Genomic DNA, 72,089 nt, shown 5'->3' on the forward strand with positions numbered 1-72,089 from the left:
CAGGATCTAAAATGAGGATTCTGGGAGGGAAGGAGACATTATGTACCAGGAACACTATTGAGATTATTTAGAGAACCAACATTTGTAGGTGACAGAACATCGGTTCTACTGCCGCCACAGTATTTTGCCCACAAGGACCGTGAAGATAATATACGTGAAATTAGCACACATACGAAGGCACATACACAATCATTTTCCTCTCGAACTGTTTTTGAGTGGATCAGGAAAGGAGACGACTGACAAGGGTACGGAGTACACTCCACCACTCGTCGTGTGGTGGATTGCGGAAACAGAAAAGAATCTTTGATAAGGATGGAGACATGTGAAAGTAGCAAGATAATACGCACTCCTTAAAAACAAGTTTCTTTATTCCTGATTATATGTGAGGTGTTTGACCATCTGCTATACAAGGTAAATGGGTGTAAGTGCAGACATGTCTACTGGTGACTGAGGACGGTGTACTGAAGAATATTGAATCAGTATTTAAGTCGATTGTAGACTAATAATTACGGCTATTATAATTCTTACTTTTTCTGTCACGATAGTAGTACCTCCACGGCAGTGTTGTACAAGTACGCCACTAACATTCATTTTCACCCTGTGTAACAAGTCAATTATCGATTTGTGTACGTGTGGAAGCAAAACGGATAGTATATACCGAAAGGCATAGTCCACTTTGTTGTGCAGTTGCGACCATGGAGAAAACATGAATTATTGTACGTGGGTAGACTGATGCAGAAGAAAAAACCAACACATTGATGTGTGTACGTATAAAGGTACCACATATAAAAATATCTGCATTGATAACTTCCACACCCTGTACATTCCTGAGCCACTCCTCGAACCAACATTTTACTGTCGTCATTTCTTTACTGTGATTTCATATAATTACAAATGGCATTCCCATTGTGAAGAGACGAGCCATCTGTCTCTTGTTCTAATCTATATAAAATGCACTACCTAGGGTGCTTAGCTTGGACCTGTTCTGTCATCTAATGAATCAATGGCCACTTGGCCTAACTGCTAAATCAGCTTCTACATGACCAGTTATTACATCACTGGCCTCTTCGCACAACTCTCACAGGGACAGTTACTGTCCAAAACATTGCTAACTGAGATGATGTGTTGTCGTGAACATTACACTAAATGATATATATATATATATATATATATATATATATATATATATATATATATATATAAATATATATATATATATATATTACCCGGCAAACAAATTCACAAACAAGAACGGCATGAGACTCATCGAGTTATGTCAGCAAAACAACCTAAAAATCGTGACAACATCACTTCGAAAAGACCCCAAGAAACAAAAAACATGGAGATCACCAAACCTTCAGCTTGGTGAATTTCAAATAGACCATGTTGCGATCACCTATGACTTCCAGAAAGAAATACACGACGTTCAAGTCCGCAGAGGGGCAAATATAGATTCTGACCACTACCTTACCAGAGTTAAAATTAAATTCACTCCAAAAAGGAAACGCCAAAGGAAATCACCACTAATTCCCAAATTTGACTTGAAAAATATCAAGGAATCAGATATTACAGAAGCATGGGATAAACAACCAACAAACAACTGGAAAGATTTCCGAACGAAAATTATACAGAAAGCAAGAGATTTGATTCCGTTAAAGAAAATATCCAAGCATCCATGGTGGAATTCGAATTGTGATAACGCATTAGAAGAGAGACCACAAGCCTTTCTAAATTACAATTGTGACAAATCAGAAACCACACAACAAACATTTTTCAAAGTGAGAAAACAAACAGCTAAAATACTTAGACAAACTAAAAGAAAATACCTTAATGAACAGCTAAACACAATTGAAGAAAACTTTAAGAACCACAACACTCAAGATTTTTATAAAATATTCGCAAATCAAATCAAAGGATACACTCCACAAAATCTCTGCTTCCGGAAACAGAATGGAAAATTGGCACTAACTAACAAAGAAAATTGCCAAGAACTAGCTAAATATTTCTCACAACTCCTAAATTGCCCACAACCAAGTACAAGATTCCCCAGATTACAACCAGAACACACGAATGAGACTTCACTACCACCATCTCAAGAAGAAATTTATAGTCACATTAGAAAACTCAAAAATAATAAATCATCGGGAGAAGATGGAATTGTAGCTGAACTACTGAAAAACCTTGGTCCAAATTCGTTAAAAGAGATCACTAGCATCATCAAAGAAATTTGGCAGAGGAGTGGAAGTGTGCACTAATTCACCCATTGCACAAAAAGGGAGAAAGATCAGACGTAAACAACTACAGAGGCATTTCACTTTTACCAGTTACCTACAAAATTCTATCTGCATGTCTCCTAAAGAGGGCACAAGAACAACTAGAACATACAATTTCAGACTACCAAGCAGGCTTTCGTCCTAATAGATCATGCCCGGAACAGATATTCAACCTTAAAACTATTTTAAAGATTAAAGCAATCAGGTCAAAACCAATAATCTGCACATTCGTTGATTTCAAAAAGGCATACGATTCCATAGACAGACAGTCTCTATGTCACATTCTCGAAGAACGAGGCCTAGACACTAAAACCCGAAAACTAATTGAACAAACACTAACAGAAACCAAATCAAAAATTAAATTCAGAGGGGAAATTTCGGAACCATTCTCAATTAAAACAGGAGTAAGACAAGGAGATGGGATCTCACCACTATTATTCAATATAGTTTTGGACAAAGTTATGAAAGAGTGGGAAGTAACACTAAGGAAACAAAGCTTTTGGAAGCCAATTGAACTAGGAAGAGGTAAAGGAAAATTGAACATCCCTTATTTAGCGTTTGCAGATGACTTGGCAATTATAACTGACAGTGAAGAAACAGCAGTAAAACAAATTGAGACACTTAAAGAATGTGCTGAGAAGGTTGGCCTGCAAATCTCCTTTGAGAAGACAGAATTCATCTGCTCAAAATTAGATATTTCGAAACTAAAAACAAAGTATGGTGAAATAACTAGAGTCAAGCACTTTAAGTATCTCGGTGAAGTTATTGAACCAACAGGACTTGAGAAAATAGCACAAAAAAACCGATTACAGAAAATCAAGAAAATATTCGGACTTATTCAAAATATATATAACAAGAAATGTCTATCAAAAGGCACTAAAATCAGACACTACAACACAGTCATCAAACCAACAGTCACATATGCAAGTGAAACACTCGCCCTGAATAGAAAATTAGATTTACACGAAATTAAGAAAGTAGAGAGAAAAATTATTAGAAAAATCCTAGGACCACGATACACACAAGATGGATACAGGCTGCAGACTACCGAGACAACCGAAAAAATATCAAACATCGAGGCAGATATCAGGAAGAGGCGGATGAAGTTTTATGGACATATAGACAGATTACCTGGAAACAGGTTAACTAAACGTCTATTGGACTATATGACATCACTTAAGGCAACAATACCCTGGGTAACTGAAGTTAAGAAGGATTTGAAAAAGGCAAAAATTGACATAACAAACACATCAGACCGGGATACATTCAGAAGAAAAATCGACAAGTGGAAGTTTACTCCAGAGACGGAATCTAAACCTTTCCGACCAAAGTGGACCGAAGAAAGGAAGAAGGCCTTTGGGGAGGCAATGAAGAAATACTGGGGAAATAAGAAGAACATTAAGAAATGTTAATCACCTGCTTATCGTTCTCCCATGGGGACATTCGCTAATAATAATAATAATAATATATAAGTGTGTGTGTGTGTGTGTGTGTGTGTGTGTGTGCGTGTGTGGGTGGGTACGTGTGTGTGTGTGTGTGTGGGTATGTGACATTTGTTAGACTGCTACTCATGCTACTCATCTATCAGATGTAGCACTGGCCACTCATAGGCTAAGTAATACTGTTCCTTCATCAACTGCTGTGTCCTAGACGCTGGCGCTTACTGCGTCCATAATTACTACTCACTGACTCTATAAATGTTTACTACGTCCCTTTTCTGTCCATTTATACGATCCTTAAGTGACTTTTGCGACTTGGAACTGTGTACACACGACACGCTTCACTGTTTCTGGAATATTCAATCTACGTGTGGTAATATCCATGTGTTAGCAAAATCCAGAGAGGATTTTTCATTATCATGAGTTTGGTGTCGACCCTCGACTCATTTGACATGGTGACAAGTGTCACCCATGTGTTGTGGCTATAGCAAGTTTTCAAATGATAAAGAGTATTCACCTGCTTCCGAAGGTGTTACCGTTTACAAGTGCTCTGGTTCTCCCCGTCGTTGTCGCGTCTGCCGGTACAGACCCATGGGTGTCTGCCAAGAAGTTCCGTTCAGCAACACAGTACCTACATCATCAACTACAGAAAGGACTGATCCCAGTGAAACAACTGAGTGAGCTGTGGAGACAACATCAGAGGGGACAACTTCTTCGGCCGGCACTGTGGCCGAGCGGTTCTAGGCGCTTCAGTCTGGAACTGCGCGACCGCAACGGTCGCAGGTTCGAATCCTGCCTCGGGCATGGATGTGTGTGATGCCCTTAGGTTAGTTAGGTTTAAGTAGTTCTAAGTTCTAGGGGAATGATGGCCTCAGAAGTTAAGTCCCATAGTGGTCAGAGCCATTTTAACAACTTCTTCAACCACGACAAATGCATCGACCTCAGCAGAAGAAGAAACAACAGTTGCTGACACAGCAACATATGGTTCAGTCACAACTGCTGAAACTGATTCTTCCACATCAGAGGAGACAAACGTGTCAACCCCAACTGCGTCGTAATGCTATCGCATTGGGTAAGATAAGTTAGCACCACGACTTACGCCATCGCTTTATGCGTCACTCTAAACACGCAAAACGTGGGGCACACGGAGAACATGTGAAAAATGAAGAACATGGCTCTTTTGACAGATAACGTACTTCACAAGCGGTGTAACAAGAATGGTTCAACCAAATTTTAACTAACCATACTAATAATCTTTCACTTTTACGTGGATGAACTGAAACCTTGCAATTAGAAAGACGTAAAACACTAATAATAGGTTGGTTGATGCAGATATTGCACTGCAGAAGTGAATGCATAGCATGATGCTACGATAACAATTTAAAGAACCCAGTCAAACCCATTCATGTCACTACATTACTAATCATGCACTAAACAATAATGATAGCAGTACATACACAACCATGGAAATAATAAATCTATCAGCCCACTGCAATTGCTGAAATCGATGTTTGTGAAGCAACATTACGTTATGATGCCAGACTTTAAATAACAACCAAGGTAAATTTAGGAAAATGAGGTGTAACCAAGCCTATTCAAAATTGTAGCTCTCTGCAACATATTCAGGTTTCAAAGTCCTTAACTTGAACGAAAACCTGTCATCCAGGTGAAGTACTTTACAAAAGATCGTCGAACTTACGTAGACTGTTGCAATGTTGATGTGGACTTTGCGTGTTTGATTGGCATTTCCATGACCTAATTATATCTCGTAATCCAGGACAGTAAATTCCTTCTTCCCGCATTAATATATCTCCTCCGCAATCACGACAAGCCCGGTTTTTCATCCAGATAAAAAATTTCCATACCACTGAACTTCAAGCAACACGTATCATCACAGTGCCAGCCGCCCACAGAATACTACTCCACACCGGAACGGTAAAGAAGTTTATGTCTAGGTAGTGCAGTTCTCTTACAGCTATAATGAAATGTTTTACATGTTGTAGTATTTTATTATGCATTCTGTTGTTCTGAAAAGTTTAACTTTTGAGGGAGCTGATGACAAAAATATTGCATTTTTCGATAAATGCGAACCTAGGAACACTTATCTCCAGAAGATGTGCGTCAGATGGATATGTAGTGAACATGATGACTCTACTAACTGTAATCATCAAACATAACATCTAACGCCTGTTACACTATAAAAAGTCTGTTAAGTCGTTCTTACTATTAAAATGCCTTATAACTTACCAGCTGATAAATGCTCCTGTCAGATAAGAAACAAGCCCCTATACTCTTCTTTAATAGAAGAGTGTTGTCAATCAGCAAAGATTAACAGCAATATTTTCTTGTCTGCTGTGAAATGATTAGAAACTGAATGAAATACGTTCACTTTCAGAAATGTAGAGAAACGCAAACAATACGCACACTTTCAGCGCCAGCAAGATGTTTAACACGAAGGTTTTTATTTATATAGGTTCTGTAGGTATCATGACGTTGCTCTAAGTGGCATATTATGTCCAACAGTGACTTGTTAACGACCTGCATTGCAAAGCTAATTAAGAATGAACTAAAATCTTTACTAGGTGAAAAATACGTTATATACAAAAATCCTTTACCAACATTGCTATTTCTAGCATACCTGATGTCTAAATAACAATGCATCACAAGTCTGAGTAAACAATATAATTGTGTGGTCGTTGAAAATTTGTGCAACTGGGTATGCTTCAGGGAAAAGCTGCAACCAGTTTTGAATTTGTGTATAATTATTCTAACCGGCCGCGGTGGTCAAGCGGTTCTAGGCGCTCAGTCAGGAAACGCGCGGCTGCTACGATCGCAGGTTCGAATCCTGCCTCGGGCATGGATGTGTGTGATGTTCTTAGGTTAGTTAGGTTTAAGTAGTTGTAAGTTCTAGGGGACTTACGACCACAGATGTTGAGTCCCATAGTGCTCAGAGCCATTTGAACCATTTTTGTATAATTATTCTAATTTCGGAAATTATATTAGAAACTTTACATAATTCACAGTATCGAGACGACATGGTTTATGTACAAAGGTGATAATGGCAGTTTCACCAAATGGAGAGTCACGAACAACGCACTGAACGATCTCGACAAAAATATGTAGTTCACTAAAATTGATGAATTGTATTAAGTTTAAGTAACCTGATTAAGTGACTTGTCATGAATACTACGGAATATTGAAAAATACTGATCTTCATTACGTGAAATATCTAATGACGGGGATGATAAAAGAAAATGTATAAGCAGAGATTCAGAATCGCAACTTTATTCAAAGGATAACGTCAGCAAAGAAGAAGGTTCGACTTTAATAGTGGAATAAATTACAATAGAACACCCACTTGCTCGATCGTTCGACCGGCAGATAAATCACGAAACATTTCAGAAAAAAAGCTTGAAAAAAACCAAAGTTCCTAAGGTTATTGGTGTCAGAAACACAAATCTTAAATAAGAAATGGCGTAATATTTAAATAGTTCTAGTATCATGGTTGCGTATTTATTACATACAACAAGAAGTCAATGGCGCGAGTACGTACTGGTCTCACTTTAGTCACTGAGTAAGGTGGCGCAGTGGTTGGCACAATGGACTTGAACTCGCGACGACCTCGGTTCAAAACCGCTCTCGGCCATCTTCCTTCCGATGTTCCGTGATTTCCCTAAATCGCCTCAGGCCAATGCAAAGTAGGTTCCTACGAAAGGGTGCGGCCGACATCTTTCCCCATCCTTCCCTACTCTGATGGGTCCGATGACCTAGCTGTTTGGTTCCCTCCCCCAAATCACTTCAGTCTGCTAGGCTCAAGACGTAGGAACAAGATGAGTGTTCTAAAGAGCGTCCGATACATTTATGAGCTGTTATAAAAAACAGTGGACAATTACGTCGATAAACATGCAGCCTACGAAACCTCGCCTGAATGCAGCCAGTTATTACAGAGTTATAAGAAAGCGAATAAGTATGTCAATTTTTTTTGTATGGAAATATTACACTGTTAACAGTACTTTTGACATTCTGTAGCCTTCTATTTATATCTGTTTATATGTTCAGCCAAAAACTTCTCTTACATACAATAGATATAGTATTGTGTTGTCTTTGATTACATAACAAGTAGGATGGTATACGGGCCACAGAAGTTCAAGTTGTTTGTTCGTCGGATTACAATCTAGTGAATATACATGAGTGCAGTCCATATTTGAGTCTGAGAAAAAAGTGTATATATAAATTTTTTGTTACATCTAGCTGTGGTTGAGGCACATCTTTCAATGTAGCGTTCTTACAAATAAGTGTACTTTTACGCAAGATGTGCTGCCAGAGGTAGGGCTATTTTTAACCTTGGATTAATATTTTCTCTCTTACACCGTCTTTGGATCATGTTTAGCTTAAAACCAAAGAAAATCTGCGAACAGGGCCTTCAGACTGTCATGTCAATGGTTATTAAAGAAGAGTTTCGTTCTTTGGTGTACTTGCTTAAGTTTCACATTTGATCATCCACACATACGTTTTATTGCTACTACAGTAGAAAGTTTATTTTCTAGCGCAATACATATACAGACATCAATGTCATTACATTGTAAGCAGAATAATATACATATTAGCTTTATGATTTGTTTGTAAATGCGAATTCGTTATAGTCATAAAACTTATACAGACACTGAAGAGCCAAAATATGTCTTCCTGCTTAACAGCCTGTTTGTCAATCTTTGGAACGAAAAACATCACTGATTCTGGGTATCAGGGGTCCGAGAGATTGTTGCTAGGTTTGTGTAGGTACATCTACATCTACATGTACATCTACGTGATTACTCTGCAATTTACATTTAAGTGCTTGGCAGAGGGTTCATCGAACCACAATGATACTATCTCCCTGCCATTCCTCTCCCGAACAGCTTATTTTTTTTGATGATCATTTCCACCTATGTGGGTTGGGCTCAACAAAATATTTTCGCATTCAGAAGAGAAAGTTGGTGACTGAAATTTCGTAAATAGATCTCGCCGCGACGAAAAACGTCATTGCTTTAATGACTTCCATCCCAAGTCGCGTATCATATCTGCCACACTCTCTCCCCTATTACGTGATAATACAAAACGAGCTGCCCTTTTTTGCGCCCTTTCGATGTCCTCCGTCAATCCCACCTGGTAAGGATCCCACACCGCGCAGCAGTATTCTATCAGAGGACGAACGAGTGTAGTGTAAGCTGTCTCTTTAGTGGACTTGTTGCATTTTCTAAGTGTCCTGCCAATGAAACGCAACCTTTGGCTCTCCTTCCCCACAATATTACCTATGTGGTCTTTCCAACTGAAGTTGCTCGTAATTTTTACACCCAGGAATTTAGTTGAATTGACAGTCTTGAGAATTGTACTATTTATCGAGTAATCGAATTCCAGCGGATTTCTTTTGGAACTCATGTGGATCACCTCCCACTTTTCGTTATTTAGCATCAACTGCCACCTGCAACACCATACAGCAATCTTTTCTAAATCGCTTTGCAACTGATACTGGTCTTCGGATGACCTTACTAGACGGTATATAACAGCATCATCTGCGAACAACCTAAGAGAACTGCTCAGATTGTCACCCAGGTCGTTTATATAGATCAGGAACAGCAGAGGTCTCAGGACGCTTTCCTGGCGAACACCTGATATCACTTCAGTTTTACTCGATTATTTGCCGTCTATTACTACGAACTGCGACCTCTCTGACAGGAAATCACGAATCCAGTCGCACAACTGGGACGATACCCCATAGGCCCGCAGCTTGATTAGAAGTCGCTTGTGAGGAACGGTGTCAAAAGCTTTCCGGAAATCTATAAATACGGAATCAACTAGAGATCCCCTGTCGATAGCGGCCATTACTTCGTGCGAATAAAGAGCTAGCTGCGTTGCACAAGAACGATGATTTCTGAAACCATGCTGATTACGTATCAATAGATCGTTCCCTTGGAGGTGATTCATAATGTTTGAATGCAGTATATGCTCCAAAACCCCACTGCAAACCGACGTCAATGATATAGTTCTGTAGTTCGATGGATTACTCCTACTACCCTTCTTAAACACTGGTGCGACCTGCGCAATTTTCAAATTTGCAGGTACAGATCTATCGGTGAGCGAGCGGTTGTATATGATTGCTAAGTAGGGAACTATTGTATCAGCGTAATCAGAAATGAACCTAATCGGTATACAATCACGACCTGAAGACTTGCCCAACCCAAGCGATTTGAGTTGCTTCGCAAAGCCTAAGGTATCTACTTCTAAAAAACTCATGCTAGCAGCTGTTCGTGTTTCAAATTCTGGAATATTCCATTCGTCTTCCCTGGTGAAGGAATTTCGGAAAACTTCGTTCAATAACTCCGCTTTAGCGGCACAGACGTCGGTAACAGTACCATCGGCACTGCGCAGCGAAGGTATTGACTGCGTCTTGCCGCTCGTGTACTTTACATGCGACCAGGAATTTCTTCGGATTTCCTACCAAATTTCGAGACAATGTTTCGTTGTGGAACCTATTAAAGGCATCTCGCACTGAAGTCCGTGCCAAATTTCGCGCGTCTGTAAATTTTAGCAGACCTTCGGGATTTCGCGTTCTTCTAAACTTCGCATGCTTTTTCCGTTGCCTCTGCAACAGCGTTCGTACCTGTTTTGTGCACCATGGGGGATCAGTTCCATCTCTTACCAATTTATGAGGTATGAATCTCTCAATTGCTGTTGCTACTATATCTTTGAATTTGAGCCATATCTCGTCTACATTTGCATAGTCAGTTCGGAAGGAATGGAGATTGTCTCTTAGGAAGGCTTCTAGTGACACTTTATCCGCTTTTTTAAATAAAATTATTTTGCGTTTCTTTCTGGTGGATTTGGAAGAAACGGGTGATTACTAATCCCTGTATCAGTCATGATGCTCTCTATTAGCTCTGGATTGTTTGTGGCTAAGAGGTCAAGTGTGTTTTCGCAACCATTTACAATTCGCGTGGGTTCGTGGACTAACTGGTCGAAATAAATATCGGAGAAAGCATTTAGGACAATCTCGGAAGATGTTTTCTGCCTACCACCGGTTTTGAACAAGTATTTTTGCCAACATATCGAAGGAAGTTTGAAGTCCCCACCAACTATAACCGTATGAGTGGGGTATCTGTTTGTTAAGAGACTCAAATTTTCTCTGGACTGTTCAGCAACTATATCATCGGAGTCTGGGGGACGGTAGAAGGAGCCTATTATTAACTTAGTTCGACTGTTAAGTATAACCTCCACCCATATCATTTCGCACAGAGTTCCTACTTCGACTTCACTACAAGACAAACCACTACTGACAGACACAAACACTCCACCACCAATTGTGCCTAATCTATCTATCCTAAACACCGCCTGAGACTTCGTAAAAATTTCCGCAGAACTTATTTCAGGCTATAGCCAGCTTTCTGTACCTATAACGATTTCAGCTTCTGTGCTTTCTATTAGCGCTTGAAGCTCAGGGTCTTTCCCACCACAACTACAACAATTTACAACTACAATTCCGACCGTTCTTTGATCCAAGCACGTCCTGTATTTGCCATGCAGCCTTTGAGATTGCAGCCCACCCCGTACTTTCCCGAGGCCTTCTAACCTAAAAAACCGTCCAGTCCACGCCACACACCGTGAGGTGGCTTGTGGAGTATGGATGTAGATGTAGATATAGATGACATGTAGACTAGTTTCTTACGTGTAAATTGATGTGTTTTCCCCATATAAAATCAAAACCTTTGCCATTTTCACACAGGACAAATGAGTAGTTACGACTGTCTTGGTTATTTTACATATTACAAGAGGCTAGTTCCCACTGCTAGGATTTCCTACATCCGAAATATGGTTACATGTCGTATTTCAAGGGATGGGATAATGGCGAGGAAGCTTGCCAAAGCACATAGCAACACACATGCGAACATGAATTTATAATTGTCACGTCCTTAATATGAACAAGTGGAGTAAATTCCATAGCAGTATTTTTTCATGTCGAGCAATTCATAACTCCATATAATTTAAAGCTTCCTCTTTCATGACAGAAGCAGTTTCTGGTATAGCGTAAGTCCAAAGGATAGGAAATATTTGTAATATCTTCTCCACTCTTTTGAAAATTATCTCACATTGTTATAACTTTGAAGCCAGTGGACGGAGATACGTCGGTTATAGAGACCAAAGAGTTAAAAATGCAATTAAAAGAAAACAGCCCTCGGTCACTAATTTTTAACGAATTAATCGGGTTTCGACACTGCCAGGAGTGTCTTTCACAGTAGTTAAACCAAAGAATGGTCTGTAACATGGTCTTAGAATTGTGACAAAAAACGTATGATACAAATTAAGAGTATGGAATTACCGTGAAAGACTGGCCGTACTTATATTTCATTTATAAAATAATAAATATGTCAAAAGCGCATTAGTCACAAGATGCCCTTTTGACCAATTTTTGACACTATGCATCACGGAATATTGAGTTCCAGAACGATTTCCGAAACGGAATATCCCATGTGTCTAGCTCCTACCACCACTGCGCGTTGAAAGTCTGTTAACTCTTGTTGTGCGACCATCATAACGTCAGAAAGCTATTCAAATGAATCGCCAAAGTACAAATGACAACTCTGCCAACGTAGTGCCCTTTTATTCCATGTGTACGCGATACTACTGCCATTTGTATACGTGCATATAGCTAATTCATGATCTTCGCCACCTCAGTGTATTAAAAGAAACTATTGACAATCGGACGAGAGATTATAGCTCTGAAGTATAATCTTGGTACATATGGGTGGGGAGGATGAAACACAGTTACGTTAATAATTTGCCGATAAGACCAGTGACCACGTAAGTTGAATAGTTAAATGTAGGAAGCACACAGAAACTTAGGAGTGAACACCATACGTTTGCCAATGCGCGCAGCGAGGGCAACAAGCTTGATTCGTGACCTTAAAATCAGCACTAGTCTGCTGAAGGAACTGAATGAACTTCGCGTCTGAAAGGCGACCAAGCGGGCAACGGAGATTCGTCTTACCAGGCGGGGAAAGAGCGAAAAAATCGGAAGACAGCACCAACAGCTCGAGTGTCAGATTCAGCAGCCCATTTGTACTTAAAGATCAAGTGCTGAAATCCTTCCAACGGCAGCAAGGTTCAGATCATCAGTTACCTCTCCTGTCCTAGCCTGAAGCTGCAACTCTGCAGAAACCTGAAGTGAAGCGACAACTCTGCAGAAACCTAGAGCGAATTCATTACTCTGCTGAAATGTACAGGTGATCTCCTTTTGCTTCTCTTTGGATCTTCGCTGCATTTCGCCAGAGAAGAAATTCGTTGGACAATGGTGACGAAGATTACAAATGCCGACCAGAAAAAGCCTAATGAAGGTGTTAAACGATCTCCCATTCTTGTAGATTTCTCTCTTTTTTGACCCAATAGAGCTCTTAGGTGTTGAGGAAGGCAGAAGAACTCCCCTACTACATGGTACAATTCTCAAAAGGGCCTGTCCAATGTTCCGCAAGTGGAAAGAACGAAAACGTGTGGGCATGCCAGAAATTAATAGCATGACCGAGCCAGAAATCTACATTCTCTATGTTTAAACCGGACGTTATTATGAGACGTTGTATTGAAAATTTAGGCGGCATGAGGGAAACCACACCCGGCTAGTGGTCTCTTATATGACTAAATGGCTTCTGCGGAGAATTCTATGATTCTTACGACAAAAAAAGTGCTTCCTGGTTAGCCGGCGGAGGGAGAAAGAGGGGTTGGGTTGTTAGAGTGGTCGTGAATGCCTATCTGCCCACCTTAGGCCGCGCCTCTCACTGGGATTAACATTTTTATGGTGGCCAATCCTCTTGACAGGACTGATATCTCGTGCAGCCAGCTAGAAAGCTTTCAGTTCTTGGAAACCTCTCCTGTATTATCTAGCAAATGTAAAGAAACAAATAGTGAAATGAAAACATCCACTGTCTTGGCTAACCCAAATCTGCTATTTCAGAGCCATAGAAATGAACGAGTATGTTTGGTTTCACAACTTACCAGCCACGCCCAAGTACCATCTAGCGGCATTTTGCAAACTGGTCAGGTTAGTCTGTCCAGTATAGTCTGCTACCTGTAGCGATGAATTGAAACTTTGTTTGTCCAGAATTAGACATGCTCGTCCCCTGTTCACTCAGATACTGGCGAACATCCGTTGAGGAGACACTGCAGCTAGCAGATGCGTGTCTCGACCAGTCAACGACCGCAGCTCTTGCGGAATTTCTAATGTATTACTGAATACCATCTTGGTCACTTGTAAGACGATATGGAATAAAGTATTTTCATATCGCCCTCTGAAAAATGTTAGTGGCAACTTTCAGAGACTAATGCCCATGTTAGAAATGGAACAGTTCTTTAAAATGTCATTCCAAAAAAACTATAACCACTGTTGACCAAATTCAGAATTAGCATGGGAAATATGTCACACAAAAAACTATAGAATTTGCTGGCTAAGAGCAGGGGACAAAGCAGGGCACAAACCTTATGTACATTCTCGAGTGTGTACTCAGAGCACCAGCACAATACATTATACATACATACACACACACACACACACACACACACACATATATATATATATATATATATATATATATATATATATATATATATATATATATATATATATATATATATATAAGGGTGGTCCTTAAAACCACAAAGAACGAAGCTCGCCTAGCTTGAAGTGGGAAACGAGATGGAGCTATGGTTGGCCCGCTAGGTGGCGCTGCCATAGGTCAAACGATATCAACTGTGTTTTTTTGAATAGGGACCCCCATTTTTATTATACATATATAAAAGCAGTACTAACGTTCAAAGAACCAAGGTGAATTTATTAGTTCACATGCAACACCATGATATACACAATTTACTCACCTTTGGGCCATGCTGTGTGGCTCCCACAGGTGACAGCAACACCACAGGTCTGAGTCTGGCAAGCGAGATGTTAAAATTTGTAAATCGAGTCCTAGCATGAATGTGTTAATCCCAGAATGAATGCACTGAATAAAATCTTCTGCTAAGTCGCCAGGTACCTTCAATAGTGAATGCTGTATTCGCCTGATAAACATAGGCATGGAGTGTGTGCAGGTTGTGTGTGTCTGCTTCAGACCTTCCTCAAAAGGTATCGGAGTCCAAGTGGTTTTGCCATGAGATTGGGCGCCGAGTGTCATTATGGTGCAGCTTCTAGCGACTCTCTTACATAAGCTGGCCTTGCAGTGTAGTTTGGATTTAAAACGGTTTTATTTACAAGACCTGCAATATCTTCTTCTCCCAAATCGCCAAATATCCTATCTCATATACTTTGTTGACAATGTTGTTTACCGTAATGTCGGATGATTTTTACAGTACAATACAGTAAATACCTTCCTACTTCACGATTTGTATTTCAGATTTGTTATGAGGAAGTTTCTGACTTTATGAAAATATGAGAAAGGAGTAGGTTTTCAGAGGACAGAAGAGAGATAGAGTGTGAATTAGGGCGTCGTCAGAGACTGGATTATCCGTTGCTAATAGCTACTATTAATTGTATACCGTCATTCTGATTATTTCCGGTAATAGCAGCAGTCAGGGTTACATGGTTCCCCAAACTGACCTAGTACCAAACTGGGGCTTAGGTTTGATAGAAAACCCTATGTATTTAGTTTGAGGAGACGGTCCGATGAGTGAAATTGCGATCTGTCAACTGAAATAGAACTTTAAGCGAATTAACAAGGCAAGGTGTGCTGCTGTTTACGAAATAGTGATTTCAGATGGCGTTCTAGTTGCATTTTTCTATCTGAACTCTATGATTGGCATTATTTTGGTTCTCCTGCCTTTTACGACCCTATAACTAATGCCCTTGGTGTGTATATTCATCGTAAACAAAATTTTCTCTTTTCTAACGAATTCTTTTTCATGTAAGTTTGTATTTTGTTGCTGGATAATATCTTTCATCAAACGGTCGTATTCTTTCTGTGGCACTTCGCTGCTTCTTTAGTTGTACTGTTTCTGTGGCACTTCGCTGCTTCTTTAGTTGTACTGGGTGAAATGCAGGTATCTATGTGTGTCATTACAATTTTTAATACCTTAGTAATGATTGACCAGTGTTATTGTTAATCACAGTCATAACTTCTACTTTGTTAACTTCGTATTGCACAAAGCAAGGATCAGTCGTTTATGACTGAACTAGTGTGGAAACGAGGATATTTTGTTGTAGGCAGTTAGGAAAAATGTGAAAGGAAGAGCTTATTTATTGAGACTGAAGTTTGGGGAGGAATTGACAAAATAAATCAAATCATCATGAGGAAAAGAAGTAGTTTATTTCCAATAGAATTGTGGAAATTAATATTCGTGCGAGTTATTTCTGCATATGGTGCTGTTATTACTCGTATAATTGAAAGAGCGACAGATATCGTAGCAAATAGTCGGCATTTATTAGTGAAGATGTTATCATTACTACGGTGGTGAACAGCAACAGGCCTGGAATTGTCAGTAGCCGTTGTACATCAGTGAGGTTGTTGGTTTGTAAGAGCTCATCCACCTTCTTGCGTCGTGGTTTAGCCCCTAGATGGACGAAGCCGTGGACGCTAGAGAGGAGGACAAGAAAAAGAACTTGGTTATTACTTTGTTTCTATCATATCTCGAGCCATCACCACGTTCCACAATTAACTTCTTATATCAACGAATGTAGCATAAGAATTGCAGAGAATACACAAGGACCTGTATGTTACGTTTGCAGGAAGTGTCTCCTTAGCTATTTTGTTGCTGTGCACGTCTATAGCAGAGAGATAGGAACAGCAACAGACCGTCTGTACACTCATTGTGCACAAATGTCAATCAGTATTTTATAAATGGGGTTGTTTGCTACGTTCTCACCCATCGTTGTTGGCAAAGTGTATGAATACTACATAGCTTTCAATTGCGAAAGGCGGCAAATATCAGTAAACGTTTTTGACCAAGGCATAGTCTTTTAATATCTCTTCTTAGTTTGACACAACAGAAAGTCTATGTGTCGAGGAGGCATCACAGAAAAACTATTACGGTTCGAGTAAGTGTTGTATTATCGTCGTGGGTGAAGAGTTAACAATTAAGTATTTCAAACTGACAATAGGCAAAGATTCATGATTTACATTGTGGAAACGTCAAGAATTATGCCGCGATGGACATGGTACCGTTCCAGTGGTGTCGGATTTTAATTTATTATGATGTTCAAAAGCTTATTGTGTGATTTCTTTTCCTGTTTACCGTCTCTGAAGCTTATCTTATTGAGGAGTTGAATGACTGCGAGGTTGTTTTTATACCAAGCAGTGGATTTTAATAAAATATAGCGAAACCAAACACACACAGACACACACCCACCCACCCACACACACACACACACACACACACACACACACACACACACACATATATATATATATATATATATATATATATATATATATATAAAACCAACTCAGTACTACCACTACTACCACTCTCCTTGGTTGAGTTCTGTAGTGGCAGCGGAGTGTGGTTGAGAACACTATGCGCCTTATATTTTATAATAGCTTTACATTCTATTAATTCTATGTTTAAGATGCGTGGCCGGCGTTCTATTTGAAGTGGTCTGTTTCACCGTGTCTGCCTCAGAGCTGTTACGTTTAATGCTTCGAGAAAAGTAAAACTGAGTTCAGAATTAAAAATAAGTAGGAATGTTACTATGTCGGAAGTTTAAATGAAGTGTTGTATCAACCGGCATGCTGCCGACGTCGGGCGGGGAATGTATGACTACAGCCGTGTCTGTTACTGAAATGACGTTTGTAGACAAGTTCACATTACTTTCATTCTTCGAAGAACTGGAACCGTCCTCCCTACAACTAAATTCCTCCGGAACCAACGGGGAAGGTGTACTTTACACCCATCTCTCGTAAGTACTATAATCTAGTCATGTACTTCATATTTAAAAATTTTGAAAAAAATGTATACTGGTTCCCAAGAATGCTTGTGCCATATTCTACAGTACTTTTAAACTTTTATCATTTAAAGTTAATTCAGAAATTTAAGTTGTAGTGATAAATGTAGTAGTAGTAGTATACTAGTAGTCCATACGACTTGCTACAACGACAGTCATATTAAATATTTTCAACTTCTGAACGCTAGTTACACGTCATCTATTTAAAATGTGGGCTGTTAGTAAAAGTCCACAACAGCTAAGATTATCTGTACTTTTTTTTAACTTTTTGCTTTCGTGGTGCTGTTGATGAACAAGATAGAATCGAGTTTAATAAGCTGTAGGTAGAGACAACATTGGGTAAGGGCGGTAATGAGAATAGAATTAGTGCCGAAATGTTTCGGGTGAGTGAGTACCAACCATGTTAAGTGAGTTTGCCAGCTGGTACGTAAGGGAAAATGTGCAATGTCTTAGTGACTAGCTGCACGGAACGGAAACTGTTTTAATTATTATGTCTGACATGTGCAGTGGGACAGCAGGATTTACTGCTACTGTTCCCTTCATTTGCGTTATATGCGAAAAAAAACTGTGTATGCTTGGACTCACGCAGTTAAATTTCCTTAGTCAGCGAGAATTGTTACCGGAATAGCGATTCAACTTGAAAAATTCCATCATTGGTTTCAGATGTGGGTACATGTAAGATGGAAAATTCGGACGAGATGTTATTACTAAGCGACTCCGATTAAATACCACTATTTAACTTCAAATTCCGCGTGAGAGGGGGAAGTCATTTAGCAGTATTGCAAACTTTGGGCTGTTATTTGATAAAACATTCGAGCCAGAGGGTAGCTTTACAAAGCACAAACATGTAAATTTTGTGAGCTTACCATACCATTGGTAATTCCGTTGGGGGCAAGGAAGACGTCGAGATCGATCACTTGGCAATCGAGAAGGCCATATACTTACTGGATTTCTTTCCTGACGTTCCCACTGATGACTTGGGAGCGACGAAACTGATGTCAGTTATAACGTGAAGAAAAGGTAACAGTCATACCGACTCTTACCCTCACGGATGACACAACCTTAGCCAATATCGGTTAGTTGATACGTGAAGGAATAATTAGACTTTGTGTCATCATTATATTGACTAATATTTTTAGTTCTGAAAAGATGAGGCGGGGTTTGGGCAGCAGCTGATTAAAGAGACCTGAATTACAAAGTAATCCTCCAGTCTATTTCACTACGAGACTTCCATTCATGTTTTCGTGCTACGATAAGTCAGAGATATTAATTACACTGGACCTAAACCAGGCTTATATCAGATACCGTTTGCAGAAGCGTCTAAGACAATCACAGCCTTCACAATGCACTAAAACTTATATGAATCTAACTGAGTTTTGTTCAGGCCTTCAACAGGAGCTGCGGTGTTGTTACGTCTCCTGGGCAACATTTTTTGACACAGCTAGGTGTTGTGCCTGCATTTACCTTAATGAAATGAAGTCAGAGTTACACAGATACGGTTCCAGGATTCCTTTATAAATAGCCTTTCAAACGCGATTACATTCACTTTATTGTGAATACGAGGAAGTCATTGTAACTAGAGACTGATAAACGATCTTAGCGATACACTTTATACGTAACATATTATAACATAATTTTTTTTTCGAGTCATTCCTGTCGCGATTTGCATATTTCTCAGCATCGATCAAGATCAATTCAAGAGAGTTTCACGTGCGCATTTCAAACATCGCTGTAATCATTTTCGTGACTACTAGATTTTTAAAAAAGAAGACACTATAGCCAATTTATGAAGCACATGCAGCGATAGACCACTTCTGCGAGAAATGTTTCTCATGTTTCACTTCAGCATATGCACTTACTGAGTCGTTTAAACAAAATAAGTCTTGAGAATTATTTCACAGTAAAGGTTCAGCCTCTTATTCGTTTACACAGCATCACTTCTAGTCATTTCTTTCCCTGTTGCACTCGCAAATAGGGCGAGGACAAAACTACTGTCTACAAGCCTCCACACGAGACCCAGCTTCTGTTGTCTCATCTTCGTGGTCCTTGCACGAAACGTACGATGGCGGAAATAGAATAGTTCTGCTGTCAGCCTTAAAACCGAGTTCTCTAAATTTCTGGGATGGTGCCTCGAGGGAAGTGCGCCGTCTGCCCTCCGAGGTTCTCATTTGAGTCCACAAAGTATATTTCCCTGCTGATCGAACCATCCGGTAACAAATTTAACAGCACGAATCTGAATTATTGCGATGTTTTCCTTTAACCCGACCTGGTGAGTATCCTAAGCACATGAGCAGTACACAAGAAAGGGTCGCACCAGCGTTCTATAAAATAAAATGAGCTACATTTACCCAAAATCCTTCCAATAAACCGAAGTCGATCATTCGCCTTTCCTGCTAAAAACCTGACCTCATCGTTCCATTTCATATTGCTTTGTAAATTTTCGCCTAGATGTTGAATCGATGAGTGTGTTATGCAGCACACGACTAACTCTGTATTCTAAAGTTACAGGAATTGTTTTTTTCCTACTCGATCACATTATCTTATATCTTTCTAAATGTAAAGCACGTTGCAACTCATCACACCAACTAGAAATTCTGTTAACGTCATCTTGCGTCGTCCTACAGCCAGTCAACGTCGACACCTTGCCGTACATCACTGAATCATCAGCAGAAAGACGTAAATCTCTGTAGCCTGTCCGATCACTTACGTATATAGAGGATAAAAGCTGTGAAATCATGCTCCCCAGACACATTCCTGACAATGCACTTGTCTCTGGTAAACGCTTGCCGACAAGGAAAACGTACTGGGTTGTATTACTCAAATAGCATTGGCTCAAATGGCTCTGAGCCTATGGGACTAAACATCTGATGTCATCAGTCCCCTAGAACTTAGAATCAGTTAAACCTAACTAACCTAAGGACATTACACACATCCATGCCCGAGGGAGGATTCGAACCTGCGACCGTGGCGGTCACGCGGTTCCAGACTGTAGCGCCTAGAACCGCTCGGCCACCTATGGCCGGCCACGCAGCTTATGGGAACATTAATCATATCGACCGTGGATCTCTGGAGCGTAGTGCTCATAAACGCTGTAACATCAAATAATCAGTGAACCAACAACTGAGCAAAGATCCAGAAACTTATTAATAAGTTCATGGCTCATATACGAATAATACAAAACTTTCAGTTATGTCAAATATTCATCCACAGGTATGATGCTAGCTGGTGCTACGAAGGATACAGAAAATTGCTCAACCGGGGAAAGCAATAAGTCTGCAATGCAAAATTATGGCATACCTTAGGTGGCACTGTACGAGAGCTTAGATTACGAGGAAGAATCTCCGTAGCTTGGGTGAAGGACAGAAAAAGCCAGCTGACAAGGTGAACAAGTTCTTTCAGCTTTAATCAGACCAAATGCTAATAAGAACTACTTTCTGAAAGAAAATTAAGGCTAAATGACCCTGATCCTTACTACTTAAACCACGTTACAGCACGTGAAATTAGAAAAGCTGTAATGAGAATCCCTTCTGAAGCAATAGGTATCGACACTATTAGGCGTACCATTTTCCAAAATATACCACACGGCATCGTGCGAGCCTCGGCTAGCCTTCACTGGCGGAAAAAGTCGCAACACCAAGAAATAGTTGTGAGACATCAGAGCTACTCTAAATACTCGCTGTAGCAGCCGTGAGCACTAGTTACTTTTGATAGTGGACACGGTGTGCTGCTGTTAGTCAAGAACACGTTTATGGTGACTAGGTTTGAACGAGGTCGTGTAATATAGTACTAGAAGCTGGATGCTCCGTCTCCGATACTGTAGAAAGACTTGGCAGGAACGTAGCCACTCTGCGCTACTGCTGAAATCGGTCGTCACGAGATTAAACAGTCGCAAGAAGATCGGTCTCCGGATGGCTACGTGGCACTACGAAGACCATACGTTCGGCGTGTAGTTCTGGGGCATATTTCAGCAGCGGTTGACATCATAGCGCCATAGAAAGCTGTTATAAATCTGTTACTTCAAGGACAGCTCTGAGCCAGACGCCTTGTAGCGTGCATTCCGCTGTGGCCAAACCATTGGACAGCGCGGTGGCAGTCTGTCGTGTTTTCTGGTGAAAGCAGGCTCTGTCTCTTTGCCAGTGACGGCTGTGTGTTGGTTACTGGGACATCATTTGAGGGCCTGCGGCCAACCTGTCTATTTTCTAGACGCAATGGACCTATACGTAGGGTTATGGTCTGCGATGCGATTTCATATATCAGATGGAGTACTCTTATGGCTATCCAACGCACTCTGACAGCAAATCTGTACGTCAACCTGTAGATTGAACCTATTGTGATGCCATTCATGAACAGCGTTCCAGGGTGTATTTCCCACATACAGTTGTTTTCACTCAACATGCTCTACAAAGTGTCGACATGTTGCCCCAGCCTGCTCTATCATCACATCTGTCTCCAATCGAACCCATATGGAGCATCATCACACAACAGCTCCACCGTCCTCCACATTAATTATTCTTGGTGTTGTGACATTTTTTCCGTCAGGGAATTTAAATTTGCCTTCGAGTTTGGGACACAACGCCTTCAATGAGTAAGAAGTAAAGTTCAGACTACTCCTAAAAAAAACCACATGCACTTAGTGTTAAACTAATTACCTGAAAAAACGAGAACCATCGATTATACTCTTCGCTAACGTTGCTATCCAGGGGTATCGGCTTACTATTTGCTGTGGTCGCTGAGGCGGGAAGTGGTGCTCGTAGACTTTGACTGGGCAGGTCCCTCCCATCGCGTCCTGTGCAGGAAAGTTGAGTTAGTTACTGCTGAGTATTTTCCTGGAAGTAAAAGTGTTTACAATCGCTTCTTTCAGCTACCCGATGACGTGGTAATCCACTTACGGATGCTGAAAGCAGGAGCTACAATCAGCTACATTCTACCAGCTCTACTTTAGTGTTCGTTTCTGGTGCAGGCAACAACACGCCGAAATCTACATCTTTTGCTGTGAGTTTTGTGCGCGTCGGTGCGTTTCCGTCAATTAAGGAAAGTGCGTTCTGATTAGCTTACGATGTTAGTGCAATGAGGTGTAATTTGTGGTTCGGGACGTTTACCTTTCTTTTCTGCATGCAAATTGCCCGGAGTATAAGTTATCATTAGTTTGTCTGTCTGGTGTTTTTTACTATCAATTGTGCATTGAGATCTCTGGATTTGCGGAATTAGCCTGATAGCTTGTACTGATAGCCTATATCAGGGATTGCACGATTAGTTGAGAGAGTGTACTGACGGGGAATCAATTACGCACATCTCTCTGTGGTTCTGTTTAAACGGTTAAGGAACCGGGACTGAGCAAGGATGTACTATTTTTTGGAAATTTGTGGTAAGTTCCTATATGACCAAATTGCTGACGTTATCGGTTCCTAGGCTTACACACTACTGAATATAATTTAAAATAAGTTACGGTAAGGACTACACATACACTCATTCCCAAGGGAGGACGCGAACCTCCGACGGAGAGAGTCGCGCGAACCTTACTCGATCAAGTTTGTATCTGTTTGGATTCACCGAGAACTCGAGTTAATGAAATCCATGTCCGAGCGAGCACTGAGTTTCACTGTATGTGTTTTATGAAGTTTTCTAAACGCCGTTAAGTGTGTGCGTATTTAAGTGTTACCTTTTGTTGGGAAGTCTACGATAAGAACTGCATTGTGTTTTCGCATTGCACGTTATTTACTGTCAAATACTGAAATGTGGCAATAAGGAAAAACGTATGTTGGTCACTGCGGTTCAGCTGGATAAGGTAAGGTTAGTGCCGTCTTTGGGTAAATGGGTTTTTGTACGAAAATTGTAAGTGATATCTTACGACAAACGGCCTTACTTGTAAGAGGCGGATACGTTAAGAGCTAGTTTGGTTGTAGTTCGGTGAGTTTCCACTAGTGTATCTACTAATTCATAGCAACGATTACGACAAACCGGGCTCAGGTAATACCTGTTAAGTGTGCAACTTATTCGGCTATTGATGGTGTTAATCGTTACCTGTGATAACCATTTAACCCATGTTATAATCAATACCACGAGGCAGCTGTGTTTGTTCGAAACAGCTTAGACCGATTTGCGGACACTAATAATTACCAACTATAAGATAAGTAACTGAAGTGTGTTGTCTGCCTTACTATTTGGTACTCTTTGATGTCAGAATTTTACTTTCTTGCAAATATAGTTTCACAAGTTAGTGTCAAAATTTTTTTCTAGGGCACTTCTTTACGTTTAAAAGGTGCTGCAAATTTTATTTACTTAATAGTCGTGCTCAAACTGTAAGGATTGACATAAATTCATCGCTTGAAAATAAAATCGCTGATTAAAAGCAAAGTAACATGTAATTTTTCATCATAAAAATATGACCTTGAAAATATATTTAAAACTTAGCAGTAAATATTTTAAACTACCACAAGCACCAACAAATATCAGTACTTATTAATTTTATAAAAATAGCAACGAAGAATTGAAAAGAATATGAGCATCAAAATTGCATAATTTTTGGAATACTCAATTAATTTAAAAAAATATTTCTTTTAGTACATTTTTCAGACATATGTAGTGCTAATATACAAACCAGACTGCAGTTGGTCTTCTGCAACCGGAGGCCCTCCTGCCAGCCCTAGGCACTCCTTGGGACATACCACCTGTGCAGAGATGGCTCCTGCGCAAAGGAATTGTTTTGTAGTTTTAATATGTTTCATACAACGCAATTGCACCAGTACATTCATCATTCACAACAGAAAATTGAACTTATTTAGATGAGAGACCTAAACAGTTACTAAATGTTCACTTTACACATCAAAAGTCTCACAGTACTATATCTCGATGCTTTTCCTGTATTTACTATGGTCAACTGACCTCTGAGTTGTGAGAAAACAGTTCCAGAATCTGTAATAATTTACCAAACTGTCATCCATTCAATGGGAATTACATTCACTTCTGTGCCTATAAGAGTAATTTAACTTAACTCGAGGCGTGAACAGAAACTTACTAGGAGAAACTCTCTCCATAATATAGCTAAGAAGATTGTGTAGTCGCAACATTTTGAGATTGTTGCTGCTACACCCCACGCATCTCACTGCATGCAATAAACACTTACAGATGTAGAATGAGAATTTCACTCTGCAGCGGAGTGCGTGCTGATATGAAACTTCCTGACAGATTAAAACTGTGTGCCAGACCGAGACACGAAATCGGGACCTTTGCCTTTCGCGGGCAAGTGCTCGACCAGCTGAGCTATCCAAGCACTGCTCATGCCCCGTCCTCACAGCTTTACTTCTGCCAGTACCTCGTCTCCTACTTTCCAAACTTTACAGAAGCTCTCCTGCGAACCTTGCAGAGTGAAAATCTCATTCTGGAAACATCCCCCAGGCTGTGGCTAATCCATGTCTCCGCAATGTCCTTTCTTTCAGGAGTGCTAGTTCTGCAAGGTTCGCAAAAGAGCTTTTGTAAAGTTTAGAAAGTAGGAGACGAGGTACTGGCAGAAGTAAATCCGTGAGGACAAGGCGTGAGTCGTGGTTGGGTAACTCAGATGGTAGAGCACTTGCCCGAGAAAGGCAGAGGTCCCGATCGAGTCTCGGGCAGGCACACAGTTTTAATCTGCCAGGAAGTTTGTTACAGAGGTAGCTGCAGCGAAAGTTTGACAGTGTAAAAGATATGGTAATATTTAAGCAACAGAACTCTGAGGGCATAATTTAATATCCATTGTCTACTCCACACAGCACAAATTTTGTCACACAACTTGGAGGAACGTTAGATATATCGATCGTGACAGTCCAAAGCGGACTGCCTACAGCATGGTTCACAAAGATATGGAAATATTTTAATATGTTACTCTGCAAGTACAAGTAAAGACAAAAGTTCAAATGTAGATAGGTCCGCAAATGTTTATTTACGGCTAATAATAGCTATTCCGTATAATTTAGCAAGTTCGTTAATGTGAAACCATAGCAAAACCTCTTTTAGATTAAAGTAAGGCCCGATTTCAGATTTTTGTTGTTGTTATTGGTCTCCTGAATCTAATAAAACGTGTCCCAGACGTGCAGTAGTTTTCCAGAACATCCAACATGAATTCACAGGTGCTATTGTATTGATGAAATTAGATTATCAGACATATTCACACAGTTTCATTTAACGTTATTACCCCGTTTTTTTTAAATTAAGTTCTCCACTACTTCTGTTGAAAACGTTGTGCATAGTCTGGAATTTAAACAACGAATTAGGCCAAGTAGTTAATAAATTAAAATTTCACGAAATTACGTTTTCACTTCTCTGGATGTTATGCAAAACTACTGCAGATACACGTCTGGTACATGTTTTATTAGATCCACTTGATCAATAAAAACAAAATGAATGGAAATCACGCTTTGCTTTAACCTCGTACAGTCATGGCTTCAAATTAGCGACGTTGCTAAATTCCCGACAAAATATTTTACTAGCCACAACGCCGTAACTAAACATTTTCGGATGTGTGTTTATCTGCACTGTTTTCTTTAGTTTTACTTATAGAATAACATAGGAAAATATTAGCATATCTTCGTGAATCACCCTGTAGAAATACAAAGGCTCCAAATAAACAGTGCTTCCAAGAAAGTTGCTAAATTTTTGAGCTTCTGTTTCATGGCTCCATACAAAAAACATTCAATTCAGTATAACAATACGAGCCCTGCGTCCTGTTAAAGGATTTCTGTAGCTTTGGTAAAAATCAGAAAAAATCAATAGCTGTATATCACATCATAGCTGATAAACTTGTACAACTTATACCGCAAATATCAGTCGGAATTAAGTAAGCACCCGGTACCAACTGATGACCTGAGATATGCCACTGACAAACGTGCGGCTACCATAACGACACTGCTTGAGTTCGGCAAAGTATTTGATGCACGAGAAATTGGTCCAGCGCGTGAGAAAAATAGACAATTACATACACATACTTCTGTAGCTACTCTGATTTCTCTTACTTTATTAAGATGGTCATTTCTCCCTATGTAGGTAGGCGACTCTAAAATATTTTCACATTAAGGGAAAATATTGGTGACTGAAATTTCGTGAGAAGATCCTGTCGCAGTGATATCGCCATTCGTTTAATGACTTGCAAAGGACGTATAAGGGTACTGTAAGCAGTCTCTTTAGTAGAAATGTTATACCTTCTAAGTTCAGTCCATGTGGTGTCTTCCCCATAACATTACCTATCTGGTCTTTCCAATTTAAATTGTCCTTAACAGTAATTCACAGATACTTAGTTCAACTGGAAGCTTTTAAACTTGTGTAATTTCTGGTGTAACCAAAATTTAATGGCTTTCTTTTCTTACTCATTTGGGTGACCTTATAGTTTATCTATTCTGAGACCATTGTCACTTTTCGCACAATGCAGATACAGTTAGTAGTAGTTTATCCTGTAGTGAAGTAGAAGTGGATAACTCCTGTGAATTAATATGGTTGGAGGTTACACTAAACAACCGAACTAGGTTAATAATTGGCTCCTTTTACCGACCTCCCGACTCAGCAGCATTAGTGGCAGAACAACTGAGAGAAAATTTGGAATACATTTCACATAAATTTTCTCAGCATGTTATAGTCTTAGGTGGAGATTTCAATTTACCAGATATAGACTGGGACACTGAGATGTTTAGGACGGGTGGTAGGGACGGAGCATCGAGTGACATTATACTGAGTGCACTATCCGAAAATTACCTCGAGCAATTAAACAGAGAACCGACTCGTGGAGATAACATCTAGGACCTACTGATAACAAACAGACCCGAACTTTCCGACTCTGTATGTACAGAACAGGGAATCAGTGATCATAAGGCCGTTGCAGCATCCCTGAATATGGAAGTTAATAGGAATATGAAAAAAGGGAGGAAGGTTTATCTGTTTAGCAAGAGTAATAGAAGGCAGATTTCAGACTACCTAACAGATCAAAACGAAAAATTCTGTTCCGTCACTGACAATGTTGAGTGTTTATGGAAAAAGTTAAAGGCAATCGTAAAATGCGTTTTAGACAGGTACGTGCCGAGTATAACTGTGAGGGACGGGAAAAACCCACCGTGGTACAACAACAAAGTTAGGAAACTACTGCGAAAGCAAAGAGAGCTCCACTCCAAGTTTAAACGCAGCCAAAACCTCTCAGACAAACGGAAGCTAAACGATGTCAAAGTTGGCGTAAGGAGGGCTATGCGTGAAGCGTTCATTGAATTCGAAAGTAAAGTTCTATGTACCGACTTGACAGAATATCCTAGGAAGTTCTGGTCTTACGTTAAATCAGTAAGTGGCTCGAAACAGCGTATGCAGACACTACGGGATGATGATGGCATTGAAACAGAGGATGACACGCGTAAAGCTGAAATACTAAACACCTTTTTCCAAAGCTGTTTCACAGAGGAAGACCGCACTGCAGTTCCTTCTCTAAATCCTCGCACAAACGAAAAAATGGCTGACATCGAAATAAGTGTCCAAGGAATAGAAAAGCAACTGGAATCACTCAATAGAGGAAAGTCCACTGGACCTGACGGGATACCAATTCGATTCTACACAGAGTACGCGAAAGAACTTGGCCCCCTTCTAACAGCCGTGTACCGCAAGTCTCTAGAGGAACGGAGGGTTCCAAATGATTGGAAAAGAGCACAGATAGTCCCAGTCTTCAAGAAGGGTCGTCGAGCAGATGCGCAAAACTATAGACCTATATCTCTTACGTCGATCTCTTGTAGAATTTTAGAACATGTTTTTTGCTCGCGTATCATGTCATTTCTGGAAACCCAGAATCTACTATGTAGGAATCAACATGGATTCCGGAAACAGCGATCTTGTGAGACCCAATTCGCCTTATTTGTTCATGAGACCCAGAAAATATTAGATACAGGCTCCCAGGTAGATGCTATTTTTCTTGACTTCCGGAAGGCGTTCGATACAGTTCCGCACTGTCGCCTGATAAACAAAGTAAGAGCCTACCGAATATCAGACCAGCTGTGTGGCTGGATTGAAGAGTTTTTAGCAAACAGAACACAGCATGTTGTTATCAATGGAGAGATGTCTACAGACGTTAAAGTAACCTCTGGCGTGCCACAGGGGAGTGTTATGGGACCATTGCTTTTCACAATATATATAAATGACTTAGTAGATAGTGTCGGAAGTTCCATGCGGCTTTTCGCGGATGATGCTGTAGTATACAGAGAAGTTGCAGCATTAGAAAATTGTAGCGAAATGCAGGAAGATCTGCAGCGGATAGGCACTTGGTGCAGGGAGTGGCAACTGACCCTTAACATAGACAAATGTAATGTATTGCGAATACATAGAAAGAAGGATCCTTTATTGTATGATTATATGATAGCGGAACAAACACTGGTAGCAGTTACGTCTGTAAAATATCTGGGAGTATGCGTGCGGAACGATTTGAAGTGGAATGATCATATAAAATTAATTGTTGGTAAGGCGGGTACCAGGTTGAGATTCATTGGGAGAGTGCTTAGAAAATGTAGTCCATCAACAAAGGAGGTGGCTTACAAAACACTCGTTCGACCTATACTTGAGTATTGCTCATCAGTGTGGGATCCGTCCAAGGTCGGGTTGACGGAAGAGATAGAGAAGATCCAAAGAAGAGCGGCGCGTTTCGTTACCGGGTTATTTGGTAACCGTGATAGCGTTACGGAGATGTTTAATAAACTGAAGTGGCAGACTCTGCAAGAGAGGCGCTCTGCATCGCGGTGTAACTTGCTCGCCAGGTTTCGAGAGGGTGCGTTTCTGGATGAGGTATCGAATATATTGCTTCCCCCTACTTATACCTCTCGAGGAGATCACGAATGTAAAATTAGAGAGATTAGAGCGCGCACGGAGGCTTTCAGACAGTCGTTCTTCCCGCGAACCATACGCGACTGGAACAGGAAAGGGAGGTAATGACAGTGGCACGTAAAGTGCCCTCCGCCACACACCGTTGGGTGGCTTGCGGAGTATCAATGTAGATGTAGATGTAGATGTAGTGTCGGTTTTGGAAATGGTTTGGATATTCTAAAGACTTCACTAGAGGGCAAACGATAGCTTCTTCTACAAACAGTCTAACAGGGCTACCAAGATTGCCTCCTAAAATGTTTACATAGGTTAGGGAGGGCAGAAGACTATAACTCTTATTTTGGGAAAGCCAGATAATAGTTCTGTTTTATAGAAACCGGACGTGTTTTTCTTCATAGAGTTACCACAATCGTTACTGAAGAATAAGTACGAGATTGAATTGAAATAGTTCTATTTTACTCGATGATTTTCTGTAGATTACTACGAACTGTGACCCATTTGATAGGAGCGCACGAGTCTAGTCACGTAACTGAGGTGATGCATCATAGACAAGCAATTGATTAGAAGTCTTTTATGAGGAACAGTGTTAAAAGCCTTCTGGAAGCCTAGAAATATGGAATCAATTTGAGATCCCTCGTCGACAGCACTCATTATTACTTGCGAATGAAGAGCTGGTTGCGTTTCACAAGAACGAATTTTCTGAAAACACGCTGACAATGCGTCAATGAATATCAGGCATATGAATATCGATCTTTCTTCAGTGTTCCAAAAACTACGACTTAGAGTACGTGTGTTGACGTCGCAGGTATTTTTTGTAACTGACCAGAAATTATTAACTTTCATGTTACACAAACTACTGATTTCGTTTCATCTTGACGGTATCCAAATACCATGTATCAGTAGATGGTAAAAATGAAGAGTGAAATTTCGCAGCGGCAGCTCAGCTGGACAGAAATGCTGTCGCCACATCAAAGAAGACGTACATTACGCAATGAGTTATTAGAACGAAACTGCCCTATTATGATGTAATCCATACCGGCACCAGTAGTTGTAATGCTAGATGATTAGAACTGACCATGAACGAATGTGTGTTACATCCAACTTGTACCCAATATGAGCACGTCAGTGCTTCGCTGCCCTGTTAATGATTTCGTCTAAACAAGTTACGTGACTAACATAACCTTTGTCTACATCACCAACTCCACAGGGTGCAAGCACACTTTTTACCTCGTGTGACGTCGTGTGCTGTCAATACTACGCCACCTGAGTCCACATGTAGAATTTGGCGGTAGCCCATGTGACTACGCTGCAAATCTACGGTCGGCTTAGAGACAAGACCTCCTCAGCCCACGCCGCTAGTACCGCCACGAAACCGACTTAATAGACGACCCACCGCTCTCTAGAGTAGTCTAGTCTAGTCTTTCTGTTGTTCCGCTCTCTCTGTCTAGTCTAAGCGTTGTCATTCAGCCTTTGTTACTACTGGGGACATCGGACTTGACCTATCTCACCGACTTGTGTTGGATATTACGCCGGACTTGCTGGGAATCACGTTCAGTTTAGAGATGTATCAAACACTACCCTAAGAATCTCGTTATTTGTGTCCCTGTCACAGAAGCCACCACGTCCTTGACCTCCACAAGTTTTTGGTCAACCAGACATCTCACATGAGAGGCCACGTGCTGTCACTGAGGCGGAAAAAGTCATGGGATATCGTGCCGGATGTCCTGTTGCCCAGTGAAGTGCAGTAACTCGTTTTAGCATGGACTCAAAAAGTCGTTGGAAGTCTCATGCAGTAAAATTGACCCATACTACGTATATAGCCGTGCACAACTGCAAAAACGTTGCGAGTGCTGGATTTTGTGCTCGAAGTGAGCCCTTGATTATGTCCCATAAGCGCCTGACTGTAATCCTGTGGGACGATCTAGGTGACCAATCTATTCGTAGAATGTTCTTCATACCAAACTAGAACAATGGCACATGGCGCATTGTCATCCATAATGATTCCACCACTGAATGACTGCAAATGGTCTTCTGTTAGCCGAATATAACCATTGCAAACATCCAACTTTCAATTTCAATCATGACTATAGTAAAAATATGGCAAAGGTAATGTTGAATCATATCACTCGGAGCAGTTGTGATCTAAATAAGAATAGATTTATTCATTCTTAACATCACAAGACAAAAAATGACTAAAGAAACGACACACACATTTTTTATTTGGACAAACGCTATCAAAGATATGCGGCCTAAGGTGAACAAAGTGATCACCTGGGGATCAACACACGACACAAACCAGAACACTAAACGCTTTACCTGACTTCATACATGTGAATCCGCGGTATGGCCCAAAAACTACGCTACAGTCAAGCATGGTGCTGAGAAGAATATATTGGAGCCCTACGCCATAGCAACGAACACTTTACCCACCTGCTCGACAGGGCGGCACCCCGCGATGCGCTCGGCGACCCGAGTCATGGACGGCAGTAAACTGTTATTAATGTCGCGCGTCCGAAAGATGCAAGTAGGCGGTCTCGCGTTTGGCTAATTCGTAGCCTCTCAAACCCCGGTGGGTTCTAGTGTGCAGGTGGACCAGTTTGCTGTTGTGCCAAACCAATTTGACTCCATGCCACAACTATGAATGACGGAATATGTCAAATGTTTAGACGGATGACTCAAAACAAATAAGTGCACCCACGCACCACTCGTTGTGTGCTTGATGCTAAAAGCAGTACGTCTGACAGTTCAGAGGAAAACTGGCACAGGCTCTCCCTTTCTCTGCATACACAGATTTGACCAATTAGTGACTTTAAGAATTAATTGGGAGAAAAGGAGAAACAGACTCAGATTATAGGCCTCTTTCTCCCACGTTTACGCTGTGACGTTTGCTAAAAGCATGAACTCGATGGAACCACAGTCTTACATACAAAGATTGCTATGTACCCTGTAGCGTCCATCTCGAACTTTCCAAAGAATGGCCATAAACTCGCTAAACCCTTGTGCCTTTACAAATATGTCTTGAAGTAGAGTCTTAACGTATGGGCGCCCCTGGTCATGGAAATTCGCAGAAACGCACAGTCGTCTCATTGCCTTCCTGCCTAACAAGGGCCCATCCTCTGATTTATTTGCTGATCATCAATGCTCTGCCCATAGCTAGTTGGCCGATGTGAACGCGGCCGCCGGCCGACTGGCGCCATCCAACGAGTCTGCACAATGAGACTGATTAGCAGCACGTTTTCACCCTGCAGAAAAAACGTCCCCTCGGCTCTGAGCCACCGTATGCTTTCACTGCAGTCGTTTAAATCGGCACCCTCTTCCTTTAGATGCAGGCAAAGTTTACCGCAATTCCTTCAGTAGAGCACACAAGCAAGAGCGTAACTACTGCCAACCATTTCATGATACGAATGAAGTCAGATAATTTCCAACTATAGCAACCATGTAATAAAGATCAATTCCCTAGGAACACAACACCGTATCAGAACTGACTGTACCCTGCAATCTCTCACCATCTCCAGTCAATGAGAGGTTCAGATGAACTAGACTACCCAGTCCATTGAATCGAAACAGAGCTCTCACCATTATTGAACCACTACCAACTTACACTGTGTCTTGTTGAAAACTTGGTTTTGTGGATAAGTGGGGTGTGTGACACACTCAAAAACTAGCATGAGCTCTTACGAACTGAAATAGGCACTCGTCTGACATGACCACCGTTTCCCTGTCGTTTAGGGTCCACCCGATATGGTCATCGGCTCAGGAGAGGCACTGCAAGTGATGTCATGCTGTTAGCAAAGGCACTCAGGTCGGTCGTTTGCTGCCATAGCCCGTTAACGACATCTTTCGCAGCACAGCCGTAACAGATACGTTAGTCGTACGTTTCACACTGATTACTACGGCTATTTCACGTATTGTGATTGCCTGTTAGTACTGACCAATCTAACTCAGTTGCTGTCGGTTGTTAAGTGAAGGCCATCAACCACTGCATTCTCCGCCTGAAACGTCATATTCTCGGCACACTCTGAATTCCCAAACGATCTCCAGAATGTACTTACCCAATCGTCTCGCTCCAAATGCCTTTCCGCGTTCAAAGTATGCTAATTACCTTGTTGAGGCCATAATTAACTTGGTAAATTATTGTACATGAATCACATCTACATCTACATCATACTCCGCAAGCCACCTAATGGTGAGTGGCGGACCGTACTTTTGGTACAACTATCTGATCCCCACAACCATGTTCCACTCGCAAACAGTGCGCGCAAAGAATGATTGTCACTAACCACCGGATCACAAATGAAAGCTCCGCCAACGCACTGCCGCTTTACGCCTTGTGTACCCGATACTGCCGACACCTGCATGTGTGCATGTCGTTATCCCATCACTTTTGTTACCTTAGAGTTATGTTTCGTACATGATCCAGTCGCCTGCTGTGGAGGCGACCCTTGAACCGACATCCATTGACCTCTGTACAACAACAGGTCCATTATCAGTGGTGCCGGGCATATTCGACTAGTAATCTCACTAACTGGAGTAGAGGTGTTTACAGTGATGAGTCCCGCTTCAAACTGAGTCCCGATAACCAGTGGAGACGTACTTGCAGACACGCATGGATGGATATGCCATATCATATCATAGCAGAACCCCTTTGAGTGTCATCCACGCAACTTTACAGCATGTTCTAAGCCCGTTTTATTGCCCTTTATGGCAAGGCATTATGGGCTTACATCTTAGCTAGATAACGCCCTCCTGCACACGGCGACACTTTCAGCTGCTTGCCTTCGTGCTTTCCAAAACATACGTTACACTGTAAGGTCACCTTATCTCACCCCAGTTGAGAAAGTTTAGAGCATTATTGGAAAGACCCTCCAAGCAACTCGGCATTTTGAAGATCTAAAGAGCAATTGGGACTGCATGTACCAAGGTATCCTTCAGGAGGACATCCAACCATTCTATCAAACAATGTCAATACTAATAACTGCTTACATAGCGCCAAAGGTGGACCAAAGCGTAAACGACTTCCTCAACTTAGGAAGCTTTTCCTCTTGAATTAACTATCGAATTTTTTCTCAAGTTGCAATCATTTGTTGACTGTACACGCACATTACATCAACCGAGTTCCGTCCCAGCCCTTCGTGATGCATCACTTTTTGTCTTAGAGTATATTCGTAAAGTAATTCTGGCGCAAGGATTGTCCTTTTTAGGAGCAGTAGTGGTCAATTTCATAACAAATAACCTTTTCGTTCCAAATCAAGGCGGGAGGAATATGGGAATCTTTTATCTGCATACGTGAGAACGAAAATTATTCGACACAATGGAAGAGACACAAAAGATTTAGACCTTGTATCGTAAAGCTGTTAATACTCAGTAAAAAGCCCTGTCCGGTTAAGAAGCAGCACATGAGCCACGCTGCCTCACGGATGACCCAATATGTGCAAAATGGGTTTAGCTTTAGAACTGACTGCCGCAGGATCGCCTGTCGAGCTATGTGGCGAACGCTACGAACAATACCATACAGTTACCATAATCGCGAGTCATCTCTTTGCATCCCATTAAAATGGAACTAACTCTTAATTTAACGAAACTGGAATGTAAACGCAGCCATGGAGCACAAAACGACAAAAATTTATGTATTCATTAAAGTTATTTACGAAATATCAAGGTAGTTAATTTACTGTTTAGCTTGTGGAAATTTGTATGATATCTATGTCGTAACTGCTTCTTCAAATTATCACAATAAATAATCCGTAGTATAGCCCGTATATTTTGGAAGAAAATTCATTTCTATAGTCTTGTCATCGCAACGATATGTAAGCACAGCGTTCATTGAGTTATTGAAATTTAGGAAACGTCTGTTAGATATTGGTCAAACGAACTCCACTTACCTAAACATCTAAACGGGAATGCTATCACAGCTCTGAATATGTGAACATAGCAACTTCATGCTGCATTTTGTTCCAAATGGGTGCTGTTTTTGGAGCTAGCAGTTACTGACTGGTAACATTAATCTTCTTTCCCAGAGTTTATTTCTAGGTAATTAAGTGCACATAGTGTCACTCTGCTGTACGCGACGCTTGCCTCATTTATCCTTTACGTTTCCCTTTCTTCACATATCAGATATTACTAGAAAAAGTTATGCCTATGGTTCCACCTTTAATATTTTCTGTCAAGCAATATGAGGTGAGAGCAAAAACTATGACGCTGTTGAGTCCGTCCTGTCAGTCAGTGTACAAGAACAAATGAATAAAGGCTTGTATACTGGTGAACGCATACAGTGCAGTTCGATGAAAGGGGATGCATATAGGGAACGAATGGATGAACGGAGTGTCTCAAAGATTAGCAACAAGTAATTCGTTTCCAGCTGTTCGCCTCTCCGAAACGTAGTTAGAGGTCAAACATCGTTATTGGTGTATCTGTTACAAATTGAAAATGCGTCTAAGAGTCGATTACAAACGAAGTTACGTGGCTCTGTTCGGCGAATTGACTTACCGACACAGGCGGCGACCACGACGATGACAATGAGTGTCTTCTGCATGGCGAATAGTAGCCAGGAGTTAGGAACATCGCCTTTTATAAGCTAGTAAGCTTCCGTTGTTACGCAAAGCGAACGTCATCAGTTAAGTGCGAATTGTAGTGATAAAAGCTACCAGGCGTTTTGTACTTCACAGAAAACTATCTGTTGTTCCCTCCTGTGGATGTTAATAGCAGTCGAACAAGGAAAAGGGAAATGAATTTACATGTCACTGGCTGAGGGAGGCGTGGCTACTCGAACGAGCCAGATAACAAAACGTTTACAAGATACGAAGTCTGGTTACGTAAAGTTTTTAGTTTTTCATTTATTTATTTATATAATGCTTTGAATTAATAGAAATACTATCGACGGCTCTCGAGTAACATATACCAAATAAATTAATAAGAAATGCTACTGATCCCCTACATTACACAGTACAGGTCGGAACACTGTTGCAAAAGCGACGAAAAAAGCATATCAAATTAGAATGAACGCGAAACCTCCAAGAGTGTTGAAGTTTTACAGAAGCTAGAAATTTACTCCGAACTCGAATGACAAATACTTTTAATAGTTTGCACACCGAAACTAAATCTAAAATTTAGCAGAAGATCCAAAGACTTTCTGGTCGTATATAAAGTACGCAAGCGGAAATATGCAATGAATATCCCCATTACACTATAACACCCTACTGATGACAGTGCCATTAAAGCAGAGTTACTAAAAGCGGATTTAGCAAATTCTTTCCCCAAAGAAGACGAAGTAAATATTCCAGATTCGAATCAAGATAAGCTGGAAACGTGAGTAACTTACAAGCAGATATCCTTGGTGTAACACAGCAATTTAAATCATAAAAGCAAAGCCTCCGGTCCTTACTGTATACCAGACAGGTTCCTCTCAGAGTATGTTGATAAAGTAGTTTCATATTTATAGAAGTATGTACAAGCGCTTTCTCGTCGAGTCATTCTTACCTAAACACTGGAAAGTTGCGCAGCTCACACCAATATTTAAGAAAGGAAATGGCTTTAATCCGCTGAATTACAGACCCAAATCGTAAACGTCGATTTGCCGTAGTGCTTAGGAACATATATTCTGTTCGAAGATTATGAGTTACCTCAAAGCAAACAATTTATTGAAAAACGGATAACGGCTTGTGAAACACAGCTACCAATTTATTGTCAGGAAGTAATGAGCGCTATTGACGGGGTTGTCATAGTGTTCCGTAGCTGCAGGTTTCCAGAAATTCCGTATTTTTAGGTTTCCTGGAAGTTATTGACACCGTTCTCCACGGGCAGGAGCTGCTTCTGTTCAAATTGCGTGACTGCGGAGGATCGTCCCAGTTGTGTGACTGGATTTGTGACTTCCTGCCAGAAAGGTCACAGTTCGTAGTAATAGACGGAAAGTCATCGAGTAAAACAGAAAAAATACCTGGCGTTCCCCAGGAAGTGTTATGGGCTTCAAAAAATGGTTCAAATGGCTCTGAGCACTATGGGACTCAACTTCTGAGTTCATAAGTTCCCTAGAACTTGGAACTACTTAAACCTGGCTAATCTACGGGCATCACACACATCCCTGCCCGAAGCAGTATTCGAATCAGCGACCGTAACGGCCGCGCGGTTCCAGACTGTAGCGTGTTATAGGCCCTCTGTTGTTCCTCGTCTACATGACCGATTTAGGAGACAATATGAGTAGCACTCGTAGATTGTGGGAAGATGGAGCTGTCATTTATGGTCTTATAAAGTCATCAGATGCTCAAAACAAATTCCACTACAATTTAAACGAGGTATCTATATGGTGCGAAAAGTGGCAATTGACTCTAAATAATTAAAAAGGTGAAGTCGACCACATGAGTACTAAAAGAAATCGACTAAATTTCGGTTATACTAAAAAATCACACAAATATAAAGGCTATAAACTCAACTGCATACTTATGGATATCTATTACGAATAACTTAAGTTGGTTCAATCACATATAATGTTGTGGGTAAAATAAACCGAAAACCCCAATTTATTTACAAAATACTTAAAACGTGTGACGGGGTCTCTAAAGAGACTGCGCACACTACGCTTGTCCGTGCTCTTCCGGAGTAGTCCTGTGCGGTGTAGGAGACGCATCATATTGGATCTACGGAGGACACTGAGAAAGTTCAGAGATGGGCACCTCGTCTTGTTCTGTCACGAAATAGCGAAGAGAGTGTCACGGATATGGTACGTGAACTGGTGCGGCAATCACTAAACGGAAGTCGTTTTCCTTTGTGGCTGGAAGTTGTCACGAAATTTCAATCACAATTTTTTTCCTCAGAGTGTGGAGATTTGGGATTATGCCCACTTACATAGGGCGCAATGATCATCGTAATGAAAGATGAGAAATCAGAGCACTCACGGACAAATGTACTCGTATGTATTTGTGTTTCCCGCGGGCTGTAACAAAGTGGTGCGTTAGAGAAAAAGAATGACAGTGGTTCGGTGAACCCTGTGTCAGGCACTTCGTTGTGAATTGCAGAGTAATGAAGCAAATGTGGATGCATTTTCACAGACCATAAGTGACTACCTGGACCAACAGAGTGAACTGGACAGAAATAAAGCTGTAAGCTACCCGTGGTCTAGGGGTAGCGTCTTTGATTCATAATCAAAACTTCTTCGGTCCCGTGTTCGATCGCCGCCACTGCCTAAGTTTTGATAAATAATCAGCATTGGTGGCCGATAACTTCCGGCATAGAAGTCAGCCTCATTCTGCCAACGGCCTTGTCAAAGAGGGCGGAGGAGCGGATAGAGGTTCAAGGCACTCTCTTGTCCTAGGGGTGGGAAATTGCCCCTAAAGGCGGAAGAATCGGCAATGATCAACGACATGAGGATGCAGAAGGCAATGGAGACCACTGCATTAAAGACACGTAACGTGTATCCACAGGACATGTGGCCTGTATTAGAAGAAGTGTCATGATGATCTCTCCATTGGCAAAAGATTCCGGAATAGTCCCCCATTCGGATCTCCGGTAGGGGACTGCCAAGGAGGAGGTTACCATGAGAAAAAGATTGAATAATCAACGAAAGGATAGCGTTCTACGAGTCGGGGCGAGGAATGTCATTAGCTTGAACGTGGTAGGGAAACTAGAAAATCTGAAAAGGGAAATGCAAGGCTCAATCTCGATATAGTAGGGGTCAGTGAAGTGAAGGAAGCCAAGGATTTCTGGTCAGATGAGTATCGGGTAATATCAACAGCAGCAGAAAATGGTATAACAGGTGTAGGATTCGTTATGAATAGGAAAATCGGGCAGAGGGTGTGTTACTGTGAACAGTTCAGTGACCGGGTTGTTCTAATCAGATTCGACAGCAGACCAACACCGGCAACTATAGTTCAGGTATACATGCTGACGTCGAAGCTGAAGACGAACAGGTAGAGAAAGTGTATGAGGATATTGAAAGGGTAATGCAGTAAGTAAAGGGGGACGAAAATCTAATGGTCAAGGGCGACTGGAATGCAGCAGTAGGGGAAGGAGTAGAAGAAAAGGTTACGGGAGAATATGGGCATGGGACAAGGAATGAAAGAGGAGAAAGACTAATTGAAATCTGTATCAAGTTTCAGCTAGTAATAGCGAATACCCTGTTCAAGAATCACAAGAGGAGGAGGTATACTTGGAAAAGGCCGGGAGATACGGGAAGATTTCAATTAGATTACATCATGGTCAGACAGAGATTCCGAAATCAGATACTGGATTGTAAGGCGTTCCCAGGAGCAGACATAAGATACTGGATTGTAAGGCGTTCCCAGGAGCGGATATAGACACAGATCACAATTTAGTAGTGATGAAGAGTAGGCTGAAGTTCAAGACATTAGTCAGGAAGAATCAGTCCGCAAAGAAGTGGGATACGGAAGTACTAAGGAATGACGAGATACGTTTGAAGTTCTCTAACGCTATAGATACAGCAATAAGGAATAGCGTAGTAGGCAGTACAGATGAAGAGGAATGGACATCTCTAAGAAAGGGCCATCACAGAAGTTGGGAAGGAAAACATAGGTACAAAGAAGGTAGCTGCGAAGAAACCATGAGTAACAGAAGAAATACTTCAGTTGATTGATGAAAGGAGGAAGTACAAACATGTTCCGGGAAAATCAGGTATACAGAAATACAAGTCGCTGAGGAATGAAATCTGTAGGAAGTGCAGGGAAGGCTCTGAGCACTATGGGACTTAACATCTATGGTCATCAGTCCCCTGGAACTTAGAACTACTTAAACCTAACTAACCTAAGGACATCACACAACACCCAATCACGAGCAGAGAAAATCCCTGACCCTACCGGGAACCGAACCCGGGAAACCGGGCGTGGGAAACGAGAACGCTACCGCACGACCACGAACTGCGGACGAAGTGCAGGGAAGCTAAGACGAAATGGCTGCAGGAAAAATGTGAAGACATCGAAAAAGATATGATTGTCGGAAGGACAGACTCAGCATACAGGAAAGTCAAAACAACCTTTGGTGACATTAAAAGCAACAGTGGTAACATTAAGAGTGCAACGGGAATTCCACTGTTTAATGCAGAGGAGAGAGCAGATAGGTAGAAAGAATACATCGAAAGCCTCTATGAGGGTGAAGATTTGTCTGATGTGACGAAAGAAGAAACAGGAGTCGATGTAGAAGAGATAGGGGATCCAGTATTAGAATCGGAATTTAAAAGAGCTTTGGAGGACTTACGGTCAAATAAGGCAGAAGGGATAGATAACACTCCATCAAAATTTCTAAAAACTTTGCGGGAAGTGGCAAAAAACGACTGTTCACTTTGGTGTGTAGAATATAAGAGTCTGGCGATATAACATCTGATTTTCGGAAAGCATCATCCACACAATTACAAAAACGGCAAGAGCTGACAAGTGCGAGAATTGTCGCACAATCAGCTTAACAGCTCATGCATCGAAGCTGCTTACAAGATTAATATACAGAAGAATGGAAAAGAAAATTGAGAATGCGCTAGGTGACGATCAGTTTGGCTTTAGGAAACGTAAAGGGACGAGAAAGGCAATTCTGACGTTACGGCTAATAATGGAAGCAAGGCTAAAGAAAAATCAAGACACTTTCTTAGGATTTGTCGACCTGGAAAAAGCGTTCGACAATATAAAATGCTGCAAACTGTTCGAGATTCTGAAATAAGTAGGGGTAAGCTATAGGGAGAGACGAGACTTATACAATATGTACAACAACCAAGAGGGAATAATAAGAGTGGACGATCAAGAACGAAGTGCTCGTAATTAAAACGATGTAAGACAAGGCTGGAGCCTTTCACCCCTACTCTTCAATCTGTACATCGAGGAAGCAATGATGGAAATAAAAGGATGGTTCAGGAATGGAATTAAAATTCAAGGTGAAAGGATATCAATGATACAATGCGCTGATGACATTGCTATCCTGAGTGAAAGTGAAGAAGAAATAAATTATCTGCTGAACGGAATGAACAGTCTAATGAACACACAGTATGGTTTGAGAGTAAATCGGAGAAAGACGAAGGTAGTGACAAGTAGTAGAAATGAGAACAGCGAGAAACTTAACATCAGGATTGATGGTCACGAAGTCAAAGAAATTAAGGACTTCTGCTACCTAGGCAGTAAAATAACCGATGACGGACGGAGCAAGGCGGACATCAGGAGCAGACTCGCTATGGCAAAAAAGGCATTTCTGGCCAAGAGAAGTCTACTAATATCAAATACCGGCCTTAATTTGAGGAGGAAATTTCTGAGGATGTGCGTCTGGAGTACAGCATTGTATGGTAGTGAAACATGTACTGTGGGAAAACCGGAACAGAAGAGAATCGAAGCATTTGAGATGTGGTGATATAGACGAATGTTGAAAATTAGGTGGACTGATAGGGTAAGGAATGAGGAGGTTCTACGCAGAATCGGAGAGGAAAGGTAAATGTGGAAAACACTGATAAGGAGAAGGGACAGGAGGATAGGACATCTGCCAAGACATGAGGGAATGACTTCCATGGTACTAGAGGGAGCTGTAGAGGGCTAAAACTGTAGAGGAAGACAGAGATTGGAATACGTCAAGCAAATAATTGAGGAAGTAGGTTGCAAGTGCTACTCTGAGATGAAGAGGTTAGCGCAGGAAAGGAACTCGTGGCGGGTCGCATCAAACCAGTCAGTAGACTGATGACCAAAAAAAAAAAAAAAAAAAATTAAAAAGCCCAGTTTACTCTAAACACCGGATTTGAAAGTATTTCTTCGTTTAATAAAGGCTAAACGTATAAATACCGTCGAAGTGCTTTACTGGTTTTTTTTTTGTTACTAGCTCAGTAATAAGTATTATGTTAATGCGGAGATACTCACTTTATTGGTAAGCTTCGTTATTGATTTGTAGGTAAGGTTATATATCTCGCCTTCATACAAGAGCCGGTTAATTAATCTTCTCCTCTATTTGAAAACACTAGGAAGAACATGAGATCATATCATTAACCTCGATGCGAATTATATCATCGGTCAGCATTTAACAGGTTTTTTTAATGTCCGCAAAACAAGGAAATGCACAGTCCTCAAGGTAGTACTTAAAGAAATTCTTTTCAACTAATAATATAAACCCTTTAGTTCCCAAGAAAGCCATATGCATTCTAAAAATTTTCACAAACCTCGCTGTTTACTTAAAACACTACCTCCAGTTATCTATTGCGTTTCCATCGTAACAGTGTGAGTCCCACGTAACAGAGTGATTCTCACGGAAGGTAAATGGGCCACAGACTTGTTTTTACACCACACACAAAAAAGTATTGTACTAATCAGCCTCACTAATGTGGCGTTCGCTGTGTTATTCAGTGGTTTGGTATTTAACTAATTTGTAAATGGAAATGACAATCTTATTTTATTACATTAGGTGATTACTAAATAATTTTTCTCCCGGCTAAAGATTTGATCAAGTTGCTAAAGATCTCCAAGTTAACGTCGTGTTAAAGTGTTGTCTGTAAGTTGTGTGTCACTAAATCACAGTTCATACAACAGATTCAATACAACTATGGATTACGATGGAAACAGTTATCTTCAGCAAAATGATCATTAAAACCACCGAATATCAGCCGCGCATAGCACTGACGTATGTTACCTGAACCAATATTCTTCGCAACTCGTGCGTAATTAATTTCGGCTCCATACATCAGCTAGAAAAATTTCTTATAAGGATCGTGCAATGAGCACTGTTTTTAAAGAACCAATCTGATTCGAATCATTTTCATATAAAATGAGTTCGGAACCACCAGTGCACATTTATTTTTACACATTTGTATTACGTTCGGCATTTATGTCTGCAGAGTTGCGTGATATAAATTTGTATTTGCCGCTGAGATAATTGTTGAGATGGCGGCAGGCAATTGATAGAGACTTTCTATTGTTAGAGCAAATAACTAAATATTTAAAATGCTTATTGAACGCTATAAAACCTATTTTCGTATTGTGCACTATTTAGACTTCATCAAGGAAACATTCGATTTGTTTCAAAGGAAAACACAGACAAAAGCGCGATACAAATCGCTATCATCATTGGCTGCGCTCCTTTCAGCAGAAAGAAATAATTAACACAGATAATGCTTACTGAGAGAGGAATTACAGTTACAAATAATTATTCACTCATGTTCATAATTATAATGAACTCTATTTTCAAGTAATAATTAACAAATAATTACACTTTCTTAACAGACCTCAGTTTGATATGCGTCTTGCGTGCTGAACCTACAAAAGCCATCCAACAAAAGGTACAAACAAAGGAAGACAAACGCAGATCATAAAAGAAATTTACAAATATCATTGTCTTTGTATTGTACACATCGATATGTCCAATTATATCATAGAATATTATGTAAATAATTAATATTTAAAAATTTTCACTGTTTTTTGATACGTCGAATAGATAATGTTTGTAACTGTTAGAGGCATAATTTCCTCTCGTCGCACTGTAGCCAAAAATTTATCACGTGAATGTTACACTAACCACTGACATTATGTTTTTCGCCCCCCTGTCCTGCATGGTACTGGGAAGCTCTTCTACAGACTCCACGAAGGTCCTAGAGGTTTTCACGAATTATCGACTGCAGAGAGAATCGTGAGTAACTTTCATCCACACACAAATTCTGCAGCACCATTAACTTGTATCCGAGATATGAACACTGCTATAGCTACACAGACTCTTGAGCAAACTATACGTCTCAGAAGCTATTAACTCAGAGCACAACACACATACGCGACACAAAGGCGACCATAGAATTACCTAAAATATGAAGTCTTTTTTGTAAAAAAGCTTTCCTAAAGTCGTGTGTTTTCCGATTATGAGTTTCCACCCTTCGCATCTGGAATATGCACACAGAGGTGGGCATTCCAGAGCACACACTGGTGGCCTGTATCTCTCCCACAAGCAGCCTTTTCTTCTCTGTGACAGAAAAATCCCACTGCTGTAGAAGTCTGCGTTTAAATCAAGTACACTCGCTTCCCGAAACAGCTTTTGATCGGTTAATTTACCATTATGAAATTTCAATACAGACTGAAAATGATATGAAACACAACTACTTATCAGTGTTATCGGCTAATTTATTGGTTCACAAATTACAGGAGACAAAGAATTTGGAAGAAAAAGTAATCACTAAATCTTTAGTTATACAAAGGGAGTACAGGAATTATTATTAGCAAATACAAACTGTGATGTAGCGCAATAACGGGTAAACGCAGGTAAACGCAGGTAAACGACTCAGCCGTTACCACGCACAGGGGGCACAGTCGAACAGTTGAAAAGATCGATTAATATGTTTCTCGTAATGGATGTCGAGAACATGCGCTTGCAAATTAACTGTTGGCTTTTCCGGTCTCTGCCTGGCCAGCACTCGAGATATCCTGACAGGTAGCCGTGTCTTGGTACTTGGAGTGAGAAGGTGATTGGAAAAAGACGTCCACTACAGATTCAGCTGACTCTATGACCGGAAACTACGGCCCATAGCTCACCCTTTATAGGTTTTCAGAGTGACTGTTTTTCCACTCGAATATAGTTGTCCATGAGCCTCTTCGTTATTTTTCTCGATCACTGCATCTACGCATCTAGTAACCACAATTAGAACATGGCCTTTTCCTGTCATGAGTTTTTTTGTCTATCCTCGACTCATTTGATGGGTTGATAAGTTTCATCCATGTGTTGTACCCATGACAGGCAAGCAGATCACTTCTGGGAGGATGTATCTACATCTACATCTACGTGATTACTCTACTAGTCACAATAAAGTGTCTGTTAGAGGGTTCAATGAACCACCTTTAAGAAGTTCCTACCGTTCCACTCTCGAACGGCGCGCGGATAATATAATCACTTATATTTTCTGTGCGACCCCTGATTTCTCTTTTTACATCGTGATGAAATTTCTCCTATTTAGGTGGGTGCCAACAGAATGTTTTCGCAATCGGAGGAGAAATCGGGTGACTCAAATGTTTTGCGAAGATCCCGTCCCAACGAAAAACACTTTCGTTTTAATTATTTCCAGTCCATTTCGCCTATAATGTCTGTGGCATTATCTCCCCCTATTTACAGCCTTGAGATATGAGTGACTTATCGCGTAATCGAAATGCAGCGGATTTCTTGTAGTACTCATTTGAATAACTTCACACTTTTCTTTATTCTGGGTCAATTGCCACTTTTGGCACCATACGGATAACTTATCTAAATCACTTTGGAATTCGTTTTGGTCATCTGATGACTTTACGAGAGGGTAAATGACACCATCATCTGCAAACAAGCTTATAGCGCTACTCAGATTGTCTCCTCTGTAGTTAATATAGATTGGGAATAACAGAGGGCTATAGCACTTCCTTGGCGAACGCCGGATATTTATTCTGTTTCACTCGATGATTTTCCGTGTACTACTACGAACTGTGATGTTTCTGACAGGAAATCACGAATCCAGTCGCACAACTGAGGCGATATTCCATAGGCACACAGTTTGGTTAGAAGACGCTTGTGAGGAACGGTGGCGAAAGCGATCTGGAAACCTAAAAATATGGAACCAATTTGACATCCCCTGTCAATAGCACTCACCACTTTCTCAGTATAAAGAGCTTGTTGTGTTTCACAAGAACTATGTTTCCTGAATTCGTTCTATATGTCAACAAATCGTTTTCTTCGAGGTACTTCACAATGTTCGAATACAGTATATGTTCCTAAACCCTCTTGCAAATTGACGTTAGTTATATGGGCCTGTAATTCAGCGGATTGCTCCTATTTCCATTTTGGGTATTGGTGTGACTTGAACAATTTTCCAGTCTTTAGGTACGAAACTTTCTGTGAGCGAGCAGATGTATATAACTGCTATATATGGAGCTATTGTATCAGCGTAATCTGAAAGGAACCTGACTGGTATACAATCTGGACCGGAGGCTTACCTTTATTAAGTGATATAAGCTGCTTTACTACACCGGGGTTATCTACTCCTACGTTTCACATTTTCGTAGTTGTTCTTTATTGGAATTGAGGAATGTTTACTTCGTCTTCTTTGGTGCAGGAGTTTCGGAAAGCAGTGTTTAATAACTCTCCTTTAGTGGTACTGTCATTAGTGGCTTCACCGTTGTTATTGCGCAGTGAAGGTATTGACTGCGTCATGCCACTGATGTGCTTTATGTGTGACCAGAATATCTTTGGGTTTTCTGCCAGATCCCGAGGCAGAGTTTCGTTGTGGAAATTATTAAAAGCATCTCGCACTGAAGTACAGGCTATATTTTGAAGTTCTGCAAAACATTGCCAATCTTGATGATTTTGCGATCTTTTAAATTTGGAGTGCTGTTTTCGTTGCTCCTGCAACAGCGATCTCACCCGTTTTGTGTACCATGGAGGTCCCCTACCATCACTTATCACTTTATGAGGTACATATCTCTCAACAGCCTTCGATACTACCTCTTTGAAATCAATCCACATCTTTTTTACGCTAACATGATCAGATCGGAAGGAGTGGAGACTGCCTCTTAAAGAGGCATGAAGAGCATTTTTATCAGCTTTTATAAACAAATGTACTTTGCATTTCCTTTTGATGGTTGTGGGTGTTACGGTATTCAGCCTAGCAGAAACCGCCTTGTGGTCGCTAATCCCTGTATTCGTCATTATACTCCCAATTGGTACGGGATTATTTGCTTCTAAGAGGTCAAGTATGCTTTCGCAACCATTTATGCATCGAGTTGGCTCATGAAATACACGTTGAAAATAAATTTCAATACAATTTCGGATGACGTTGTATGCCTGTCACCGGCATTATATGTATAATTTTTCCAGCATATCGATGGTAGATTTAAGTCACCTCCGACTACAATTGCATGACTGGCGTACCTATTGAAATGAGACTCAAGTTTTCATTGAATTGTTCAGCAATATATGTTCTGAGTCGGGTGATCGGTAAAACGATCCAATTAATAGTTTAGTCCGACATACTACTTCGCAGGAAATATCTAGTTCAATTTCACTACAAGCTAAACAACTTCTGACGTAAATAATTACGCCATCACAAGAATATTTAATATATCCTTTCAGATCACTGTTAAATCATTTGAAATAATTTCTGCTAAACTTATTTCCGGCTTTATCCAGCTTTTCGAACTTATAACTATTTGAGCTTCAGTCCTTTGTATTAGGGCTTGGAACTCTGGTTCTTTCCCAACACAGTTATGACAATTCACATTTACAACACCGATCGTTTCTGCAACTACCTTTCTGTGTTTTAACCTGCCCCCATTTAGACGGACGCCATTTCTGTGGTTTCCTGAGACCCTCTAACCTAAAAATTTGCTTCGGAAGGCGTTCTCGTTTAAAATTACTCGGCTTTGCTCCGTTCTTGTTTCTCGTGCTCCGCACACCCATTGGCGTCTTCGAAGAAGCCCCAGTGGAACAGCCCCACTTATTTTCTCACTTTTAACTAAAATAGTCCCGGTCCTGACAGCTCCCCGCATAAATACATTAAAGGGCCCTACACAGAGTAGCAGTAGCACAATAAAAGTTGTACATGGATTGTTTATATGATCCTGAAAGAGCGCAGCTACATTTTATTCACTATCGTCAGTTTCTTGGGATTACTCTGTCATCTGTTTCTCTACGAAGTCTTTCTTACGTCACTATTTTGTCATTTGTCCTCCTGCTCGCAACGGTAATTCGATTTCTCTGATGAACTCACTACAGTCGTCCTCTTAGAAAGAGAAAACAATAGTCACCACCTCAAATATCATCAAATTAATTCTTATACAGATGTTGCAACAATCACATTCGGAACAACGCAAAGATACAACATCTATTATAACTAAGATTTTACTTAGGATATGTAGCAATGGGACATTTTTAGACCCTTTCTTGGCTTTCCATTTCGATCTACTCCTTACCTATGGTTTTGGAAATTTTCTCTACTCTTTTGACGGGTTTTCTTAAATCAACAGATTCGATGTTACATATTTCAAAGTCAAATATAATCGTACCTGTCAGGCAGTAATGTTTGTTTCCAGGCCCTCACAACATCCGTGCTCAAAGCCACATTTGGTATTACTTCTTTCCAATTATAATTTGTTGTACCACTTTGTCCCACTGAATATATGAGGACCCCACCTTTCACCATTCATCCAGATTTCATTTACTTCAACAGCTTGAAATGAACACGTATTACAAAATATGGTATTATCTTCCTCACTAGAAACTACATACAACCATTTGTTGGCACATAAATGTGTCCATTAACTTTTAGCTAATGAATTAGTTTTTATTTAATACAATTATTAGGATAATGCCTGTCTCCTTGTAGGTCTTTTCACTTTTCTCGGTCATAAATCGTAATTTCCTCAAAAGTTTCATTATAAATTTTCTTCCTTTCGTCTCTCTCCTTACATAATTTCTGTTCCTTACCTGCTGTTGTAACAAATGGTCAACATAAAATTTTAATTGTCTAGAAATCTCACTTAAGGGAATATCAATTAAATATCCTTGAACATCAAGATCCATGACATTCAATAGACTATACCTATAAAATCTACAATTAGATATAATGGAAACCTTACATCTCTCTTCAGCTTGGATTAACCTTAGGTATTTAACATTCTCTAGTGAATTTGCTACATGTGGTGCAGGTGGTCTTTCTGTTTGTGAACTACAGCACTCACTAACTGTTCATATTCTATACTTATCTCGCTCAATGAGGTGTAGTTCTTTTCAGAGTCACATCTGTAGTTCTCAGACAGTACGTGTGAACTGTTCCATTTCTGTCATACTATTCTTAAGCAACTTCCCATTTCTGCCGATCGAATTTACCATCCAGTTCAGACCAGACAAGGGGAATTTATTACAGTCACTTGCTCTTTGAGCCAAGTCATCACTGCACATGGTAACATGATGATTGGGTATTCAATAGGAGGACACCTCACCTAAATTTAGTTGAAAGTTTATGCCATACACTTCTATTTTAATAATATGTCTTCTGCCTATTGACGTGTATCTACAATTTTGCTTTCTCTCGGTCTCCTTTACTACATTAGTCAGTGCAACCCTTACTATGAGGGTGATATGCCCATTTTATACCATTCACAGATCCTAAGGTATGGATGGGAAGGTTTCCTGCTGCTAAGCGTCGGATAACATGATGAAAGGCAAACGAAAGATGTCTTCACTGAATCATCGGGATCGGTACTCCAAGGAGTGCGAAGATCTCCTGGAGCTCAAAAAAAAAAAAAAAAAAAATAAAATAAAATCTGTTGAGAGCCATCGGTCAGGAAAGTGATGTTAGCAGCCTTCTGGGCTGCCATCAGACGAAGGCGTCGAGGGATACAAAATGTGGACAAAGTGATTCTCATCCACGACAATCCGATGCCACATGTGGTATTCAGAACTGCCGACAAACTACCAGGCTAAGGTTTTCCAGTCATCTAGGGTCCAGGCGATAAGGTAACGAGCCAAGGAGAGGTGCTGCAAGTGATGGCGTGTCGTGGCCATAAACGCGAAATTTCGGCGCTTTGTGCTAACGGATACGTTCGTTGGACGTCCCACACTGATTTCAGGGTCTGTTTCATGCAATGTTGCTTGTCTGTTAGCACTGACAACTATTGCAAACGCCACTGCTCGCGGTCCTAAAGTGAAGAGCGTCGGCCACTGCGTTCTTAGTGGTGAGAGGTATTACCTGAAATTTGGTGTTCTCGTGACATTCTTGACATTGTGGATCTCTATGTATTAAATTCCCTGACGAAATCCGAAATGGATTGTCCCATGCTTCTAGCTCCAACCACCATTCCGCGTTTAAAGTTCGTTAATTCCCGTCGTGCGACCATAACCACATCGGACACCCTTTCACATGCATCACATGAGTACAAATGACAGTTTCAACAGCGCACTGCCTTTTCATACCTTGTGTATGTGACACTACCACCATCTGGATTTGTGCATATCACTACCGCATGACTTATGTCACCTCAGTGCATTATTTGACCATTATGTTCTGCTGATACCGGATGTATATGCCTCATAGTATCAATAAATGACAATCTGTCACCCTTTAAATGAAGCACAATGAGATATGCACAAACGGACGGTGTGATCGAGCGGTTCTTGGCGCATCAGTCTGGAACCGAGCGACCGCTGCAGATGCGGGTTCGAATGCTGCCTCGGGCATGGACGTGTGTGATGTCCTTACGTTAGTTAGGCTTAAGTAGTTCTAACTTCTAGGGGACTGATGTTCTCAGATGTTAAGTCCCGTAGTGCTTAGAGCCATTTGAACCATTTTCAGATCTGCACAACAGAACGTTTGTAAAAATGGTTCAAATGGCTCTGAGCACTATGGGACTTAACTTCTGAGATCATCAGTCCCCTTGATGTTAGAACTACTTAAACCTAGCTAACCTAAGGACATCACACACGTCCATGCCTGAGGCAGGATTCGAACCTGCGACCGTAGTGGCCGCCCGGTTCGAGACTGTAGCGCGTAGAACCCCTCGGCCACTCCGGACGGCATAGCTTTTGTCATTCATGTTTTCCGTTTCGTTTTATGTGCCCTGTTCGCTAAGCGTGTGTGACTTGCGCGAAGTGAGCATTATTATATTGGACCACGTCTGAGGTTTCTACATCTTACTGTTTTTTCCCAGCATATTGATTCAGTACAGATCTTATATCACACTCCTCTTCGCTCGCATTCATTTCATTTATAATTCATTCTCCTCGTATGATTGGTAGTAGAGCTTCTGTTTCGACACTATCATTTCTTCGCCTTCTGGAGTAATGCAGTATTCCTTTATTCGATTCCACATGACCTTCCCGTCCCTTCATCCGGTTGTTACCTTTCGGCCGCGAAGCTTGCTTTTTCTTTCGCCACCTAACAACTGCATTGGTCCGTAATTCTCGCTGACAATGTTCCACCAATTGATATTCCTTTGCTGCGACTCGTCCCATTGTGTCTTCTCATTTATTACATTCCTATAGTCCTGATGGCCAATTCGTGCTCCCAATTGTCCAGTAACATTTCGTGGTTTCGTTTGCTCTTTCAGTATCTTATCGTCGTGTACCTTCCACAAGGGTATATTACTCTCATTCACTTCTGTCTACCCATATCGATAATGACCACTATGTCTCTTGTGAGGAAATATGTTCCTACTAAACGATTATAGCGGACGTTTCTTCCCTTCTTCAGATTTGAAATTTGTTTCCTCCTAAAACATTTATGGCTATTTTAAGCGTCAAATTCACCATCCCAAGCATGTTCTAAGTGCCATGTGTCACACTTTTCAATCTTCGCACATCATGCTTGTCAGCTGGTACACATTTGGATGTAGCTTCCCTGTAACTAATTTGTAAATACACTCAGATGACAAAAGTCATGGTAAAGCGATATGCACATACAGAGATGGCGGTAGTACCACGTACACATGGGGTGAAAGGGCAGTGTGAATGCGGAGCTGTCATTTTGACTCTAGTGATGAATGTTGTAACCGCCCCACAAAATAATTTAAAAGGAACCAAGCACCAAATGTAACCTCCCCACAAAATTGGCTCCTATTTATGATCTCTGTGCAGAAACGCATTCACATTTAATGTACCCACTAAATTCATTTCTCATTTAATGTTAAGTTCGAAACAGAAGAAATTCCTAAACACCGAAAGAATAAAAAAAAAATCAGTAACCTGGTAAATTTTATGACGGCAGCAGCGCTGAGCCTCGGCCCTGTATTCTGAATAAAAAAGGAAAAATTCTTACCTCAATAAAAACTGCGAATATATCTGTTCTTAAGTAGAAATTTTTCGGCACAACTTCGTGCAATGCTGGCGTATATTTTTTTCTGATTCTTGAAAGGAGTGATCATGCATTGGAAATATTCTTTAAATTGAAATAATGCTTGTCTTTAAAAAATTACTTTATATTATAAAAATTATTATTGGGGGATTTTTTAAAGAAATTAATGACAGTTAATATACATTACTAGATATGCGCAAGGCTGCTTCTTTACCTTCTACAATAATACTCAGCCTCCAAAGTCCCGACCAGAGGAGACTGCCGACACGCGCAGGTACGCGCCGACTACGGGGTGGGGGGGGGGGCGGGAAGGGGGGGCAAAAATTTGGCAGCGATGGTGAGTCAATTGGAATGGCCATGAGCAACAAATTTTTCTTAATTAACTAAGTTTACAATCACACAATATATACATATATATATAAGTGCAGAATATGATATATAATATAGTGCACATGCACTGAGTACAGAACATATCAAGCAATGACAAAATGTATACACAATGAGTACAAATCATATTAACAAATGACAAAAGTGCACACGCACTGTAGTTCAGAACATATCAGAAAATCACAAAATGTATACGGAATGAGTACTAACCATATTAACAAAATGACAAAAGTGCACACGCACTGTATATACTTTTTTTACTATTTTACGAGAACTAGGATAGGAAAGGGAAGTATTGCATCGTGGTTGTAGCACTTTAGGTTGCACGCAGCTGCATTGAAAGTCCATATCTTTCTACAGAAGCACAACACCAAGTGAGACAATCTGAAGTTCTTTTCCTTGAAGTATTAATCAGTGTAGCCAAGACACTGAAATGTCGTAGTAATATTCCATGTTATCATTTTGGTAGTACATTAGGTACACCCAACAGTGGGACCATAATAACATCTCCATCGCTCAAGGTGGTGGACAGCATGTCGTGTCAACATCACGTTTCTGTAAGGTACACCAATGTAGAATTAGTGCAAAAACCAAATATAGTGCTGCATGATCATGAGGATAGACAGAACAAACGGATATTGCAGTAAATTCTGGTAACTAGGCCAGAAGGTGAAGGACATTAAGTCACATACAAGTCTTCATTGAGAATTACACTAGTCTAACAACTGATTTGACTAATAGGTGGCACTCATCGCCCAGTTACTGAACTTTTCTGTGCCATGTATGAAGTATTACAGAATAATTTTCATAAATCATCTGATTACAGTGAACATCGTCTCTCATTGACCAGTTAGAAACCATCAGAAGTCATCATTCAAAACAGGAGCTAATCAATGGCATAGTATTAACATAATTCACTTAGTTATAGTAATCATTGGCACTCATTGGCCAGTAATTAAACATATAGCAAGTATTGAATGTTTCAAAACATTTTTCATCATTAAAGTGACATATGACATATTTAAAAAAATTATTGGCTCTCATTGGCCAGTTACAAAATATTCTTATATTTTAATAAAACCTAATTCAGTATTATTCAGAAGTTATTATTCAAAATGAGAGTCAATTATTGGCATAGCATTTATAGAGTATAACAAAAATATTATTTACAGAAATTATTGGCATAGTATTTATGCATTATTACAAAGCATCATTCAGTATTACTCAGAACTGATCATGCCAGTGACATAGGAAAAATTGAAAATGTAACATACTGTAACTATTATTCAAGGTCTGTGACTAGGAAACATTATTCAGTATTACTCAGAACTCTCTTAAACTGGTAGCATTATTTGGGACTGGTAATAATTTTTTTTTTCTGTGCTAGCAATGCTTTGTGTTGGAATCGATAATTAATTACTGGGGCATAACAATATTTGCTTTTGAGTTACTGCTGCAAATGAAGATGTGTAACGTCATTCGTCATGAGTCAACTGTAGCAAGGTTATGAAACAAGTAGAGTATATGTGATCCCATTCATAAATGACACAGGTTTAACGATCAACTGTTTATAGCACATTAATTTCATGAATAATTTCTCCTGCAAAAAATACAAAATGGATTATTAAACTGAAAGAAGAAACGCATATTATGCTGAAGAGTAGTGAACTTCGAATTAACAGGTAATGAAATGTGTATTAATTATATATGTTCTCTAGCTGTCCTTTCCAAAACCTTCAGTCATCATAACATGCGACATAAGACATACAGTCAAAAGGAACTGCAACAAATACCTAAATAACGACATAGCATTTTTTAACTAACAGTAAATATATAAACTTCATCATTATTTTCATCTACAAAGAAAAACTTCATTATCATTACTATCATCACCTGCAAAGAAAAACTTCATTATCCATATCACTATAACTCCATTATTATCATCACCTGCAAAGAAAAACTTCATTATCCATATCACTATAACTCCATTATTATCATCACCTGCAAAGAAAAACTTCATAATCCATAGTAGCATACTCTTCATCGCTATTCATCACCATTCATTATCATCTGCAAAAAGACACTTCATCATACAACTATTCATAGTATAGAGTTCCTTATTACTAGCATATTTCTTCACTAAAACTAAGATATGTAGTTCTGTCTGACAGCCTGCGACAATCGCCTCGTACTCTGAAAGAAAAGAATAGTTAAGACTGCAATTCTACGATGTGTATAGTATATTCTCGTTAATGCTTGTTAATTCTGATCCATTTACTCTTCGTGACGAGGTATTGCATCTTTTTTCGTTCATTCCGAAGGTGAAATTCCCATTTCATAGTAATCCACTGTGTTTCTTTCATTTATTTCTTTTATACGTTATTGCTTTCTGAAATTGATGTACAATGATTAATGTCTTGTATTTAAATCATATACCCCTTAAATAAAAACTGGTTTATAGTAACACAATTGAGCACACAGCATAGCATGACAGAAAACGTAATATGTCAAAAACATAGACTGTGTTCAGAGGCAAAAATGTACGCAGAGTATCACAATGTAGCAGCAAAAAAAAAGAAAAAAAAGTAAAGTAGTCACGATGTTGAGATAGCATAAGGCAAAATGTCAAAGTCAACTAGTGTTTCTTACATCTTAAATATTTCATAATGCATACGAACAAAATAATAAAACAATCATACATACATGAAAAATGGAAAATAAGCACAGTCAGATATATAACGACAAGAAATGACTTTCTCTGTGTTCAGCTTGTATGTTGTGTAGTTAATAGAGGCGAGAACTGAAGACTTTAATGGAGAGAGAATTACATAAAATTAATATGTCACTAGATAGAACTGCATAATTATTCATAAAATACGTAAGTATATCTGGAAAAGTGAGCACAGTCTGATGTGTAACGACAAGAAAAGCGACTTGCTAACCTTACCTTGCCGGGTACTTGCCAAGAAAAAATACGTTAATCATCAGTTAGTAGTCACATAAATATAATTGCGTAAGTGGTCATAAAAAAATTAGGAAGTGGCATTACAGTGTGATAAATCATAAAGTATGTTCATTCAATACACGGTTTGATGTTGGAGACATGGTGATTGCCCATACTTTTTCTGGTTCTCAAAGTTTCCACGTGTACTACATTGGGGTGAGGAATGCTGCGAATTCTATATGGACCTGCGTATAAAGCTCAAATTTACTGCATCTTCTCTTTCCTCCGTTCGAAATACAGTGTGTACGCACTAATATCTTCTGTCCAATGTGAAAGTCACGCGTGTACAAACCTGTTTTTGCTGTCTTCTCCGGCGATCTGCGGGCCATTTGATGTTGTTCAGCGCAATGTCAATTATTTCATGGTGTCGTAGTCGACGAGATGTAGGAAATGTTACTAATTCTTTAATTTTGTTAGGTGGTTCAACATTTTTCAGTATAACAGACGGAGATAGCATAGTAGATTCATTTGGTATGGAATTAATTACATCCTGGAATGAGAGTATGTGTGTGTCCCAATCAATATGTTTTTTATGGCAGTATATTCTACACACTTTACCAATTTCTTTCATTAATCGTTCACAAGGGTTCGAAGAAGCATGGTACCTGGATATATAGATCGGAGAAATGTTTCTAGCTCGTAACATACGCGTCCATATAGCAGATCGAAACTGTGATCCATTGTCGGAAATTACTTCCAACATATACCCTACATGAAATAGAAAATGTTTTACAAATGCTTTCGAAACAGTTTTAGCAGTAGCTTTGCGTAACGGAGTGAAGGTAACAAATTTTGAAGTGAGTTCAACAGCGACAAAGATGTAGCAAAAACCTCTATTAGTTCTGGGAATCGGACCAAAAATGTCTACAGCGGCCATAGGTCTCAATTTAACAGGTAAAATGGGATGTAATGGAGGAATATGTGAAGTCGTGTCTGATTTAGCTTTCTGGCAGATCTTACGTGACGCTAAAACTCGTCGAATACGTTTCTCCATGTTGGTAAAATAACAGTTCTGTCTCAATATAAGAAAACATTTTTTGGCTCCGTAATGTGCGTAACTTAAATGAGTATACCAGATTAATTTGTTAACAAGTTCGCCTGGAATGCATAATAACCAATTGTTGCTGTCTGGATGAGAGCGGCGAAACAGAATGGCATTGCGTACAGTGTAATGGTTTCTAATGGTAACATTATTCCTATCTTGCCAAAGGTGTTTCATTTCTTTCCACACGTTGTCTTTACTCTGTTCTTGTGCTATGTCTTGTAATGACGACGAAACGAAATTTTCAAATGCAACTCGTTGAATGTACATGACGCTGAAATTTGCTTTGCAGAAGTTGGTTGCGATGTCTTGCTGATTGTTGCTGAGAGAACGGGATAGTGCGTCTGGTACAATATTTTGTGTGCCGGGAATGTGAACAATTGTAAAATTAAATTCCTGCAAATAAAGTTTCCATCTGCTTAATCTGTCGTGTGTAAACTTGGCGGAAAGTAAAAACTGTATCGCTCTATGGTCTGTATAAACGGTCGTATGGCTTCCATAAAGGAAATGCCGAAATCTGGTAAATGCCCATACAACACATAATGTTTCAAGTTCTGTAACAGAATAATTGCGCTCAGCAGGTGACAGAATGCGACTCGCAAAGGCGATATTTTTAATTACTGTAGAACCATCTTCTTCAACTTCCTGAAAAATGTGTACGCCTAAAGCGGTGTTAGAACTGTCGGTGGCAATGGAAAAATTTCTAGTAAGATCTGGGTGAGATAAAAGTGGTGCACGCAACAAAGCATGTTTCAGGTTCATAAATTCAGAATGTGCTTGCTTATCCCAGGACCAAATAGTGTTTTTACCTGTCAGTTGACATAATATAGGGGTGTCTAAAGCAGAGTAATGAATAAATTTACGAAAATAGTTAATTAAACCCAAAAAGCTGCGTAGTTGTTTCTTCGTCGTAGGAACAGTAATGTCACGTAAAGCTTGAAGTTTTTTCGGGTCAGGCGTAGTGCCCTCTGCTGACATTATATGTCCAAGAAATTTTATAGAAGTTTTACCAAAGTGCGGTTTACTGAGATTAACTGTGAGTCCTTCTGCACGAAAAGTTCGTAACAGTTGTTCAAGAATCAGATTGTGCTCAGACCAGTTAGCTTCTGCAATAAGAATGTCGTCTACGTACGTTGTGATTCTGTCTTTCAATGCAAAAGTGTGAATCGGATGTCGTCAAAAGTAATAACATTTTCGTGAACAACATTCTGCGTGTCAAAAGTAGTGCTTACGTTACTGGAAGATGCAACCTGTACTGTATCTAGTCAAATTCTATCTGACGCGCTATTATTTTCAGTAGGATGCTGTGGCATTTCAACTATTTGTACTGTTCTGTTATTTCTTCCTGACGTATTACGTTCGGGATGATATCTACTGTCTGGTTCATTCATGATAATATGTTGTTGCGGATGATTTTGCTGCTGATAAGACCGACTGTTATTAAACGTACGCTGAAAATTGTGTTCATTACTTTTACATCTGTCATGATAGTCATTTCTATACGGTTCATTGCGATAGGAATTGAGATAGTGTGTTTTCTGTACGTACTGATTCCCTTGTTGCTGTGCGTTACTATTTGTTGAAGCTGATGCTATACGTGTAGGCGGCGAAAGATTAAAGCTTGGTTGACCTTGTACATTACATTGTTGGTTAGGTATGCTAACCGGCTGGCTTTGATGCTGTTGCGGTGAAAAACCTCTGTTGTTACCAAAATGTGGTTGCTGACAATTTTGATGAATGCTAAAAATGTTGTACATACTGATGATTACAATTTCATCTGTTATTAAAATTACGGCGGTAGTTGTCATTTCGGGAGTGTCTAAAGAGAACTGTCACTTTCGGTAAAATTTGTTCTATCAGGTTTTCTTTACCCATTCTTAATTCTAGATTGATCGATAGTTGAAGAGCTGTTTTAATAGGTATAAAGGATAGTAGAAGAGAAGGCAGCAGTGCAGAAAAGTAAAGATGAAATGGCACTACTACGGCTCGGGGCCCTGTGCACGCTACGGCACATATTCATTAAAGCATAATGAATCCCTTGAGGTCTATTACGAGCTGCAAATAAATTTTAGTTTTTGCGTTACAAGCAATGCCGATGAAAATTCAAAAGCAAATTGTTGTATCCAGTCCAATTCTAGTTTCAGCATTACAGGACAAGCTGGTGAAAGTACAAAAATAAATCGGCGTATCCACTTCAAAGTGTGTACCTGTGATCTGTTATTTTTAAACACTTTAAATTTTCTCACGGATAGAAAATGCTTGTAATCAAAATAATCGTCTCTGTATGTGTGAACAGGTTCAGGATTGTATGAGAATCTATTTGTCTGTGATTGTTCGGAATTTAAGTCACGTACTCTCTGTAAATTACCTAAATTATACTGGCTGTGTGAGTGTGACAAATGTTCGGAACATGCCGTATGCTGTGACGTGTTATTGACTGAAATATTTTTTATCTCTGTCACCTCTTGCTGTAAAGTTGACAATTTTCTACGTAATGTATTATTGGACAAATCTATCTCACTGATCGTCTGCTGTAAATTTTGGAATTCATGTGTTTGATTAAACGAAACTGGTGACGTATCGTCTGATTTGGTGTCATTATTACTTTCGATAACGTCAATACGACTGGCCAATTCATCATATTTTTCAGTCAGTATTTTTACCTGATCATCGTTTTTAGTGTCACTAGCATTAATTTGTTTTTGTATTTTACGAGTGGTTTCGTTCAATTTTTTTACGTCTGCTTTGATGACATCGGAATCCTGTATTAGTTCTAATTGTTCGAGTCTGTCGGTCACTGTCTGAAAGTCTACTGTGTGTCGTTCAACTTTATTTTGTTCCTGTATGAAATTACGGTAACGCGTTTCACTGTTTTGTAGGTGGTGATTAAAGCGTTCGTCAATTTGACTGTTCTGTTGGTCGAATTTCGCATCTACTTTTACATCCAGTGTGCGCGAAAGTTCTGCTGTCGTTAGTTTAAACTCGTCGCGTAGCTGTGTTGCGTTTTCAGAGCATTGTTTACCGACTGCACTAATTTCGTCTCTAAGTGATTCTGTTGTAGCTGTTTGCATATTCCTTAATTCTTGAGCAACAGATCTAATATCTTCAATATTTCCTAGCACAAGCCTTAATTCCCTCATGTAATTGTTCTTTAGTATCATGACATTGCTCAGCAACGGCTGTAATCTGTTCACTAAGTTGTTTGTTGTGTTCATTAACTTATTTAAAATTTTCACTAAGTTGTTTGTTGTGTTCACAAAGTTGTTTGAAATTTTCATTGAGGTTGCCTTGTTTTTCATTAAGTTGTTTGAAATTTTCACTAAGTTGTTTGTGATTGTTGTCTTGTCTTTCATTCTGTCGTTTGGAATTTTCGTCTTGTTTTTTATTATGTTCATTAATTTGTAGCAACAATGCCATAATTTGATCCAAGCTAAAATTAGCAACTCTATTCTCAGTGCTGTGTGATGGTGTATCTGCAATTGTCACGTTTTGTGTATCCATTTGGATATTCTGTGATTCTTGAAAATGTTAGCTAATCGGATGTGCACTGTTAGTCACTACCTCGGAATCAAATAAATGTGACGTATTCTGATTACACTGTTCATTTTCGTTAGAAAAATTTGTCTGTTCATTACGTAAATTTTGCAAACCGGGTGTATCAAGCTGCGCAGCATTCATTGTAACAGAACGTCGCGCGTCATCAATTGTTGTTAAATTAACAGACGACACAATTGAATTTATTTGCTCATCACTTGGATCAAAGTCAATATTAGCGGTCGGTACGCAATGATTGTCTGTAAATGGAGGACTGTCACTATTACACTGAGTGTTGCAAGTACTATCGGTCAAATTATTCGAGTCGGCTATTTCACTCATTATACATCGCGATGTACTGTTAACAGTTTTTCGCGGTGTTTTTCAGAAATCAGAATTAAGCATAAATGAAACTGAGACAAAGCAAAAAAAATGCAACAAACACAATTACAACAAAGAGCAACACATTGCCGATGATCTGTGCAAGAGAGAGTGACAAATTAGTAAATGCGTTGCGCCAGATGCAAACTACATTTAAGTAAATAAGAGCAGATATATGACTACTTATCAGAAGATTCAAGAGCTTGCCAAGAATAGCAAACTGCAGACATTACCGATCACCACGAACGAGACATCGGCTGTCGGCCTTCACTTAACGACCGCGAGCAGCGACGTTTTCGTAAAGTTGTCAGTGCTAACAGTGAACACCACTGTGTGAAATAGGCGCAGAACGCAATGTGGGAAGATATTATTGATAAGGACTTTACGGTTTTTTGAAAGGATAGGCTAAACACCGTTTGTGGTGGCATGTCTGTGGCTGTTAGAAGTATTTAATCTTGTACCGAAATTGAATTAATTTGGGTAGAGGTCATTCGTGGCAACCGGAATAAGGTATTAATTGGATCCCTTTAGCGACTGCCAACTCAAATAATATAATAACACCTACCCGACTCATACCGTTATAGTTGGTGTTGACTTCAGTTTACCCTCTATATCTTACCTAAAATACTTTTTTAAAACGGAGGTACGGATAAAACATCATTCAGAATTGTGCTACACGCACTCTCTGTATATTATTTCCATCTGTTAGTTCACAAGCCGACTCGAATAGTAAACGTTTGTGAAAACATACTTGACATCATGGGTGCAAATAATTATGAGCTAATAATGAGCATCAAAACGGATAAATTGATTAGTGAACACAGGTAGTCGCAGAGAGACCAAATACCCTAAAAATAAACGAAAAGTATACGTATTCAGAAAACAGATAAATGTTCTCTTGACGCATTCCTGAAACACAAGTTCTAATCCTTCCAAATGAGGCTTGAATTCAAAGAAATAGTATCTGCAATTCAGAGATTTACGCTAAATTAGTTAACGAACGATGGAGCTGATGGAGCTGATTCCTCTGGGTACATGAAACGGGTAGGAACACTGTTGCAGAAACAACGGAAGAAACATGCCAGATTTAAATGAAAACAAAATCTCAAAAATTTGTGATCTTCTACAGAAGCTCGAAACTTAGCGCAGAGTTCAATGCGAGATGCTAATAACAGTTTCCACAACGAAAGTTTCTCTTGAAACCTGGCATAAATTCGAGAGTGATTCTGATGGTATGTAAAGAATGCTAGCGGCAAGACGCAATCCGTATCTTTACTGGAAAATGCTAATGGTACCGATAAAAGGGACACTAAGACGGTTATTAGACTTAATCCTCGAAATTCCTTCACGAAAGAAAACGAAGTAAATATTCGTGAAGTCCAATCAAGAACAGCTGTCAACATATGAAAATTATAAGTAGATGCCCTCCGATTAGTGTAGAAGCCTAAATCAATAAAAGCAAGTCTAGCTGTGCAGGGCCCTTTCTGAGTACGCTGGTGCAGTAGACCCCTAATGTACAATGTACCTCTAATGTGCAATGTACATTCCGTCTCTTCACGAAAGAACCTTACCCAAAGACTGGAAAGTTGCACAGTCTCACCAGTATTCAGGAAAGGTAATAGGAGTAATCCTGTAAATTAGAGGCCCAAATCATTAACTCTGATATGCAGCAGGATTTTGGAATGTATATTGTTTTCGAACATAATGAATTACCTTGAAGAGAACTGTCTATTGACACAGTCAGCACGGATTTAGGAAACATCTTTATTGTGAAACACAACTAGCTATTTACTCACACGAAATGGTCAGTGCTATTAACAAGGGATTCCAAATTGATTCCGCATTTCTAGATCTGCAGAAGGTTTTTGACACTGTACCTAAAAAGCGGCTCCTAATCAAACCGCATGTTTACGGATATCGTCTCGCTTACGTCAATGGATTCCTGATTCCCTGCCAGAAAGTTCGCAGTTCGTAGGAAAGCGACGGAAAGTTATCGAGTAAAACGGAACTGATTTCTGGCGTTCCCGAAGGTAGTGTTATAGACATCTGCTGTTCCTTTTCAATATAAATGATTTAGGAAACAATCTGAGAAGCCCTCCAGGTTGTTTGCAGATGATGCTGTCGTTTGGCGTCTACCAAAGTCCTCAGAAGATCAAAGTACATTGCGGAACGACTTAAAAAAATATCTTTATGATGCGAAAAGTGGCCATTGACTATAAAAAATGAAACGTATGAATCATCCACATGAGTGCTAAAAAGAATCCGGTAAAACTTCTGTTAAACGAAAAATAAGATCTGATGGCCGTAAATTCAATTGATATCTAGGGATTACAATTGCGTACAGCTTAAACTCAAAAGAACAACAGCAAATGTGTGATAAGCGAACCAAAGTCTGCGATTGATTGGAAAAACACTTTGAAAAAGTTGCATATCTGCTCAAGAGACTTCCTACACTACGCTTGTCCGTCTTGTTTTGGAGTACCTCTACGCGGTGAGGGGTCATTACCAGATAGGATTAACGGAGAACATCGAGAAATTTCGAAGAAAAGCAGAACTGTAAAACAGTCGCCTTGTCAGATGAGTTTCAGTTTCATTTGGTAAGAGCTCACGGTTGATTTCGAGTGGTGCAGACCTCACGAAGCCATGGACCCAAGTTATCAACAAGGCACTCTGCAGGCTGGTGGCTGTTCCATAATGGTATGGGCTGTATTGACATGGAATGGACTGGATCCTCTGGTCAAACTGAACTGCTCATTGACAGGAAATGGCTATGTTTGGCTACTTGGAGACCATTTGCAGCCATTCATGGACGTCATGTTCCAGGATAACGATGGGATTTTTATAGATGACAATGCGCCATTCACCGGGCCACAGCTGTTCGTGATTAGCTTGAAGAAGATTGTGGACAATTCGAAAACATGATCTTGCACTAGGGCCACCTTCTTAAATCCCGTAAAAGATTTACGACATATACTGATGAGGTTAGTTCTTGCACAATACCCTGCATGATCAACACTTTCGTAATTGTGGACGGATATGGAGGCAGCATGGTTCAATATTTCTGCAGAGGACTTCCAACGACATTTTGAGTCTATGCCAGGTCCAGCTGCCTTAGCACGGTGCCAGCCAAAGGGAGGTCCGAAACGATATTAGAAGGTATCCAATGGCTCTGTCACCTCAGTCATTTTCTGCTGTGCGTGTTACTACCCTAACATTGTGCCATATTTGACAGTGGCCACGCATGACTGCCACACGAGGCAGCTATTGAATATCCCATCGTTTTCTCAGGAGTGTTCCCGAGTTTCTCTCCACACCGGTGTGCTGCTTGCCAGTATTTAGTACATAAATAACATCTGCAAGTCTCAGAGGACTTACGGTGAGGTCTCTGACTTTTTAATAGTTCAACTATGCATCTGTTTGCTCTGACTCGTCACAATAGTAGCAGAAATCTAGAAATGTTCTAGCTAACTCTGCCATAGTATGTGTCTGCACCCATCTTACTTTGATCACAGTATCAGCATACATGCCTCCGATTCCCACAACTGTAATGTTACTTATCACGTTTCTTTACTGTTACCCTCCCAAAATTTTACTGTTGTCACTTTACTTTCCACTACCTTTGGCATATTCGCACTTTCGTCTTACAACACGAAATGAAATGAGTCACTTAAACTAATGTTCTCGCCCTTCTCCAACATGCTGCGCTCCGTAGTCTGTCATTTTCCAATCTCTGAAGGAAATATGCACGTCCTAGTGCATAAACCTATTCTATTATGGCGCTTAAATTTACATTTTTAGTCACACTCTAATTGCAACCCCAAGGGACTTTGATTGCTAATTCATCCCATTTCCCCTTCAGGCTACAATTCCCCTGAATGTTGTCTGGCTTGAAATATTATACCCGTGTAAAAATCTGTCGTACGTTTATCGGAAGTTTTTTCTCTGTTACCTCTGACTACCAAATTAGGTCTTGTATCACCAGTAATTTTATAATTGAGCTATCTAAATAATAACTCTTGGTCCTTACCTTTAGCTACCTCAAATGCAACATGCATATTCTCAGTAACTCCAGCACTTCCCCTTTGTTACTCTGAAATGTTCCTGAAACTATTACTAGCGGTTTCTCAGAACGTATACCGCTCCTATCGCTGCTGGAGGACGTCTTCTTACACATGGGATTTCAAATGTCTTGGCGCCATGTGGCTCGTTCCACCAGCGGGCCTCCTCTGCTCGTCTGCTTCTTGGGGCAACCTCTGGCATGGATCTCAGTCTGGTGGCCTATATGTCTTCTGTTTCTGCGGCACTGCAACACATACTGACTTGAACTGGTATAATTTTGTTTATAACTGCTCAACGTCAATCATACTGGGACTACGTTTAAACGGATATACATCGTAATCTAGATAATTATGTGCCTAGTAAGTGGGTTAAGGACAAAAGACCAACCATGGTTTGATAACAAGATTCGAGAAAATTTGAGGAAGCAGACGATGTTGCGCTCTAAGTTCAAAAGACAACTTGTAAATGACTGCTAGCAAAGGATAGTAAAGATTGAAGCGTCTGTGAAAGATCTATGCTTGAAGCATACAACAACTACCACCGTCATACATTTGCAAACCATATGACAGAGAACTCATGAAAATTGTGGTCTTAATGTAAAATCGCTGAGCGGGTAAAAGAGTATTCCATAGCAGTGGCCTCTTACCTAGCTTGCATCTACCGCGAATCTCTCTCCCAGCGAAAAGTCGCCAGTTACTGGAAAAGAGCGCAGTTAATTCTTACATATAAGAAGGACAAAAGAACGGACCACTAAAGTTACAGACTGCTATTCCTGACTTCGGTATGCAGCAAAATCCTTGAACACATTCTCAGTTCTTATATAATAAATCTTTGAACACTTTTATTTTCACAAGTTCTTCTTGATCACACAGATTTCTTTACACTTTATGAGGGTTTTCGGCTTATCGAGATCTTCGGATATGTTGTAAATATAAATACTGTGTGAGCGGCCAAGTTCTATTTATTAAGATTAAATCCATTCAAGTCTTAGAGATGCATGTAATATAAAATATTAAATATTTATATCCATGTATAACAGTCATACATACCGTCAAAGTTTTCTGATATAAATCATCGTCAAGTTAAAAATGTGCTTGCTAATACTCAGACTGCGTCAGTATTTATACAAAAACCTAATGCCGACAGAGGGAAATTTAGCCAGAGTACATAGTAAACCAAAGCCGCCAATATAAAGATTAAAATGCGGTACGCATTGTCTTTAGTTAAAAGTTTTTCCCCCTTTGGCTAAACGAGCGCCTATCATTAAAAACATATACTGATATACTATATGTGAAATTAGACTCTCACTTGAAATTCATAAAAAGTACAAATAATATGCGATACAACCCTTAGCCTGGTTAGGTAACGTACAACTTATATGAATGCCAGTATAAAAAATGGCCCTAACCAGGCGAGAGTTGTACTGAATACAATTGGTACTTTTTATTGATTTCAACAACGAGTATATCAGTATATGTTTTAATTACAGACGCTCGTTTAGCCAAGGGAGAAATTTCTTTTACTAAAGACAATGCATACTGAATTTTAATCTTTATATTGGCGGCACTGGCTTACTATGTACTCTGGCTAAGGTGCCGTCTGCTGGCATTAGGATTTTGTTTAAATACTGACGTAATCTGAGTGTTATCGAGCACATGGTTAACTTAACCATGATTTATATCAGAATATTTTAACGCTATGTATGAATGTGGTACATGGCTGTAAATATTTTATATTTCATGCATCACTAAGACTTGTATAGATTTAATCTTAATTAATTGAACCTCGTCGCTTAGACAGTATTTATAATTAAAACAGGTCTGACTTGTGAAAATAAAAGTGCTCAAAATAAAATGATCGTGGACTCATATACGGACTTAATGTCTTCAATTGATAATAAATTTTCTGGAGACTGAGAATCTTATCTCAACGAATCAGCATGCTTTCCGAAAGTATCGCTAGTGCGAAGCTCAGCTTGCCCTTTTCTCACATGATATGCTGCGAATTATGGATGAAGCGCAACAGGCAAATCGCATACTTCTAGATTTCCGGAGAACGTTTGGACCGGAACCCCTTCGAAGCCTGTTAAAGAAGGTACGAGCATATGGATTAGTTTCACAGATACGTGAGTGTCTCAAATATTTCTTAAGTTATAGAACCCAGGATGTGGCCTTCGACGGCCAGTTTTGGTCAGAAACAAGGATATCGTCAGGAGTGCTCCATGGAAGTGCGACAGGTCCACCGTTGTCCTCTACATAATATACAAATGATTTGGCGGACCGGGTGAACATCAATTTGCGGTTGTTTGCAAACGATGCTGTGGTGTAAGGCAAGTGTCGAACGTGAGTGACTGTAGGAGGACAAAATATGACTTAGACAAAATTTATAGTTGGCGTGATGAATGGCACTAGCTCCAAATGTAGAAAAATGAAAGTGAATGTGGATGATAAACCGTAATACTGGGATACAGCGTTAATAGTGCCCTGTTTGCCACAGTCACGTCGTTTAAATACGTAGGCGCAATGCTGCAAGCGATATGAAACGGAACGAGCATGTGAGAATTGTTGTGAGGAAGGCGAATGGTCGAATTCTGTTTATTGGGACAAACATAAGTAAATGAGACCACATATAGGACGCTAGTGCAACCTATTCTTGGGTACTGCTCCTGTTTTTGGAGCCATACTGGGTCACATTAAAGTAAGACATCGAAGCAAGTCAGAGACGGGCAATTAGATATTTTACTAACAGGCCCGAGCGTCGCCTAAGTGTTCCGGACAAGGTGCAGGATCTAAAATGAGGATTCTGGGAGGGAAGGAGACATTATGTACCAGGAACACTATTGAGATTATTTAGAGAACCAACATTTGAAGGAGACAGAAGATCGGTTCTACTGCCGCCACAGTATTTTGCCCACAAGGACCGTGAAGATAATTAGCACACATACGGAGGCACATACACAATCATTTTCCTCTCGAACTGTTTTTGAGTGGATCAGGAAAGGGGACGACTGACAAGGGTACGGAGTACACTCCACCACTCGTCGTATGGTGGATTGCGGAAACAGAAAAGAATCTTTGATAAGGATGGAGACATGTGAAAGTAGCAAGATAATACGCACTCCTTAAAAAAAAGTTTCTTTATTCCTGATTATATGTGAGGTGTTTGACCATCTGCTATACAAGGTAAATGGGTGTAAGTGCAGACATGTCTACTGGTGACTGAGGACGGTGTACTGAAGAATATTGAATCAGTATTTAAGTCGATTGTAGACTAATAATTACGGCTATTATAATTCTTACTTTTTCTGTCACGATAGTAGTACCTCCACGGAAGTGTTGTACAAGTACGCCACTAACATTCATTTTCACCTTGTGTAACAAGTCAATTATCGATTTGTGTACGTGTGGAAGCAAAACGGATAGTATATACCGAAAGGCATAGTCCACTTTGTTGTGCAGTTGCGACCATGGAGAAAACATGAATTATTGTTCGTGGGTAGACTGATGCAGAAGAAAAAACCAACACATTGATGTGTGTACGTATAAAGGTACCACATATAAAAATATCTGCATTGATAACTTCCACACCCTGTACATTCCTGAGCCACTCCTCGAACCAACATTTTACTGTCGTCATTTCTTTACTGTGATTTCATATAATTACAAATGGCATTCCCATTGTGAAGAGACGAGCCATCTGTCTCTTGTTCTAATCTATATAAAATGCACTCCCTAGGGTGCTTAGCTTGGACCTGTTCTGTCATCTAATGAATCAATGGCCACTTGGCCTAACTGCTAAATCAGCTTCTACCTGACCAGTTATTACATCACTGGCCTCATCGCACAACTCTCTCAGGGACAGTTACTGTCCAAAACATTGCTAACTGAGATGATGTGTTGTCGTGAACATTACACTAAATGAAATGTATATATATATATATATATATATATATATATATATATATATATATATATATAAGTGTGTGTGTGTGTGTGTGTGTGTGTGTGTGTGTGCGTGTGGGTGTGGGTGCGTGTGTGTGTGTGTGTGTGTGGGTGTGTGACATTTGTTAGACTGCTACTCATGCTACTCATCTATCAGATGTAGCACTGGCCACTCATAGGCTAAGTAATACTGTTCCTTCATCAACTGCTGTGTCCTAGACGCTGGCGCTTACTGCGTCCATAATTACTACTCACTGACTCTGTAAATGTTTACTACGTCCGATTTCTGGCCATTTATACGATCCTTAAGTGACTTTTGCGACTTGGAACTGTGTACACACGACACTCTTCACTGTTTCTGGAATATTCAATCTACGTGTGGTAATATCCATGTGTTAGCAAAATCCAGAGAGGATTTTTCATTATCATGAGTTTGGTGTCGACCCTCGACTCATTTGACATGGTGACAAGTGTCACCCACGTGTTGTGGCTATAGCAGGTTTTCAAATGATAAAGAGTATTCACCTGCTTCCGAAGGTGTTACCGTTTACAAGTGCTCTGGTTCTCCCCGTCGTTGTCGCGTCTGCCGGTACAGACCCATGGGTGTCTGCCAAGAAGTTCCGTTCAGCAACACAGTACCTACATCATCAACTACAGAAAGGACTGATCCCAGTGAAACAACTGAGTGAGCTGTGGAGACAACATCAGAGGGGACAACTTCTTCGGCCGGCACTGTGGCCGAGCGGTTCTAGGCGCTTCAGTCTGGAACTGCGCGACCGCAACGGTCGCAGGTTCGAATCCTGCCTCGGGCATGGATGTGTGTGATGCCCTTAGGTTAGTTAGGTTTAAGTAGTTCTAAGTTCTAGGGGACTGATGGCCTCAGATGTTAAGTCCCTTAGTGGTCAGAGCCATTTTAACAACTTCTTCAACCACAACAAATGCATCGACCTCAGCAGAAGAAGAAACAACAGTTGCTGACACAGCAGCATATGGTTCAGTCACAACTGCTGAAACTGATTCTTCCACATCAGAGGAGACAAACGTGTCAACCCCAACTGCGTCGTAATGCTACCGCATTGGGTAAGATAAGTTAGCACCACGACTTACGCCATCGCTTTATGCGTCACTCTAAACACGCAAAACGTGGGGCACACGGAGAACATGTGAAAAATGAAGAACATGGCTCTTTTGACAGATAACGTATTTCACAAGCGGTGTAACAAGAATGGTTCAACCAAATTTTAACTAACCATACTAATAATCTTTCACTTTTACGTGGATGAACTGAAACCTTGCAATTAGAAAGACGTAAAACACTAATAATAGGTTGGTTGATGCAGATATTGCACTGCAGAAGTGAATGCATAGCATGATGCTACGATAACAATTTAAAGAACCCAGTCAAACCCATTCATGTCACTACATTACTAATCATGCACTAAACAATAATGATAGCAGTACATACACAACCATGGAAATAATAAATCTATCAGCCCACTGCAATTGCTGAAATCGATGTTTGTGAAGCAACATTACGTTATGATGCCAGACTTTAAATAACAACCAAGGTAAATTTAGGAAAATGAGGTGTAACCAAGCCTATTCAAAATTGTAGCTCTCTGCAACATATTCAGGTTTCAAAGTCCTTAACTTGAACGAAAACCTGTCATCCAGGTGAAGTACTTTACAAAAGATCGTCGAACTTACGTAGACTGTTGCAATGTTGATGTGGACTTTGCGTGTTTGATTGGCATTTCCATGACCTAATTATATCTCGTAATCCAGGACAGTAAATTCCTTCTTCCCGCATTAATATATCTCCTCCGCAATCACGACAAGCCCGGTTTTTCATCCAGATAAAAAATTTCCATACCACTGAACTTCAAGCAACACGTATCATCACAGTGCCAGCCGCCCACAGAATACTACTCCACACCGGAACGGTAAAGAAGTTTATGTCTAGGTAGTGCAGTTCTCTTACAGCTATAATGAAATGTTTTACATGTTGTAGTATTTTATTATGCATTCTGTTGTTCTGAAAAGTTTAACTTTTGAGGGAGCTGATGACAAAAATATTGCATTTTTCGATAAATGCGAACCTAGGAACACTTATCTCCAGAAGATGTGCGTCAGATGGATATGTAGTGAACATGATGACTCTACTAACTGTAATCATCAAACATAACATCTAACGCCTGTTACACTATAAAAAGTCTGTTAAGTCGTTCTTACTATTAAAATGCCTTATAACTTACCAGCTGATAAATGCTCCTGTCAGATAAGAAACAAGCCCCTATACTCTCCTTTAATAGAAGAGTGTTGTCAATCAGCAAAGATTAACAGCAATATTTTCTTGTCTGCTGTGAAATGAGGAGAAACTGAATGAAATACGTTCACTTTTAGAAATGTAGAGAAACGCAAACAATACGCACACTTTCAGCGCCAGCAAGATCTTTAATACGAAGTTTTGTATTTATATAGGTTCTGTAGGTATCATGACGTTGCTCTATGTGGCATATTATGTCCAACAGTGACTTGTTAACGACCTGCATTGCAAAGCTAATTAAGAATGAACTAAAATCTTTACTAGGTGAAAAATACGTTATATACAAAAATCCTTTACCAGCATTGCTATTTCTAGCATACCTGATGTCTAAATAACAATGCATCACAAGTCTAAGGAAACAATATAATTGTGTGGTCGTTGAAAATTTGTGCAACTGGGTATGCTTCAGGGAAAAGCTGCAACCAGTTTTGAATTTGTGTATAATTATTCTAACCGGCCGCGGTGGTCAAGCGGTTCTAGGCGCTCAGTCAGGAAACGCGCGGCTGCTACGATCGCAGGTTCGAATCCTGCCTCGGGCATGGATGTGTGTGATGTCCTTAGGTTAGTTAGGTTTAAGTAGTTGTAAGTTCTAGGGGAGTTACGACCACAGATGTTGAGTCCCATAGTGCTCAGAGCCATTTGAACCATTTTTGTATAATTATTCTAATTTCGGAAATTATATTAGAAACTTTACATAATACACAGTATCGAGACGACATGGTTTATGTACAAAGGTGATAATGGCAGTTTCACCAAATGGAGAGTCACGAACAACGCACTGAACGATCTCGACAAAAATATGTAGTTCACTAAAATTGATGAATTGTATTAAGTTTAAGTAACCTGATTAAGTGACTTGTCATGAATACTACGGAATATTGAAAAATACTGATCTTCATTACGTGAAATATCTAATGACGGGGATGATAAAAGAAAATGTATAAGCAGAGATTCAGAATCGCAACTTTATTCAAAGGATAACGTCAGCAAAGAAGAAGGTTCGACTTTAATAGTGGAATAAATTACAATAGAACACCCACTTGCTCGATCGTTCGACCGGCAGATAAATCACGAAACATTTCAGAAAAAAAGCTTGAAAAAAACCAAAGTTCCTAAGGTTATTGGTGTCAGAAACACAAATCTTAAATAAGAAATGGCGTAATATTTAAATAGTTCTAGTATCATGGTTGCGTA

This window comes from Schistocerca serialis, chromosome 9 (genome assembly GCF_023864345.2).
Source record: "Schistocerca serialis cubense isolate TAMUIC-IGC-003099 chromosome 9, iqSchSeri2.2, whole genome shotgun sequence".
Taxonomy (NCBI): Eukaryota; Metazoa; Arthropoda; class Insecta; order Orthoptera; family Acrididae; genus Schistocerca; species Schistocerca serialis.